The 59,832-nt window shown below is 53.6% G+C and overlaps 2 protein-coding genes across 4 annotated transcripts; both read right to left on the bottom strand.

Moving 5' to 3' along the window:
- Window positions 1-1,509: 1,509 nt before the first annotated feature.
- On the bottom strand, window positions 1,510-35,630 carry LOC144727329 (MAP/microtubule affinity-regulating kinase 3-like). Of its 3 annotated transcripts, XM_078606070.1 has the most exons (18): window positions 34,754-35,630; window positions 20,022-20,219; window positions 19,495-19,548; window positions 18,045-18,093; window positions 17,441-17,506; window positions 14,962-15,032; window positions 14,248-14,304; window positions 13,661-13,897; window positions 12,629-12,748; window positions 10,218-10,317; window positions 9,634-9,746; window positions 8,696-8,855; window positions 7,937-8,220; window positions 7,512-7,615; window positions 6,583-6,735; window positions 6,010-6,321; window positions 5,243-5,269; window positions 1,510-4,647 (listed from the first exon to the last, which is right to left on the bottom strand). In XM_078606070.1, exons 1-18 carry the CDS (start codon window positions 34,802-34,804, stop codon window positions 4,230-4,232), a joined length of 2,574 nt encoding a protein of 857 aa, XP_078462196.1. In that variant the 5' UTR covers window positions 34,805-35,630; the 3' UTR covers window positions 1,510-4,229. The 3 variants fall into 3 exon arrangements, with proteins under 3 accessions (XP_078462196.1, XP_078462197.1, XP_078462198.1); XM_078606071.1 differs by lacking the exon at window positions 5,243-5,269; XM_078606072.1 differs by lacking the exon at window positions 5,243-5,269 and having other exon boundaries at window positions 4,602-4,808.
- Window positions 35,631-40,791: 5,161 nt separating this feature from the next.
- On the bottom strand, window positions 40,792-53,878 carry LOC144727323 (fibulin-5-like). The gene is made up of 11 exons (XM_078606063.1): window positions 53,489-53,878; window positions 52,944-53,065; window positions 50,510-50,555; window positions 49,230-49,628; window positions 48,005-48,127; window positions 47,194-47,310; window positions 46,550-46,669; window positions 45,481-45,603; window positions 44,279-44,405; window positions 43,221-43,416; window positions 40,792-42,958 (listed from the first exon to the last, which is right to left on the bottom strand). Exons 2-11 carry the CDS (start codon window positions 53,040-53,042, stop codon window positions 42,797-42,799), a joined length of 1,512 nt encoding a protein of 503 aa, XP_078462189.1. The 5' UTR covers window positions 53,043-53,065; window positions 53,489-53,878; the 3' UTR covers window positions 40,792-42,796.
- Between the last annotated feature and the right edge of the window lie 5,954 nt (window positions 53,879-59,832).

A 59,832-nucleotide genomic window follows, 5' to 3' on the forward strand; every position in this document is an offset into this window, starting at 1 on the left:
CGCGTTCGTGTGGGTGGAAAACCACTTGCGGCAGTGCACGCACTGCCGCTTCCCTTGCTGTGCATGCGGATCACCCTCCATCCAATCGTGTGTGTGCTCCCACGGGAACGCATACCGCTGCCTCTTTCGATTGCTGTTCGCAGCAACCCCAAAAAAGCCGTTGCTGGCATCTTCGTCCTCTAGTACCTCGACCTCAAGAACGTGGACCGTCTCCATGTGCTCCGCCATCACTTTAAAATGGAGGCCACGGACTGTGTCACTGCGCCACGGAACTTTTAGCGGTAAACAAGGTACTGTATTTACCGGGTAATTATTCGCCCTACCCTTACCATACCGGGTAATTCTTCCGAGCTACCTTTACCCTACTCTTTACCTTACCCCTTTGCATGTCGAAACCTTTACCCTTTACCTTTACCCTTTTACCCGGTAATAAAGGTAATTTACATTACCTTGCCGAGACCTACTTGCGAGTGAAGGCGCGAACCCGCGCCTGTTTGTGCGATGACGGATCGTGCCGACACGCTACCCCCTGCTGGTAAAGCGTGGTTACTGCCTTTGTCCGACTGATACACAAATACCAATAACTCAAGATCAGAGGTCGCAAACGGGTTTTGATTTCTTACCCGTACCCGGCCGCACCAGGGTCGCAAACGGGTACCCGTACCCGGCCGTACCCTTACCCGGCTGGGTACGGGTAGGGTAGGGTATCGGGTACCTGATTGCGACCTCTGGGATGAAGCCATGTTGCAGGCGTGGGTGGGTTGATGCTAGGAACTTGAATTGTGAGAAGATACAAGACGTTGGGAAATGAGTGACAAACAGTTACTCACCAGTGACTCACGGCCTACCCGTAGCCGGGTATCGGGTAGGGTACTTGTATCGGGTACCCGGTTGCGACCTCTGCTCAAGATCCCCCACCGCTCCTGTGCCAGGCTAGGTGCACTTTGTGGTCACGCAGTGTCGAAAGGTCGCTGGCATCGGGTCACAGGACAGACCCAAGTTGTTGTACGTTACTTGACTGCGATACCTGGTAGATGTTCCGCCTGCCCTCCCCACTATCGACAACTGCAGTTCACCACGAAGTGGTGGTGGTGGCGACATCACCAGGGCGCCTGTTCCAGAAATCGGAATTTGTATTTAGACTGGAGGAATCTGAGCTATGAAGCTTATTATCCGAGATGTCCAGTATAGGCGGGTTAGCAAGGTTAGCAAGTGCCATGCTGGGTGCCCTGAGGCCACGCGAAGTGTCGAAGGCTTGCTGGCAGGTCGAGAAACAGACCCAGGTGTCATAGGTTGACTGAGATGCCTGGCAAGATCTACCAACTTTCTGCATTTTAGCCGCCCCGTGCCTCTGCTCGTTGTGACCGCCGTTCCTCCGCCCTCCATTGTTGCTGGAGGGCGGCTGCCTCCAACTCCCCAAGCAGCATTCTTCATGAGCCACCTCCACAGAGGCCGATCTTGACACCGCTAGCACCGTGCAACAAGTACATCCTCGCGGCCACACGCGAGTCCTGTTCTCACTTTATTCAGCGCCACCACTCCACTTCACAAACAAACATTCGTACAAAAACAAGAGGCGTTGGACGCCTTGGGAGAGGGGGGGGGGCTCCACCGGTTGTGGGGGATGGGGTGGGGGATGGGGGGGGGGCACGGAGTGAGTGGTGTCCACCGCTGAGTTGTTGCACCGTGACATGGCAAAGTGGTGGGTGGCTGGGGATGTGCACATGGCTGAAGGTGGTGGTGGTTGTGGGAATGTTGGTGACACATGTGGTGGTGGATGATGGTGATAATGGTCAGGGTGGTGGGAGTGATGATTGCAGTGGTTGGTGGTGATATTTTTTATGGTGGATGACGATGGTAATGATGCTGGCCGCAGTGGTGATGAAGGTGGTTATGGTCACGATTAGTGGTGATGGCGGTTGTGTTGATGGTGACAGTCATCAGCACACTAACATAGATGCCCATTTAACAATCTGTACCCTTCCGCCCTCCAATTTTTAAACATTTACATCCACGGGCAGAGTCGTACAGGGCAAAGGATTTCCATTAATAGGCTGGGACTAGAAACCTAGAGACTTCAGGGCTACGCATGGACAGTTGCTACAGATTAACGCGCTGGGGCCACAGGACGAGAGGGGGTGGCCAGGGTCACGGGTTGGGCTCTGCGCCGGGGGTGGAGGATTTGGCTCCGATTAATGCAGCCAGGGCTAAATTTCAGTCGGGGTCTGACCCAGTAAACATTTCTGCACCCAGGACACCACATCCAGTATACCACTCTTGCTTTGGCTGTGGCTATTTAAGTCGCATGCCACTCACTCCAGTCAACCGGCGACCCGGAACGCACCGAGAAATTAAGCCCCGATCGCCAAAAATCGCCGCTATATTCTCTCTTTGCGCGTCACAGCTCCGACGGACCGCGCGAACGGAGGCACATTCCACGGTAACGCAGCGAGAGCAAACGTAAACAAAGCAGACGGGCATGGCACGTGCCGATCCGGTAATAGTTGTTTGGGGTGGTGGGTGCGGCGTAGTGCTCTCTTGTTCAGGGGAAGGGTGGCACGACGGAGCAGGGGACGGGGAGGGGGCCAGTGGAGATGCCTTGACCTATCGTACATTCACAAGAGGCGACGGGCAGACGTGTCAGTTTCTCGACAAATAATAAAGATGGCCGTGGCTAAAGGATGGCAGTGATGGGCACACTAAAGAGGACGGATGGTGGGCACTGCCCCCAGCCTGGCACGAAAGTGGCGGTCCTTAAGCTCGCGTTTTTTGAGTGGCAGGGTCAAATGTGAGGCTGGGCTGCTGCAAAACACCAAATTCAGACCACGCAAGTACTCCCCCGCAGACTGCGCATGTCCCAGAACTTCAACTCCGGATTGCTGCGGGCCACGTCTGATGCTTTCTGAAGCCTCAGCCGCAGAAAGTGAGGGCACTGCGCCCGGGAGGAGGCGAGGACGACTTTGCAGGCTGACGGCCCAGGGTGACAGGAAGTGCCGTGAGGGACTTCAGGAAGCGGAGTGCAGGAGACGTGAACGGAGTGGAGCGCAGCAGCCACAGCCACGAGGTGTGGAGAGTGGCTGGGCTGGAGGGAATGAAGAGGAAGGAGGTGGTGCCCAGAGATGTATAGAAGTCGGCTAAGATAGGGTTTAGAAGGGCTGGGGGTGGTGACGTGGGGGGGGTGTGCCCAGTGATGGAGGCTGCGTGCAGACAGCTGGGCTAAAGTAACGCACACACAGGTTTATCCACACGAATGCTGCGGCGATGACGCCGTGTGGCATCGGAACTCTCCGTACACGCGTCCCCACGCGTTTATTGCATCCCGTGTGCGCGTATATATATACTTATTAATTTTCCAGATTTTTTTTGCTTGTATCCATTTTCCTTCATTTGAAAACTCCCAACGGCTTCGTTCGTCGGCCACCACCACAAATACTTGAGAGCCCGAGGACGAATGTGCAAAGAGGGGGGGACTCTGGGGCCCCGTGTGTGCTACACAGCTGCTTGCTTGATTCTCGTGTTTCTTCACAAAAACTTAAAACGCGTAACAAATAAAACTTCCCAATTCGCCGCCAAGAAATAAAACTAGAACGATCGCGAAATCAAACGCGGCGCCAAGTGTTCCAACTTCGGCGTCGAGTCTCGAGTTTACGGCGACCGCGCGCCACCAGAGACTCTAACAGCGCCAGCAGAATAGCAGCAGGAGCAGCAGCAGCAGCAGCACCGAGTGGCGGCAGGCAGGCAGGCAGGCAGACGAGCACGGTGGTTGAGTGGGCGGCTGTTGAAGGACGACGGCGCAGCGCTCCCTGTACTGGAAGTTGGCAGAGCTGGGGCATTCTGAAGCTTGGTGGCCACCAGGCGGAGGGGCTGGTACCGAAGGGGGCTGGGACGGCCCCACCGTCGCGAGAGAAGCCGGAGGAGGAGGCGAGGCCGCCACTGGCAGAGGGAGTTTGGATGCGCAAGGGATGGCCGCTTCTGGGAGGCGGTGCGGGGAATCCCCAATGTGCTTTGAGTCGACGCGAGACGGCACCGCCCCCCAGGACCCCCGCGACGACGGAGCCGCAGGGTGGCTCTTCCCAAGCCGACGACGATTAAGGCGGCCGGCGAGACTGCGGGAGGGCGAGACGGCGGGCTCACGCCAGGGCTGGCTGGTGAGCGGACGGACGAGCGGACGGGCGAGCGGGCGGGCGAGCGAGCTGGGAGCGGTGCTAACGAGGCGGCCGGCCGGACCATCACAGCTTGAGCTGGTTGGCAATGCGCGAGGCGGCATTCTTGAAGGCAATGGAGGTGCCCGAGATCCTCTTGAAGCGCACGCCGTTGAGCGAGAGGCGCGGGAGCTTGCACACCTCCATCTCCCACTGCACCAGGTCGTCGCCGTGCCCGTCGCCGTGCACGCAGTAGAGCAGGAAGGGCTCGCGCTGTTCGTAGTCGCAGCCGTTGGCGTCCAACACCTTGCGGATCTCACGCATCATCTCGTCGGGCTCCATGGAGCTCGTGGTCTTCATGCTCCACGTGAAGCGCAGCGAACGCGGCTTCACCTCCTTGCCGTCGTCGCGAGCCTCGGATGGCCCCCCGGCCCCCACGATCCCCCCGGAAGTGGCGGACATCGACAGCGTGCCTCCACCTCCGATCGCCGTCGAGTGTCGGGTGCTGCGCACGCCGGTTCCGCGGCACGGCAGAGGGAAGGAGTGTGGGTGAGTTGGGTATGTGGACCGGTGTGGGTGTGCTTGTGTGGGTGAGTGTAAGGGTGAATGTATGCATGAGTTTGTGTTTGGGCGAGTTTAAAAGTGAGCATTCACGATTTGAAAAAGCTTTATGGGTGTCAATTGTGGGTATGATTTTATAGATGTGAGGCGAGTTAGTGCACGTGAGTTTGTTTTTAACAAGGGAGAGCATGCGTGTGTGCGTGCGTAAGGGAGAACACCACGTGATTAAACTTGGCGCACAAACCAGCCGCCGCTCGACCCGACGGCGCCCATGCAAACCCTCGCGACTTACAAACGAAGAACAGTGGCCGCGCGTGGGCGAAGTGACAAGCCGTTAGTGAGCGTGCGCGTAAGTGAGCGTACGTGCGCGGGAAGGTTAGGTGGCGAGCCAAAGTGCACGTGCAAATCACACGGTGGAGTATTCACACGGAGCCATGTCACCGTGCCTCCCCCCCCCCCCTGTACCCCCCCCACCACTTTCGGTTTAAACGATGGTCCCACCCCACTGGACAGCAGAGAGATGTGCGAGGCACTCCTACCTTTTGGAAAAAATTAACGACACATTTCTACAGAATGGGAAATAAAACAAAAACAGGCAAATGAAGAAAAAAAAATCAAAATTAATTACAGGTTTTAAACGACAACCAGCTCAGTTTTCACAGATGGACAACGAATGGATACAGTATCGGGAGGCAACATTGAATCCAGGCCCATCTGGCCAATGGGCCGTGTTGGGTTTTGCTTAGTTTAGAGTGACCAATTGTAACTGGCAAATTCCATGCCTGGCCTGGGTAGCTTGCAAGACCTACCTTGGCCTCTCAGACAGCTGGATACGGACTAGATATTAATACTTCTGGTCTTGGCAATACGAGCCACGGGTGTAAACTTCAGTTTCAATAGCAGCAGTAAGAACAATGGGAGTGGAGGGATGGTACACAGGTTAGAATAATCCGCTATCAACTCTGCAACCTGAGTTTGATTCCAGCTCAAGGGTAACATTGGCGGCACGTAATATCAAAACCGATCCTGCCTTCACCAACCCGCATTGACCAGCGTGCTTATGAATCTAAAAAAAAATCCCTAATCAACAATTACATTTATTTGCATTCTAATAACAAACGTCAGCGTCTTCACACACGCACACGACACAACCCTTGCTCATCGCCCCTGGTGATCCAGAACCAGTACCACAAATGCCACATTCATATGGCATGGAGCCAGTCGTACGCACGCCAGAACTACCCCGCAGTCCAGACCACATCAGCAACACGCGAGCATTCATCGAACAGCGCCTGCACCAACCGACCTGCGGCTGAACTTGGAGGTGAGTTTGGAGAAGAGGTTCGGGGTGGTGGGCCCACCGCCGGGTCCTCCCAGGCCGCCGGGGCCCCCGCCGGCCGCGGCGGTTGACCTGCGCGCGTCGTGCGAGAGGCTGGGCGAGGCGGGGGGCCCGTTGTGGGCGGCGTGCCGGCGTTCGCGCAGCTGCACGCCGTGGAACGTGCTGCGGCTGGTGCTGCCGCGGGGAAAGCGCGTGCGCTCCGGGGTGCTGCCCCCGATGGTGTGTGCCGAGGGGGACGAGGCGGGGGCTGCGGCTCGCTGCGGCCCGCCGGGTGGGGTCCTGCGCATAAGGTCGGGGACAGAGATTCGCCGTGCGGCCTTAAGTGGGCTGTTGGGGCGCGCACGGATCTTACGCAGCCTGACAAACTGCACGACAGGGTGGGAAACCGTGCATGCCAGCCTGCCTTCGCACGGGATTCTCCTCCAGTGCTGCAAGTGGATGGTCTCAGCTCGGTCACCGACGACCGCACACGCAAAACCGTCGCGGTGTGGACGCTGCTGATGAAGCAAGCGCCGAGTGTCATGGCAGGCGGTGACTCACGCAGGCCGCCCGGGTCCCTCGCTGTCCTCGATGGGGGGCAGGCCCCCCTTGCCCGGATGTCCCGACGCCGACATGGACTTCTGGTGTCGGGGCCGTACAGAGCCCGCCGACAGGGCCCCGCCCACGCCGGTGCCCCCAGACACCTCCGTCAGGCTGCGTGCGACGCAGCAGAACCGGCAGCACCAGAAACAAAGGACGGTTAGGAAGGATCGAAGCAGTGTGGCTCAGGTCTCAGGGCACAGAGCTGGCCCTGCTATCATCTTGGGTTCCAATACGAGTCTCAGCAGGCGAGTTGACGATGGTCTCAGCCTGGTCTCCCGTGACTGCACAACAGACCCATTATGTTGAGTTTGGCATATAATACGAAAGGTAGAGGAGCAGCGGACAGTGCACTACTATGAACCCCCCTAACAATGTCTAACAGTGGAAAATAGTTGGACCTCCACTCGGTCAACTCGGACATAAATGGGTACCTCGGTGTATAAAACATTAGCACTGGGCATCTCACACCCTCACGCACAGTACCAACTTTCATAAGGTGCTTGATAATGGCACTTTCCCCAAGAGCCTATGCAGCCTACATGGGGAACTGTCTTTGTGCGATGGTTGTCAATGTGTGGATGTATTATTCTGTTATAACTACACTCGTTCATGCAGGAAAGCCTGTCGGAGCTTCAAGTTTTCACAATAGAGGGTGACGTTACTGCAGTGTGTGTGAACCCAATTTAGTAATTTACAGATAATTACTTGGCATTGGGCTGGCCCAATACCAGTTCCACTGTGTGTGTGGGTTAGGCTATGGGAGTAAAGCGGTGAACCCTGTCGAAACTCGCTCAGAACAGGGGCAGAACATAAACTGAAGCAGGGAGATGCCCGAGACAGGAGTCGAAGCCGGGATGGAGAGTGTGGGTGCGGCGAGGGGGCGGCACCTGCTGTCCTTGCCGTTCTGTACGGCCGCCTGCCGGTCCCCTCCAGCCTTCTCCCCGTACACGTACGTGTTCCTCCGGCTGATGCCGCCCGGCAGCAGCATGCCCTGCGCGTGGTAACATGGACGCGCGACGCTTCACAGTCGGGTCGACTCCCGCACACGCCACACCGCGTCCAGCAAGCCCCCTCTAGCCACGGCCTGCAGCCACTGCCAGTCGCGGCGTGCCACCTACTCTCCAGTCTACCGGAGAATGTGCGGCGAGGATTTAAATCGTGGATGCACCAACCGGCAACGCGTGTTACAGAAAGACGCAATGGCTGCTGCACGGACGCGTCAACGTGTACGGTGGCGACGGGGCGGCGCTATACTGGCACACCGAACTGACTTTTCACGAACTAACATTTCGACGCCGGACATCACGCTCACCCCAGGAGGGCCGGCCTTCTTGCGGCCCATCACGTCCAACTTGTGCACGTTGGCGGCGGGGCTGGCGGGCACCAGGTCGGGCCTCCCCGGTATGCCCACCGGCCCCATGCTGCCACCACCCGGCAGCACCGTGACCCCGGCACCACCGCCCCCAGATCCGGCCTTGCGGATCCCGTGCACGGCCATCTCGTGGCCTCCCATGCCGCCACCCTCCCCGCCGGCCACCGGTGACATGCCGCCCCCCCGCTTGCCGTACACGGCCGACGGCACCATCAGCGGCCCAACTGCAACACAAAGCGGTGAAGGTGGAGCCCTGCGATTGCTCGCTCATGCCGCCATGGTGAGCACTAGAGAGAGCCCACCTGGCCTACTTTTCCACGTTGGCGAGGCGTCTTCGAAAAAGGGGAGCATAATGACGCTCTACGGCCACCACAAGCGGCCTGAAAAATCAACGATCCAAGTTTGACCCAAGTTATATAATTCTATACACAGCTGCTGCTGAGCAAAGGTCCCACGATCCAAAATGTCAAGCGCCCAGCAACAAACGGCACCGTTTATACCGCTGGGTGCGCTCGGTCGAGGGCGTGGAGCGGGATTTCTAAAACAATTGTTGCAACTGGCATACCAGGAGTTTCAACTGGCAACCTTTAGATTTTTCCAGCACACAATATTTTTATATTATAACGGAAAGAGGGCATTGTTTTTTGGGGGGTTCTGAGAGTTGGGAAGGGTGGGGGTAGGGGGTAGCGGGCAGCGTACCGTGGTCGCTGTAGCGCCGCTGCTTCTGGTTGGCCGACACGCTGCGTTGGACCTTGCCGTGCGAGGGCGACGGCACGGAGCTGTTGTTAAGATCGCTGCTGGGGCGCGCCGGCCGAGCTAGCGACAGGCTGCTTGCCGAGCGCGAGTCGCCGCCCTCCAGCTGCAGCGCACAGACACGCGCGCCACCCGTAAGCATGTCTGCCTGCGTGCTGCGAATTGCTCTTTCTCTTTTGCTTTCTGACAATTTTATTCCGACTGCGCTATCGGCGGCGGACTATATGGCAGATTGTTACGTCGCAGGACAGCAAGGGATGGCTACAGCTTGTTGGGGAAGCATTCGTCCAGCAGTGAATTAATCGTCGCCGACGATGATGATCTTGATGATGATCGTGATGATGATGGAGTGCCATCAGCGATATGTCTCGTGTGTGCGGGAATGGCCCGTGGAAACAGATTTGTTGCAGGACTTCCTGCAAGTGGCATTTTTCGCAATGACCATAGCAAAAGTTTAAGATTAAAACAAGCCGGGCTATATCGTCCCAGGACTAGTCCCAAAAGCTCAGTTTCTGGTGGCCTGTTCATCTTGTATGCCACAGGGGCACACTGTGTCTCTCGCACTGGCGCTGAGATTGAATTTCGCGTGGGGTAAAGCCGATTAATTTTTAATCCACCAGGTGGAATTTGGCCAAATTGAGTGCGTACCCAGATTTAACGTGATCGTGTGTGTGCACTCATTGGGGCAGAGACCATTAACTCCTTAAACTTGAGAATACGTTATGTTTGAGTTTTGTTTTTTTACACAGTTGGTGAGCAGAGGCCCAACATAAAATGCTGAGCATCCAGCAACAAACAACACACGATCAAGGTCATAGTAGACAAGAGTGAGCTCGCCCATCGCGTTGAGCAGGGGGCGGCTGACCGCTCGCGAACTCACTCACCTCAGAGGGCTTGCACCCCAGCAGCAGATAGGTGGCCGTGATCTCGTTGTACTTGGTGTTGGTCAGCGAGTCGTTGATCTCCTCCCGAGTGTAGCCCATGCCAACCATCACCTCTGTGGGGGGACGCGCAAAGACAAAGATCCCTCCGTATAGCCTCAGAACTTTTTTGGGGCAAGTGCTGCGAGCGAGAATCTTCTATTAAAGACGGCACGGCTGGGTGTGGCCAGCACTGCGCCCTGCTGCCTTCGTCTCCCCAGTGCTGATGTTTACTATACGCCCCACAAGGTACTCGTTTGAGGTTGAGTCGACCTAGGGGAAGCCCAGCACTGGTTCAGATATTCGTCGTCGATGTTGGCCGTGATCTAGAACTCGGAGTCACTCGAGGTTCTAAGTGAACCACAAGGGCAGCAACACGTGACTGGTGAATCTCATTGTGGGGCAGCGGGGTGGAGGCAAGAGTTAAACCTCAGGGTCCCATCATCATCATCATCATCGCTTCAAATGCTGTCGCGGCTCAGTCCTGTACTCAAAATTCATACTGGTCCCCGCCATACGAATGTGAAATTTCCGCCGTGGGTTCGTACCGATCCTCTTGAGGTCGGTGATGTCGGGCTCGGGCTGCACGTACGGCTTCAGCTCATCCGCCTCATAGCCCACGTTCATCCAGCGCTCGCGCATTATTTGCTGCATACGCAAAGAGACAAAGATATCCCTTGTAGCCCACACAGGCTGTTGGGGCAAGTGCCTGTTGGCCAGCCCGACGCACGAGAGGGGTGGTGGCGTGGCCACACTGCAGAGGCTGAGACGACCCAGAGGAGGCCACGGACTGGTTCGGATGATCGCCACTCATGTTAGCCATGGCGGGGACTTGAACTTGTGCCGCCAGGTTCGTACTAAACGCTATGCTACCCACATACACGAATAGATAAACACCTTGGCGACACAGAAAGGCTTGTCATATAACATTAAATTCTTACTTTTAATTCTCCGAGCTGAAATAACGCTAATAATACCAGACTTGTAACGCACTGCGCGGTATTTGCTCATCACTCTCGGAGAGAGAGAGAACGGACGAGCAGGAAGGCAGCAACTCAGCTCAGCCGGCGCAACCAACAATTGCCTAAACTCTGCGGTCCTCGAAATATTAAGATGTTAATGGCCCGTTAATTAGCATAACATGAACATGACATTTTACATATGAATATGTGCTTTTACTTTCTATGAATATAGAAACAAAAAAGGGGTATTTGCGACCAGGAAGCATTGTGACAATTCATCCGAGTCGCAGGTAACGGCAACAACACAGAACCTCAGAGCGACGGTGTGTGAGAGGCCAGCCAACAGGGGGCGTACACAACCCACAGTGCAAACCCAACAAAGCTTAACCTAAAACCGACGTCATCCTCTACAATTATAGATTACTTTACAGCCTGGGCATGGTATTCCAGAATACACCCTGGGCATCGAATTCCAGATTACACCCTGGGCATTGTGTCCCAGATTATATCCTGGGCATCGTATTCCAGATTAAACCCGGGACTCAAGTTCAGCCGCGTCTGTGCTGGTCGGTGGTGACCAGAACACATTTTGGCACCTGGCACAGCACGTCCTGTATACTCCTCGCGACTAGTCACATGCCACCTACTCCAATCAGCGAGAAATCAAGGCCCGATTAGCCACCAATCCACGTAGGGTCAAGGGAGTGAGCGGCATTGGGTTACCGCTGGCTCTCCGAATCAACAAGCGATTGGACTCATCCATAACGACATTACTAATCGGCGCGTCGATGCTCTGTGTGTTTTTTACACTCCGCTAGCGCGCCCATCGACTCACACTTAATGGGAACCGCGCTCGATGCGCTAACCAAGAACACGTGTTCCATTCTCACGGGGACCAGGAGAGTTCAGCCCCCCCCCCCTCATCCCCCCACGGGCGGCACAATCGGCACCAGCGAGGGCTTCGTTTCAGCTGGGTATGTCCGGGTCAGTGACCCGAAATAAGATTTCGCCCGGCACACCACACTCAGTATATCTCTTCTCGCTGTGGCTAATAGTCACGTGCCACCTACTCCAGTCTACCAGAAACCCAGAACGCGCCCGGCGAAAAAATAAATTAAGCCCTGGGCGCCAGCATCAACACGTGTGTGCATGCGCACGCGTTTGGCGACACGCATCTGGCCACGGCGGCTGCCCCCCCAACCACCATGGCCACCTCCCGCCCGCCCCCCCAACGCGGGGCAAACCACACGGTTCCTGTTTACGCCAAATGCGTGGAGCTACGGTGACCGCCAGAGAGTCCGTGCGGGTGGCTGCCCCGCGCCACCGTCGCACGGCTCTCGCCAGAGCCATCGCGACGGGTGCCACGAGCGCACCCGAGCCATTAGCTCCCCGCGCACCTCTCCAACATTTGGCACTCGTTTGCCGTGCACGCGAGAAGTTCTCGCAGGCTGCGAGCGGAACGGCCAGCAGCGCGGCATTCATTGTTGGGCTCACGATGGTCAGAATGTGGAAGGCTCGGTGAGATTTTGATGGCGACACGGGGGTAGCAAACAGCCATCTCAGATGCAGGGAGGGTGCAGGTCATGGGTATTATGATAGTTGGTGGTTTATCAGTGATCTACTAGGATTATATAATAGATAAGCAGACTATAGCTCCTTCCTATACCTGTCTCTCCACGTACATTTCTTTATTTTTTACATCCCATTACCCACACGGCCTTCCGAGAGTCTATAATTTTGGCAAGAATGGTTGCACACAAGCAACACTCGGGACGAGTTTCGACATTCAGTGTCTCAATCAGCAGTCGGGCTTACTGCAACCAATGCTGGTGAACTGCCAGATGTTTATAGGCAACGACACGTCTCTGATAAGACAGGCCGATTACGATCCAGATGGTGACGGTGGCGCCACGACCCCAGGTGCAGTGCTACCACGACCCCAGGGGAGGTGGCGCCGTGAACCCCGGGGGGAGGTGGCGCTGCGACCCCGTACTGACCTGCAGCGTGCCGCGCTTGAGAGGGTTCAGCACGAGGAACTTCTTGAGCAGGTTCTCGCAGTCCGTGGACATGTAGAAGGGGATGCGGTATTTCCCTCGCAGCACCCGCTCCCGCAGCTCCTAATGAGGCGGTGCACACACAGAGAGGAAACAAATCCAGCCGTGTAGCATTTGACAGACTGTTGGGGAAAGTGCTGTTAGCTAGCGAGCACCTGTTAGGGCCAGCACGGCACACGAGTCTGCGGGTGGCAAGCAGTACGCACACGCAAAGACGCGCCTCTTATTTTAATGTAATTCTAAAAACCTGTGTTTCCTCTGTAAAGAGGTTCCTCATCGTAATGGGCTCTTATTCTGATCTCGTAAACATCTCCTTCTCCCTTCCTAGGCCACTTCCTTCCAGGTCCCGAATCCACTTTCATCCCACCACTCATCTGTCTCGTTCCCTTCTCTACTCTCACGTTCAGCCTCCCGATCCCTGCTTCACGGATCCCAGAAGCCCTTGCGGCGAGTACGGCCATGCCCCCCCATGACTACTGTTGTGACAATGTCGCTCCCCTCAACACTGGTTCGTACCGCTGCCAGAATCATCCTCGACGCACCGGTGTACCCGATTCACTCTTGGGCAAGTCCCTAATAGCAACACCACTTCATCAGAAAACGTCAATACAAGATCATTTTTTGAACAGTTAACACGACCCAAGTGTTACAGACTGATAAGACGGATGGACAGACGGACTGTTTCTGTTCTTACGCGTGATGGCAACCGCAATATGGTCAGACGCCAGTGTTGAGGTCTGCAGGCCACGACAAGAGGGCTTCAGGAGAGAGTTCGTCGAGTTTTGCTCCATCTCCGTTGAATGAGCACAGACTACATTGGTTTACTCTGCAGACCACAGTGTGGATGCATGGCCACAATCGCACCAGTGCGGCTCGTCTTTTATTTTCCCACTGATGGGACTCATCCAATGGATTAACACTTTCAACCCGAGCTGGACAACGTTACAACGCCGACTCCTCTCCTCCACCGCCCACCTTGAGGTTCTGTCCGTCGAAGGGCAGCGACCCGCTGACGAGCGTGTAGAGGATGACCCCGAGGCTCCACACGTCCACCTCGGGCCCGTCGTACTTCTTGCCCTGGAAGAGTTCGGGCGCGGCGTAGGGGGGGCTCCCGCAGAAAGTGTCCAACTTGCCGCCCACCGTGAACTCGTTGCTGAAGCCAAAGTCGGCGATCTTGATGTTCATGTCGGCATCCAGGAGCAGGTTCTCCGCCTGGGGGTGTGGCCCACGGGGGGGAAATGAGGTGAGTGGTGGAGCACCCCAATCCCCCGTGATGTGTTCGACCACACCACACAGCAGACCACACTTGACACCAGACCACACTTCACAGAAGGCCACACTTCACAGCAGGCCACATTTCACACCAGACCACGCTACACTTCACACCACGCTAAACTTCACACCAGACCACACTTGACACCAGGCCACACTTCACAGAAGGCCACACTTCAATTGTTCCCAGGTGTCCTCTACAAAGAGACAGCCAGGCCAGAGAGGGGGGCAAGATCGCCAACATCGGTGTCTCCGTATACAATGTCACGACTACAACCCACACACTTCACCTTCAGATCTCTGTGTACGATGAGCTTCTGGTGGCAGTACTGCACCGCGGACACAATCTGAAACACAGACACACAGGCGGGCACGGTGTGTAGCTGTGGCCCGGCCTCCATACCATACGCATATCTTACTTGCCTGTAGGGAGGGTTATGGCTGGAATACTAAAAAGGTAAAGGTACAGCCCTTCCAATTGCTTTATGATGCCAGCTGCCGGTGGAAGGGGCTTCCAGTAGAGGGAGCCCAATAGGCAAGTTTGGCCTACTTTTCCACCCTGACCAGATGTCGTGGAAGAGGGGGGAGTATTCTTACCTAATCCCATCATCACACGCGCCTTGCTCATATACTGACTTTGGCATACCCATTTAGAATGGTAATACTGAGTTTTATATCGCAGAATTTACGCAACTGAATCCCACAACACACGGAGGCGCACATTCATAATGCACGGAGGCGCACATGGACAAAGGTGTTTTCAGCATATCAACGAGTGTTTATAATACGTGGGAGGAAACCGGAGCACCCCAACACAACCCACGTGCGTGCGACGGTGCAACACTCTACCCCATAGAGGTGGGACAGATGGAGATTGTTGAACATGGGCAAGAGTGGGTTAAATAAACTTGCCCCAATATTTCAAGCACCGCGCCTGGAGATTGAATCAAACCGGCGTCCTCCCGAGTGCGCTGACCGTCATGACGCCACGGCTAAAGCGGTACCTGTCTGAATTTCGCCCGTGCCTCCTTTTCCTTCATCCGCCCGTGCGCGACCAGGTAATCGAACACCTCCCCTGCGGGGCACGCACAGGGCACAGCGCCGCGAGGACCATTAGCCGGCACGCGGAGGGGGCGGGCGGGCGGAAGAGAAGAGAGAACAAGCGATATCCACTACCCAACGGCCCTGCGCCAAGTCCCGAGTTAAGAGCCGGGGTATGGGTTTCCGTAAAGACTTCCAAGTTAGAGGTCATCAACCAAAGTTCGACGACTCTCTCACTATGAACGCGGTTCTGCGGCGTCCGCACCGGTGTTGGCAGTGTTTCACAACGGCAAGCGCGCAGCACTGTGTAATCACGGTGAAACGAGATCGCAGAAGGATCTTGTTTTTGGGATGTGAGTGAGAGATCGCTTGCTGGTGCCATGGGGGAAAGAGCGAGTGTGCGAGCGGGTGGGCGGGCAGGTGGATGAGACAAGTGGTCGAGTGGATAAGCGAGTGGACAGGTGGATGGGCGATTGGGTTTGTGTGCGAGTGGGGCGAGCGGGCAGTTGAGCGGGCAATGAAGTGTGCTGGTGGGAGAGTGGGTTCGTGAGTAAGTGAGCAAGCTGGTGAGCAGTTGAGTAACCTGGCAGGTGAGAGTGAGTTGTTGAGTGAGTGAACTGGTGGGTAAAAGCTGGTGAATGAGTGGTCAAATGGGCGAGTATGCGGCATTATGCATGAGCGAGCCGGTGAGCATGCGGGCAAGCGGCTGAGCAAGCAAGGGAATAGGTGAGTGGGCGAGTGAGCGTGTGGGTGAGTGGAAAAGTGGAAAGGCGAGCGGCTCTGTGGGCGAGTGACTGAGCAAGCGGGCGAACGGGCAAGCGAGCAGACGGATGGGCGGGCAGGCAATCGAGTTGACGGGCAAGCGAGCGAGGGAGCGCGCATGCGGGTGGACCGGGACGAGGGGGGGAGGGGGTCGGGTTCGTGTATCGATGTCGCCTCATCGATCGGGCCGGGCGCTCCGTGCTGCCCCCGGGGCCGTGTTCTCAAGGTCACGCCACGCGGACCGTGCGCCGCCCTCGTCGATTCGACGCACAAACTCGGCGCTAATCCCAACCCGAACCCTGATCGCACGTAGAGCGCACCACCCCGGCCCGTCTAACCCCCCCACCCACCACCCCCAACCAATCATCATCATCATTATTATTATTATGTTTACGTGACATGCATTTACAACGGAATTTTGCTAACGGCCGCTTTAAGGATTCCACTCCAGTGGCTCGGAGAGGCAATCAATCTCAATGAGCGCTGCGGATTGCTGGAGCTGGCCCCCCCATACGGCCGGATGCAGCTCCTCCATGGCGAGAGTGCACGACATTAAACGGCGAGAGTGAGAGAGGGTGAGGAAAAAGAAACGTTTGGCGTTGCTCGCGCAAAAGAAACACAAAAAGTGCGTCGAGAAGTGTAGGGGAGGTGCAAGCACGAAAATACACTGAAAGGAAAAATAGGAATACTTGAATTAGAAGACATACGAACGTTAAAAGATGCAATCTTTACTGTTAAGGTAAAGCAAGTGTGGGGTGGGGGTAGGCACACGTCATGGCTAGAAGAGACGATGGCAGGTGGTTGATACCAACTGGGGAGTGGCAGCCAAGCAAGTGCCCGATATTCGTGTCCCCCACAGGGAGATGGAGCGATGAAATCAGTTCGTGTGCAGGTGCTATGCAGATTGCAATAGCGCAAGATTGTGAGCAATGCCTGTGGCTTGGGAAGGCCTCAATCCAGCAGCAAATTGATCGTGGGTGATGATGATGATGAAGTTGTTGGCAGCAGAGAAGGGCGTGTGGCTGTGAGCGCTAAGAGTGAGTGAATGAGCCAGCTGGAGAGAGAGCCTCCGCTCACTCAATGCATTCCAACTCAGACTCTTAAACCATTCAGCCATTTTCTTGGTTCTTTCGGTAAAGTCACATAGAATGGAAATAATAAAATAATAATAAGAAAGCATAAAAAAAAATAATTCTTATTATTTTATTATTTCCATTCTACGTGACTTTACCGAAAGAACCAAGAAGATGAATCCCTGCAGTCACGAAAGCTTTAAATCGACATTCAGCCATTCTAAGAGAGAGCCGCCACAACTCAGGGTCTCCATCCGTTTCAGTAAACGACTTACTTTTCGTCTCATTTTCAATGTGAATTTGATTTTGCTTTTAAGTGGTCCCGTCGGGATCTGTTTCAAGTTTCAAGTGTGTTTTGTTGAACCAGGTGAGGACGCCATGCAATCTAACAACGTACAAATACACGGGGCACTACGACGTCACTTGGCTCGTCGGCATGCGATCATTTTATCCCACAGGCCCACGCTGGGGTTAACATACGAGATGAAGAGCTCTGCGCGACGGTTACTGGTGGGGGGGCTGTGACTCGTGATTGGCTGCGGCGCCGCGTTTTGAGAGCGGTGGCGTTGCGCGCTGCGGTACCCTCCGCCGAGGGGCGGCTGCTCACCTCCGCTGGCGTACTCCATCACCAAGTACAACGTCTTCTCTGTCTCGATCACCTCGAATAACTTAACTGCGGAAGAGATGGTGGGGGAGCAGGGGGGGGGTAACATAGGCGGCTCACGCCAGCTTCATTCAAGCGCTGAAGGTGGCAACCACTTTCAACGGACCTCTTCATTGTAAACATTTGTCACCGATAGGCGGCGCCTTTAAATTGAGTCGGGGGTGGGACCCTCCCAACTAAGAGTCTTGAGACTCGGCGACGCTTTCCTGGATAAATGAATGGCATCGCACCTAGGGTATGCGGCCTACAAGTAAAATTCAACATCTCGTGGTGGAGGAGAGCCTCAACCCATTTAGATGTCACAGCGGGCAAACGTCAATTCGCTTTCCGGAAACTGTGCTCATCGTCCAATGTCGTACGAGCTAAGTAACCGAATGAGCTTACAACACCGCACTGCCCGTGAGCCCCTTTTACATCTCCCGTTGATTCCACACCCACCCATACCCCCAATCCGCTGCTGCTGCTGCTAATTAAAGCCACTGTGTGCCGATCGTTTGCGGCGATCACAGGCGCCTGCATCCCCATGCGCCTCTCTTCCCGCACTCACCTATGTTGGGGTGGTTCAACACCTTCATTATCCTCACTTCCCTGAAAAGCTGAAAAGCAACACAGGGTTGGAAGTGAGTCGCGCACATCGCCGCAAGGGCAACTTCTCACCCGGCATGCCGCGTGTGCCATTCACGCCGTTCTCGTAGCGCATGGACGGATATTATCATTGTGCAACGACAGCGCACGCGCACTACGTTTCAAAGGCAAGCAGAGACTGCAGTAGTTTCACAGCAGAGGGACAATGAGGCTATGGTCTTTACCCAATTCGGTAATTTGTAAGTAATTAAATTATTTGGCAAATTTGGACAATGAGTTGGGCACAAATGCCCTTTTTTTAGTAAATTCATGGGATATTTAACGTCCACTGATGCAGATCATGTGTATCTTATGGTTAACAACCGCAGTATTAACCAGGGCAGCCAGTGGCTTGAGCCGCACACATCTACAACGAGCGGTATACGCGCTAGCGCTCGGCCACGTCACCGCACTCACTGTCAATTCTCTAAGCTCAATAACCCACGATCCGCTCGGCGTGTGGAGGGGCTCATCCAGCAGTGGATTGATGAAGGAGCCCGCATACGTACGTATGCAAAGCTGACGAGGGTGTCAGTGGTCACCCAATGGCACTCGGGCACAACAAACTCTCCATCTCCCCGCCCCCCCCACCACTGTCACCTAAAACACCAGAAATAGCAGGTCCGATTCAAGACAAGTGAAAGCCATTAAATGGACATTAGGGGCATCTGCGCACTTTAGCTAAGAGCACATGAGGACACCGATTGCTCCTGGCATACGCAGAGCCCTGGGTGCTGGCGCGAGAGTGCGGGCCAGACTGCTGGGCACGTGGCTGCAAGGGAAACGCCACAACTTCCTGTCGCGGTTTCGCCACGGTTCTGAGGCTCAACACGCTCTCGAGGATTGGCACCAGCACAGGCAAGCGGGTCCACACGCTCGTGCAACAGAGCCGCAACGATTCGTCTCCTCGCTGATTTCAATCAGTTGTCACGAATCAGGCTTCTGTGGCTGCATGGGTCACATGAACCAATTCTTTGCTCCGCATAGCAAGCGAAACACCATTGCAACTTAACAAGCAACATTCGATGCACGTTTCGCGAGACTAAGGATCGATAGCTCTTGGATGCTTGTTCGGGTTGTACCGTGCGTCGTTCAGCACGATATCCGACGTTGCAGCCCCACCGCACGGAGCCTGGACAGGGCCTGTGCGCGGCAATCGGACATCGTGCCAAACGACACACAGTACAACGGGAGCGCACGTTAAAGGACTGCCAGAGCCGCACAAACAGCGAGAACCCACGCGGCGGTGGTGTTAAGGATCGATGTTAATCGATGGATCGGTGAATCGCTGCAGCGCTAACGCGCGAGCACTGTCAGGCTACCGCACACCAGCCACTCTTGCGTCGACAGAGAAGAAAACCCGAGGCTCTCACCTTTTGTAAACTCGACGGGTTCAGCTGCGTTTTGTCAATAATCTTAATGGCAACCTGCGCGTTCACAACAGAAAACAACCAAACAAACACGACCACAGTTTCTTTCGTTGGCGCAATGCATGGCCCACATGGTGGAATGAGTGTGCGAGTGAAGTGAAGCACAAATGATCGTGCGTACGTTGGCTAAAGCGCGATCTGGAAAGCGAGTGAGTGACCAGTGAGCGAGTGAATGGCCTAGCTTATGAGTGAACAAGTCTGTGAGTATACCAGCATGCGACCTAGTGAGTGAACGAGCTAACGTGTTTGAGTGTGTACGAGACATCAAGCAAGCCGACGAGCGATTGTGTGTGCGAGCGAGCGACTGCACGGTTGAGTGAGCGAGCGCGTGTGTGAGTGAGCGAGCGAGTGACTGAGCGAATGTGAGTGAACGAGTTTGAGTAAGAGAGAGCGACTGCACGAGTGAGTAAACGAGTGAGCGAGTGCGTCAGTGCGTGTGTGCGAGCGAGTGAGAGAGCGAGCGTGCCCACCTCGCGGCCTGTCAGCACATGGCGTGCCAGCTTGACCTTGGCGAAGTTGCCCTTGCCAATGGTCTTGAGGAGGCGGTAGTTCCCCACGTGCGGGATCTCGTCGGCCACGGAGGAGCGGCACCGTGGCATGCCGGCCCGCACGCTCGGCTTGGCTGCGCCGACGGGCTCCAACCGCACATCGCCCGTGCCGCCACAGTTCTGTCCAGGGGCGGGGGGAACATGGCAACAGTGCGGTCATGGCGGCATTATTTAAACCACGACACGGCTCAATATGCCACGGGAACAGTAGTAAAAAAAGAAATCAAGATGCCATCTTGGCCAAACCCATAGATGTGACGACCACCACCACCACCCCTTGCCAATGCTTTTCACTCTGCCAGACCCCGCAGCTGCTGCACTATAAACGTAGGAATGCTACAATCTGCCCAGACACATTCATTTTCATTGGCAGTATTGTTAGCGCAGCTTCCAAAAACATCGAGAGCTTCCTTCACATGCTGGCGGAAAGGTGTGCTTCGGCCAATATTCAGTTAAAAATAAAACTGTGCAGGATAATTACCTATCGCCTACCCGCACACCAGGCATCGCGGATAATGCGCGGCAGAGCGAACGGTTCGCTTAATCTCTTTACAATCACGGCAGCAAGTGAGATGACGGTCAGCACAATGCGCCACTCTGACAGCTTCAATGTTCCCCCATCAGATGGTCGTGGAGATCACAATGGAACGATCTGGAGATCACGCGATGAAAAGTTGGGGATGACGATGAGATGGTTTGAAAGTCAAATAAAGGAGACCTTGAAACTGAAGTGCTATATTTTGAAAGTAACCCTGAGGTCATCTGGAGGCCATACGAAGATGGTAAGGAAGTTGAAATGAGCTGGTTTCAAGATCAAAAATCTTTGAGTCACACACCAAGTTGTTCCAGAGGCTATACCGAGGTCAAAGTGATATTGTCTGGAGGCCACATCGATACTGTCTGAATGCCAAGAAGATCTGGAGGTTAAACTGAGAAGGTCTGGAGGTCACATTGAGGTGGTTTGGAGATCAATCAAAAATCATCTGGGGGCGGCCATAACGATATCGACTAGAGGTCATACTATGAAGAACTGCAGGCCACACAGAGAGTCAGGTCATCACACAGTGACTTCCATCAGACCTTCAGGAGATGGTTGCGAGGGGACTATTTTTACTGGGTCTTGGGAACTTTATTAACCCCCACGCATACATTTACCTGATAGCTCTGTGACCATTCAGAACAGACAAGGGCACAAACCGGGCTCCCAAATACAAAATTCCAAACACACAAGAATAACACTGGCCAGTGAAAATAGAACTCGTGGACACCCGGCTGCCAGATTGATGTCCAGCACCCAGCGGACGCAGCCCGTTGCATCACGCGGGCGTATACTGCGCTCTTCCCTTTGTGAGGCTGCTTTTGTTTGGCTCCGCAAGCCACAAGTGCTGCTATTTATTCCCAAGAATCCGGAGAACGCCACTCGCCTGGACACAGGATGCCCGCTTGCCGCTAAAAAGCCACTCGAAGGCGTAGACGCTCCGGCGGTACAGCACGCTGCACAGTGTCCAGCACGATCATTACGCGCTCTTCACTACCGAGCATTTCCAAGGGCTGCAGGCAACGTCGACAACAACCGCAGCGTTGTCCCCCTCTCTCTCGTACACACGACACCGCGCTCCACACGAATTTACTTTCCACAAGTGGACTCCTCTTTCCATTTTTCAGCAGGCCTTGGAATAAAACACTGCAACGGGAATTGTTCAATGGCGGTATCTTTTTAAAACCCCTCTCCTGCGCGGAGTATTTCTTGCCGTGATCGTCATGACTGGAAAGGACGGAACGTTTTTTTACTAATTTAGTTTTTCCCCCGTGGAGTAGCGCGTTACTGTACCGTAGTCACTAGAAACTCTGTGCAAATGTTGAATGATTCACCAACGCTCCAACAGCGATTCGATATAGCTGAAGTGATTCCAGTTTGCAATTTGATTCTAGAATTGATACATTTCCATATTTTTTTCCATACTGTTTGCATCGTTGCAAACAAACATTTAAGTTGTTTTGGTTTTAGTTTTGTGCCAATAGACAACAATAATATCAGATGTTAATCTGCAAATAATCTGCAAGATTTGGAAACAATCAAATAGTTACACGCAAAAGTCAATGTATGCATCATGAGCATACAAATTCGTTTTGATCGATGGATCATGACATCGACGCATCACGACGTGCCTAGCAACAAACTCAAAACTTGACCTCAACAGGAGCACCAACATCGGACCCCCCCCCCCCCGGCACACCTCTCGTTCTTTTGAACTCCGCTGCAGACGCAAAGTTCGCTCCGGTCATCCCAGCAGCCGCATCAGAAAATAGCGACGCGCGCGGCACAACACCGGCAAGCGCCGCTCACAACAACTTTCCGGCCCGACCCCTCGCCACCAACCCTGACCGCTTCCTGTGCCCAATCCTTATCAATCGCCGGCCACGTGTGAACGAGTGGCTGGGCCTACCTCCCGAGCGAACCGCACAGCCCCAGCCATGGGCGGTGCCGGGAGAATGGCCGAAAAAATCGGCGAGGGCCACCTTAAGGCGCGTCGAGTGCCAATGCGCGCGGGCCTCTCGAGCTCCTCCTCGACTTGTGTCACCACGTTCCCTGACCACGCACTCGCGTTCAACGGTTCAACTTCTTTGTTGTTGTCGTCGTCTTTAGGCCCAACATTGTATTATATATTCCAACCACGCCAGCGGTCACGCGTCACGCGACGTAGAATCCATGGGGAAATCGTGCAGAGCAGAATGGTAGCGCGGGGGATTCTTCACAGTGCTTCCTCGTTTCATCCCAAGCGTTGAGATCCCAGCGCACTGTGCAAGTCTCCGGTGCGAGGGCGATTCTGATGTTCATCGTTGTCGTCAGCCATGTACAGTCCACTGCTAGACGAAGGCCTCGCCCCAAGCCACTGCGCGCCAACTCTCACCACCCTAAATTTCGATTTAAAGCTTTCGTGACTGCAGGGATTCATCTTCTTGGTTCTTTCGGTAAAGTCACGTAGAATGGAAATAATAAAATTAAAAAAATTTAACATAATAAAATGTAATGTTTAATTTTTATTATTTTATTATTTCCATTTTACGTGACTTTACCGAAAGAACCAAGAAGATCTCACCACCCTGTCAATGTGATAATCCACCTAGCACCCAGGTGGGCCTGCAACATTGGCACGTTTGGCGAGTGTTTTTCACGAGTGGGAGAAAACCAGCGTAGCCTGAGGAAAGCCACAGGGAGATGTTGCTACGAGGTCCACACAGGTGCGTTCATGCACCCACTTGCTGTGATGACACCTGGGTGCTCGTGAACCCATCCGTGCGGTGCTTTGAGCGATACCCTCTTGTATGCGTGCTGGGTTTTCTCCGTGGACTCCCATTTCCTCCCCACATGAAGCTGAACACTCATTCCTGGAATTGACATCTCAAAGAAGCAGGACCTTCCTGTAGACGAGGTTATGCCGTCTAGATAATTGGTATTAATATCCAGAATGATGCTGTCGCCGACAATGAATATAATAGCATTGACCATGGCAATGCATACCACAGCAGAAATAATGGTGGTAGGACCTTCCTGAAATGGATCGGAGACTATGTGGCTTTGTTGGGTAGATTAATGGCATCAGCATCGCTCCGACTGTGAACATCCCAGATAAGCTCCTGGTTTCTTCAGCGAATGTCGGACATCGCGCCGCACAACGCACGGTACAGCGTTTGTCTTGACGTCCACATCCCAGCATCCATTCCCGTGCGCCACCGGCGAAGGCCGCCCACCGGTACTGGCAGGCGTCGGCAGGCAGCTACAAAGCCCGCAATCTGCGTGTTCTATTAATACGGTACACGTCGTTCTAAATGTGGCACTTCCTGTGGGGGCGCCGGGCGCCTGCCATTACCCATGATTAACCCGAGGTTACCAAGCAGTGTCGCCTACGCGGTCAGGGTGGGTGGGGCTTTGGTGGAGGTTCTGGTGGCACCATGCACACGCCAGAGACTCTGCGACCGAAACCAATTATCGGCACGACCGCCGCTCTGCCCGTCACGAGCACCCCCCCCCCACTCCGTGTGTCCCCGCCTGGCCCCCCACCTCCGGCAGCGGAAAGTGACGAGGCAGTTCCATCCGCGATGGTTATTTCCCATCCCTGGATACTCGGCGTGCGGTGATTCACCCCAATAGAGAAACGCGATTGATTAAATCCTTGTGATTCAAAGTCGCAATTCGATTTGATTCAAGAATCGGTCGTTATTTCTGCGTTGTTTCTACGTCTCATTTGTACAGCGTTTACCAATAGGGTTTTCCCCTTTTTTCTGGCAACAAAACTGACACCTTTTGCAAGGAATCATGTCTACATTAACCGCAATACTTGCAGTCAAATGCAAACAAAAAACAATACTCTGGTAATTTATGCATTGTCTTTGAAACTGATTGGTCCACACCAGAGACAGCTTTCTTTGGAGCCTCGTCTCATATGGTGTTCGACCAGATGACGCCAAAAGGCGCACAGTTCAAGACAACGCACAACCAGAGTAATAAGGACTCGGGGTAAGCAGCTACAATTTGGGACCTCCTTTGCCAGTACCAAAATATACCAATAGGGTTTTCCCCTTTTTTCTGGCAACAAAACTGACACCTTTTGCAAGGAATCATGTCTACATTAACCGCAATACTTGCAGTCAAATGCAAACAAAAAACAATACTCTGGTAATTTATGCATTGTCTTTGAAACTGATTGGTCCACACCAGAGACAGCTTTCTTTGGAGCCTCGTCTCATATGGTGTTCGACCAGATGACGCCAAAAGGCGCACAGTTCAAGACAACGCACAACCAGAGTAATAAGGACTCGGGGTAAGCAGCTACAATTTGGGACCTCCTTTGCCAGTACCAAAATATACCAATAGGGTTTTCCCCTTTTTTCTGGCAACAAAACTGACACCTTTTGCAAGGAATCATGTCTACATTAACCGCAATACTTGCAGTCAAATGCAAACAAAAAACAATACTCTGGTAATTTATGCATTGTCTTTGAAACTGATTGGTCCACACCAGAGACAGCTTTCTTTGGAGCCTCGTCTCATATGGTGTTCGACCAGATGACGCCAAAAGGCGCACAGTTCAAGACAACGCACAACCAGAGTAATAAGGACTCGGGGTAAGCAGCTACAATTTGGGACCTCCTTTGCCAGTACCAAAATATACCAATAGGGTTTTCCCCTTTTTTCTGGCAACAAAACTGACACCTTTTGCAAGGAATCATGTCTACATTAACCGCAATACTTGCAGTCAAATGCAAACAAAAAACAATACTCTGGTAATTTATGCATTGTCTTTGAAACTGATTGGTCCACACCAGAGACAGCTTTCTTTGGAGCCTCGTCTCATATGGTGTTCGACCAGATGACGCCAAAAGGCGCACAGTTCAAGACAACGCACAACCAGAGTAATAAGGACTCGGGGTAAGCAGCTACAATTTGGGACCTCCTTTGCCAGTACCAAAATATACCAATAGGGTTTTCCCCTTTTTTCTGGCAACAAAACTGACACCTTTTGCAAGGAATCATGTCTACATTAACCGCAATACTTGCAGTCAAATGCAAACAAAAAACAATACTCTGGTAATTTATGCATTGTCTTTGAAACTGATTGGTCCACACCAGAGACAGCTTTCTTTGGAGCCTCGTCTCATATGGTGTTCGACCAGATGACGCCAAAAGGCGCACAGTTCAAGACAACGCACAACCAGAGTAATAAGGACTCGGGGTAAGCAGCTACAATTTGGGACCTCCTTTGCCAGTACCAAAATATACCAATAGGGTTTTCCCCTTTTTTCTGGCAACAAAACTGACACCTTTTGCAAGGAATCATGTCTACATTAACCGCAATACTTGCAGTCAAATGCAAACAAAAAACAATACTCTGGTAATTTATGCATTGTCTTTGAAACTGATTGGTCCACACCAGAGACAGCTTTCTTTGGAGCCTCGTCTCATATGGTGTTCGACCAGATGACGCCAAAAGGCGCACAGTTCAAGACAACGCACAACCAGAGTAATAAGGACTCGGGGTAAGCAGCTACAATTTGGGACCTCCTTTGCCAGTACCAAAATATACCAATAGGGTTTTCCCCTTTTTTCTGGCAACAAAACTGACACCTTTTGCAAGGAATCATGTCTACATTAACCGCAATACTTGCAGTCAAATGCAAACAAAAAACAATACTCTGGTAATTTATGCATTGTCTTTGAAACTGATTGGTCCACACCAGAGACAGCTTTCTTTGGAGCCTCGTCTCATATGGTGTTCGACCAGATGACGCCAAAAGGCGCACAGTTCAAGACAACGCACAACCAGAGTAATAAGGACTCGGGGTAAGCAGCTACAATTTGGGACCTCCTTTGCCAGTACCAAAATATACCAATAGGGTTTTCCCCTTTTTTCTGGCAACAAAACTGACACCTTTTGCAAGGAATCATGTCTACATTAACCGCAATACTTGCAGTCAAATGCAAACAAAAAACAATACTCTGGTAATTTATGCATTGTCTTTGAAACTGATTGGTCCACACCAGAGACAGCTTTCTTTGGAGCCTCGTCTCATATGGTGTTCGACCAGATGACGCCAAAAGGCGCACAGTTCAAGACAACGCACAACCAGAGTAATAAGGACTCGGGGTAAGCAGCTACAATTTGGGACCTCCTTTGCCAGTACCAAAATATACCAATAGGGTTTTCCCCTTTTTTCTGGCAACAAAACTGACACCTTTTGCAAGGAATCATGTCTACATTAACCGCAATACTTGCAGTCAAATGCAAACAAAAAACAATACTCTGGTAATTTATGCATTGTCTTTGAAACTGATTGGTCCACACCAGAGACAGCTTTCTTTGGAGCCTCGTCTCATATGGTGTTCGACCAGATGACGCCAAAAGGCGCACAGTTCAAGACAACGCACAACCAGAGTAATAAGGACTCGGGGTAAGCAGCTACAATTTGGGACCTCCTTTGCCAGTACCAAAATATACCAATAGGGTTTTCCCCTTTTTTCTGGCAACAAACACCATATGAGACGAGGCTCCAAAGAAAGCTGTCTCTGGTGTGGACCAATCAGTTTCAAAGACAATGCATAAATTACCAGAGTATTGTTTTTTGTTTGCATTTGACTGCAAGTATTGCGGTTAATGTAGACATGATTCCTTGCAAAAGGTGTCAGTTTTGTTGCCAGAAAAAAGGGGAAAACCCTATTGGTATATTTTGGTACTGGCAAAGGAGGTCCCAAATTGTAGCTGCTTACCCCGAGTCCTTATTACTCTGGTTGTGCGTTGTCTTGAACTGTGCGCCTTTTGGCGTCATCTGGTCGAACACCATATGAGACGAGGCTCCAAAGAAAGCTGTCTCTGGTGTGGACCAATCAGTTTCAAAGACAATGCATAAATTACCAGAGTATTGTTTTTTGTTTGCATTTGACTGCAAGTATTGCGGTTAATGTAGACATGATTCCTTGCAAAAGGTGTCAGTTTTGTTGCCAGAAAAAAGGGGAAAACCCTATTGGTATATTTTGGTACTGGCAAAGGAGGTCCCAAATTGTAGCTGCTTACCCCGAGTCCTTATTACTCTGGTTGTGCGTTGTCTTGAACTGTGCGCCTTTTGGCGTCATCTGGTCGAACACCATATGAGACGAGGCTCCAAAGAAAGCTGTCTCTGGTGTGGACCAATCAGTTTCAAAGACAATGCATAAATTACCAGAGTATTGTTTTTTGTTTGCATTTGACTGCAAGTATTGCGGTTAATGTAGACATGATTCCTTGCAAAAGGTGTCAGTTTTGTTGCCAGAAAAAAGGGGAAAACCCTATTGGTATATTTTGGTACTGGCAAAGGAGGTCCCAAATTGTAGCTGCTTACCCCGAGTCCTTATTACTCTGGTTGTGCGTTGTCTTGAACTGTGCGCCTTTTGGCGTCATCTGGTCGAACACCATATGAGACGAGGCTCCAAAGAAAGCTGTCTCTGGTGTGGACCAATCAGTTTCAAAGACAATGCATAAATTACCAGAGTATTGTTTTTTGTTTGCATTTGACTGCAAGTATTGCGGTTAATGTAGACATGATTCCTTGCAAAAGGTGTCAGTTTTGTTGCCAGAAAAAAGGGGAAAACCCTATTGGTATATTTTGGTACTGGCAAAGGAGGTCCCAAATTGTAGCTGCTTACCCCGAGTCCTTATTACTCTGGTTGTGCGTTGTCTTGAACTGTGCGCCTTTTGGCGTCATCTGGTCGAACACCATATGAGACGAGGCTCCAAAGAAAGCTGTCTCTGGTGTGGACCAATCAGTTTCAAAGACAATGCATAAATTACCAGAGTATTGTTTTTTGTTTGCATTTGACTGCAAGTATTGCGGTTAATGTAGACATGATTCCTTGCAAAAGGTGTCAGTTTTGTTGCCAGAAAAAAGGGGAAAACCCTATTGGTATATTTTGGTACTGGCAAAGGAGGTCCCAAATTGTAGCTGCTTACCCCGAGTCCTTATTACTCTGGTTGTGCGTTGTCTTGAACTGTGCGCCTTTTGGCGTCATCTGGTCGAACACCATATGAGACGAGGCTCCAAAGAAAGCTGTCTCTGGTGTGGACCAATCAGTTTCAAAGACAATGCATAAATTACCAGAGTATTGTTTTTTGTTTGCATTTGACTGCAAGTATTGCGGTTAATGTAGACATGATTCCTTGCAAAAGGTGTCAGTTTTGTTGCCAGAAAAAAGGGGAAAACCCTATTGGTATATTTTGGTACTGGCAAAGGAGGTCCCAAATTGTAGCTGCTTACCCCGAGTCCTTATTACTCTGGTTGTGCGTTGTCTTGAACTGTGCGCCTTTTGGCGTCATCTGGTCGAACACCATATGAGACGAGGCTCCAAAGAAAGCTGTCTCTGGTGTGGACCAATCAGTTTCAAAGACAATGCATAAATTACCAGAGTATTGTTTTTTGTTTGCATTTGACTGCAAGTATTGCGGTTAATGTAGACATGATTCCTTGCAAAAGGTGTCAGTTTTGTTGCCAGAAAAAAGGGGAAAACCCTATTGGTATATTTTGGTACTGGCAAAGGAGGTCCCAAATTGTAGCTGCTTACCCCGAGTCCTTATTACTCTGGTTGTGCGTTGTCTTGAACTGTGCGCCTTTTGGCGTCATCTGGTCGAACACCATATGAGACGAGGCTCCAAAGAAAGCTGTCTCTGGTGTGGACCAATCAGTTTCAAAGACAATGCATAAATTACCAGAGTATTGTTTTTTGTTTGCATTTGACTGCAAGTATTGCGGTTAATGTAGACATGATTCCTTGCAAAAGGTGTCAGTTTTGTTGCCAGAAAAAAGGGGAAAACCCTATTGGTATATTTTGGTACTGGCAAAGGAGGTCCCAAATTGTAGCTGCTTACCCCGAGTCCTTATTACTCTGGTTGTGCGTTGTCTTGAACTGTGCGCCTTTTGGCGTCATCTGGTCGAACACCATATGAGACGAGGCTCCAAAGAAAGCTGTCTCTGGTGTGGACCAATCAGTTTCAAAGACAATGCATAAATTACCAGAGTATTGTTTTTTGTTTGCATTTGACTGCAAGTATTGCGGTTAATGTAGACATGATTCCTTGCAAAAGGTGTCAGTTTTGTTGCCAGAAAAAAAAAAGGGGAAAACCCTATTGGTATATTTTAGTACTGGCAAAGGAGGTCCCAAATTGTACAGCGTTTGTCAAGCCAGGACAGATCCGCAATTTCGGACGTACATTTCAGACATATTACAGATGGGGTAAAGTATGTCAATCAATTAGAACTGTAATTCACAGGTAGTTCTAGCCTGTTCCAGCTAGTTAAGGTTAGGGGAAGGATTAGTACCAGTTTGGGTAGGTAGTTGGTTAGGGTTAGCGGTAAGTGTACGCTTTGATCAAGTCGTGTATTCTACCACTTGACAAATTTCCACTCCGCCCCCCCACCCCCATTACAAAATAACAGCCTCTTCACTTATTGATTACCGTACAGTTCTGGTGTTTACGATGCCAGTGAACGCTGCCCACCGTTCTGCCACAACCATTCTCACTGCTGCCACTGCCCAACGCCACCCCAAGCTCTCCATCATCGCCGCCTCTCCTACCTCCTCAGCACCATCATCAGCATCGCCACCGTCCTACACCAGATGCCTCCGGCACACTCTCCTGCCCGCCCACACCCCTCTCGCACGCTAAGCGACCATCATGCGCACAGATAGAAATTTTATTTTATTAAAACAGCTCCTCTGAGTAGCTCGGCCATAATCATCCTGCCGAGTACAGTTACGCTCATAGACTCGGGGATTCTCATCGTCGAGCTCCTAGAAAGCGTAAAGGGTTTTCCTGCAGGCTCAGCGCTGTGGTCTGTGGACGCCATACATTTCCTTCGGGATAGGGGGTTAAATTCAGCTGGGCTCCTCTCCGGGACGGCGGTCCAGAAAATATTGTTTCGCAAGTGGCACAACACCTCCAGTATACGTCTCGCTCTGGCTGCTTGTCACCTGTCACCCCGATCGATCAGCAATCCAGAATACATTTTCTGTGCCCGGCACACCACATCAAAAATCCCTCCAGCTATGCTTGCGGCTACTAGTCACACGCTACCTACTCTGTTCCAGCAACGACCCAGAAAATATTCAGTGAGGAACCGAACCCCGCGTCTGAATGAATGAACTTTGCTGTGCGACGATCCCACCGCCAAGAATCCCGAGAATGCCCAGCTGTTGCTGAATCAGCGCTCATAATAAATAAAAAAGGAAAAGGAGCTCCGATTGCATGCCAACTCGTGCCCCCGCATTGAAATTGTCGTTAAATTCACGCTATCGGAATAATCGCAGCGCGGAACACAACGTGTACCGCGAGGCTTCATGCCGGAACGGCAAATGCCCGGGGCAGTGTTTAATTAGTGACTGACACTCAACCCTGCTGCTCATCAACTACCACCCCCCCACCGCCTCCCCTGCCGCCCTCCCCTGCGCTCCCCCCCGCCCCCCCCCCGCTTCAGTGAGTTACCACTCGAGGGATTTGTGTCGCATGGGACTCATCACTCAAAACCACACCCCACAAGGAGTGACGAGATCTGTTTTCGGCTTGCAGATGGAGCCACACACACACACGGGCCAGGTCCAGTACGGTGCGCTAACCAAAAGTCCCATCACTGCAGGGATGTTGGCCGATTGCAAATAAAATTCAAAGTCAAATGAGCATTGAGGCAGTACTCATCTCCTGTTTACAGCCCTGGGCCTGTCGTGGAAATTTCACATTCCAATGTTGGGGGGGGCAGTTTGTCCATAGGAAAACCGCCGTTGACTTCCCCGCAAAGCAATACTCGTTTTAATAACCCTGAAGGGATGATAGGCCGAGTCAACCATCAACCAGGATTTGAATTCGCAACCCTCCGATTACGAGCCGCTCGCTGTACCACTCAGCCATCTGGGCAATTGCATGCATACCTTGCAACGTATACGCGTACGCCAATGTAGTACAGCTGAAAGCAATGCACCGATTCATTGATTAACATCGATTTTAAGCTCACGAAGCACCCATGAAATCGTGGATGCTGCTGCTGCATTTATGCCCAGGCATGTACCTGTCTCACGTCGGCGTGTGCTCCGCTTTGCCGATTTACTGCGGAAGGGAAGTTAATCTAGCGTCCAGACGTCGCCATAAACAAGCCACCACTGCCTATTCATTACAGAGTAAACGCGTTTAGCATTGACGGCGGCAAAGAAATGATCAACGGTCAAGGTGACGCTAATGACGGCCTCAACTGACAGCGCCGCTCCTCCCTACAGCGGCGTCATCCGCGGATTCTACTTTTAGAGCCCAACTCGCGCGTCAGGGAACGAACCTTTGAGTGGGATTTCGGGTGAAATTGTGCTAATGCCTGTGTCACCGACGATGGGGTGACTTGCTTACTTCGTGCGCTATTTAGTCGATGCGATGACAAGCCGTGGATCTGACCCTTAATGCTGATGGCCACCACGGCAGTAATGAGTGGGGCGGCACAGATGGCAAAACCCATGTTTAATTCCGACAACTGGCCAGGTCTACTCTGCAGGTGAGGTGCAGCCTTCGTGTGCCATGGCTTGGATGTGGTGATCAAAGAGGCTGAGTGGCCTGTCTGTCTGCGTATCTGTCGGTCTGCCTGTGCATCTACCTATCTCCACGGTTGCCCGTTTGTCTTTGTTTGCTTTTCCTGTGTCTATCTATCTACCTGTGTGCCTGTTTCTGCCTGCCAGTCTATCTACCCTTCTAACTATACATCTGTCTTCCAGTGTCTGCCTTCGTAGTTGTGTCTGTCTGCCTGTCTGTGCACATAGCCTGGCACAAGCGCCGTGGTGACGTTACCGTCACTTAGTGGCGAATGGCGGTTGTTGTCGTCTCTATGTATGTGTGCCTTTTTGTCTGTCTGTGCCCGTTTGTCTGTAACTGCTTGTCTGCCTTGGTGTCGACCCGTGTGTGTCGGTCTGTTTGTCCGAGTCTCTCTGTGTGTCTGCCTGTGTGTCTGGCTGTCATATCACTGTGTGTCTCTGCATGTTTGCGCCCCTCCATGTGCCTTTGGCTCATTTACACGGCACACCAAACGACCTAGAAATTAGCGGGCATGCACACACAGCAGGGTACACGGTGCCATTATATAACAGGTATCGGGAAAAATATCGGGACTCAAAAACACACCGGTGACTGTGTCAACACGACCTCCAGCACCATCTGCAGACATCAGCACCATCAAATGCCCTGCCGGCGGCTACGGTGCTGACTGCGCTTAAAGTGGTTGTGACCACGGGGGTGGCAGTGGTATTGCCGATCCCCGTGATGCAAGGTATTTACCGCTGGTGATGATGGTGATGATGGTGATGATGATGGTGATGATGATGGTGATGATGATGGTGATGATGATGGTGATGATGATGGTGATGATGGTGGTGATGATGCCGATGGTGCGACAGATGCTGCTGCTGTTGTTGCTGGCGGTATAGCCGATTGTGTAACAGCTGAACTGATGGTAGTGGTACAGCTGATAATACTGATGCTAAAGTATTACAGCTGGTGTTGCTGCCTGGTTATAATCGATAGTTGAAGCTGTTCATGTTGGTACTGCTGCTACTACAGCTGCCGATGCAACAGCTGCTGATGCTAATTCGGGTGTTATAGCTCCTTTCACAGCCAGTGCTGCTGTTGTTAGGGGATCTCAGCATGCAGTGGATTTGCCAAAGGCCCAAATAGCCAAAGTCAGGCACCCTGACAAGACAGATACATGACACAAAGCAAACAGCTGCTAGTGCTAATGTTGGTGCTGGTTGTGATAATGCTGGTGGTGTTAATGCGCGCGTTGCTGGTGTAGCAGCTGACAACGGTGATGTGGACAGCACAGCCCTTAGTGTTGCAGCTGATATGCTGCTGCTGCTGCTGTCAATGTTGTTGCTAAATCTGCTGATGTCAATGCAGCTGCTACAACACTTGAGTAATTGCGCCCGTCACCGCTGGTGCTTCATCCACTTGTGTCGATGTTGGGGTCACCTACGGTGCCAAATGTACCGTGTCCATGCTGGTATCAATGCTGCAGATGTTCATGTTGGTGCTGCAATTCGCCGCACTGGTTTTTCCTGCTGGTCTCAATGCTCGTGCCAATGCATTGTGGTGCTACATCTACGGGTGACAATCCTGGCATCGACGCACGTTGGCGCTAATCCAATCGAGTCAATACTGGATGTAAGTGATGGTGCCACATCTGCTGGCGTCAACGATGGCATCACTGCCGACGTAAATGCAGGCGTCGGAGCCAGTGCTGCCCCTAATGATGCCGATAACTCCCTTCCACGATGTGACAATGCGTCTGTGAATGACCGTGTCGTAGCACGCAGGCACAATATCTTCTCGCGTCAATGCTAAAGCTGTCAAATGCCGGCACCAATGCTGATGGCAACATTGGTGTCAATGATGGTGCTCTATCAACTTGTGTCGATGCCGGTGCCGATGCTCTTGCCAACTCATGGTTGTGCCACATCTTCTAGCTTCAATGCTGACGCAACGTTGGCGTCAGCGTTCGTGCAATAGCCCCCCCATTGCTACTGGTGCCAATCCTCCAATGTGGAGGTAGGTGGCAATGCCGGTGCTGCACCTACCGGCGTCATACCTGTGCCAATTTTGGTCACAATGCACGCTGGTGCTACTGCATCTGCTAGAGCGAATGCCGGTGTTAATCCTGCCGGCATCAACGCCGATATCGGTGTCAAAACAAACGTTGCAACCGGTGTCAATGAGGACGGTGCCACATAACGTCGTGTCAACGTCGTGGTGCAAACAGCAACCGAACAAGGTTCGGCGTCAGTGTCGGAGGGGGGGGGGGTCAGAGACTACCGGTGCCACAACCACCGGTGTGTAAATGCATGCCGGGGAAGCGACTACACCACGCGCCATCCAGCTTTTGTGTGAACCCATACGTTGGGTGTCAAATGTTGGCGCAAGAAAAAAACATCATCAATCACCAGGAGCATCATCAGCACCAGGAGCATCAGCAGCAGCATCAGCATCAGCACCAGCACCAGCATCGTCAGCAGCAGCATCATCATCATCATCAGCACCATCATCATCAGCACCATCATCATCAGCAGCAGTAGCCGGGTCCCCCCCCTCACCCCACACTGTACGTACGTGCTCGCTGTCCCGCTCGCTGACGGTCGGCAGTGGCGTCCGGGCGGACATGACGCCGGCAAGAGGCCCGGCAGGGCCAGCCTCGCAGCCTCGCCCGCAGCAGCAGCCTCAGCAGCCTCAGCAGCAGCAAAGGCCTCCTCCTGCTCCTCCTCTTCCTCCACCCCGTTTACGCATTCACGTTGTAGTCGCGGTGATTAGACATCTCCTCCAACCCACGACTCGAATCGATATCGCCCGCTGACTGCGACTCCCAGACTCCCAGTCAATCGCAGGCAAACCCGCCTCTCGGCCTTCAGCAAGCGCCGCCGGCGGCGGCGGCAATGCACGCGTGTCCCTGTCTACACAATCTCTCTCTCTACGTCTCTCTACGTCTCTACACGCGCACGTTACGACCAAACATAATGCAACAATTGCGACGCGTTTCGATCGAACGAACGCGGCAGGAGAACCGCGGTCTCCGCAAGGGGAGGAGGAGAGAGAGGCCGAGGTGGAGGGAGACACGGGGGGGGGGGGGTGGACGGGTTGACGGTGGACGGGCAGGCGGGCGGGCGAAACCACAGCCCACCCACCCCCCCGGCGGCCTCGGGCCTTTGCTTGCTAATCTCTCGCCCCCCACACCACCACCACCGCCGCGATTGCAGACAGAAGACCGCGGACTGCACCGCCGGGGGGGGGGGGTGGAAGGGAGAGAAAAAAAACCCGAGCAGGCGAACGCGTTTACTCTGCACGCCGAGCGAAATTTGCCGAGGCCGCCTGTGGTGGTGGTGGTGTCGGGGTGAAGTTGCCGAGGCTACCGCGGGCCCGGCCGCCCCGCCGGGGTTCCAAACAGCAGAAGGACACGGGGCCGCTCCTCCCGAAATGGCTGTAGAAGGTGGGGGGTAGGGGGAGGTAGTCGGGGCTTAGGGGGGGGGCTGATAAACCGGGGACGTCCCCTCGACAGAAACGCGAACGCAAAACGCCCCCGGCGCAGAGTTGGGCGGAGGGGAGCAGCGGGAACTCGCCCCCTCGCACTCTGCGCGAGGGAATCCGGACGCCCCCGGGGCGTTTTGCGATTCTATCTCTGCTGTCGCCGCCGTCGCTTTCAATTGCTCGGCTCCGCCCCCTCGCCCTCGTGGCCAATGGGAGCCGCGTGGGGGTGGAGCTACGGCGTGGTCACGTGCTGCGTGACGTAACGTGGGAAAAGCGGCGCGCGCGAGCTTGCGGGGGGGGGTTCGAGGTGGGGATTGGAGGTGGACCTTGGCATCTGTAATCTGTGATCAAGGTCTTTTTTGGGGGGGGGGGGTTAGATCGCGTAAAAATAAATGTGTCGTTAAACCCGCCACCACCCGACACAGGTTTTTCACGTAAACAAAACGTGCCAATTCGTTAGGGGCCGTCCATAAATGACGTCACGCGATTTTGGACGATTTTTGACCCCCCCCTTCGTCACAAAAAGTCAAACCCCCCCTCAAATATGACGTCACAAAGCACTGCCCCCCCCCCCCAGAAAAAATAAAACATGCTTCAAATCGCTTTAAACTATTGTCATTGTTATTAAATGTGGCGCTGCACTCTGATGTTGTAGGAGAAAATATTTATTTAAAAGTCAATTTAATTACGTGGAACGTGTTGTCTATATTTTTTAAAGTTGCGCATTTTGATGTGACGTCACGTTTCTCAACCCCCCCCCCCCCTCTCGTCACACATCGTCAAAGATGTCTGACCCCCCCCCCCCCCCCAGGTGCGTGACGTCATTTATGGACGGCCCCTTACTAGTACAGCACACCGGTGTGTTGGAGAGCAAACCCACAACATGTACAGTAAACCCGGTCTAACCCAAACACCTCTGTTGTTAATATTGGTCGCGAAAGCCGGCGTGTTAAACTGTATCTGTGAGTTGTGGAGCACTGTCTTGCAGGCGGAGACAGAGGGTTGCGTGCGATCATCATCAGCTCTGTCTGCTACTGTGGAAGTGTTATTGATCAAGGGGATCAAGGATGCAAGGTGGCTTCTGTGACTCCCCGCAGACAGAGCGAATAACCCGGCACACAACCTCTGTCAGCTGTGGTATTGCAATGAGCAAGAATGGAGGTGTACCACAGCTTCGGTGTGAGTGACTGTGTTTGAAGATAGCGCGTCAAAAGGTTGTGTGCGGTTATCGGCTCTGTCTGCTATTGTGACGTGTTGCTGTCCGTAATCTATGAATGTTTGACATGGCGTCTTCTCCTCGCACGAGGTCAACGATATGGATAAATATAGGAAATGGTCACACATTTCAAGCGGCTAACTCTCCTGGTTACATGAGTCATGCACGAGGTTCCGAGAAACTATTCTCAGCAAATGATAAAAAAAAAATAACAAAAACATTAACCACGTCAAAGTTTATTCGCCAGGATAGCCTCGATGAGTCTCAGTCCTTATTTTCAGGAGGGTCCTGCTATGGACGAGCACTGCCAGCGCATTTGCGAGGAATCTAACTCAGTCAACAACATCAACAACAACAGCATGACATATCAACAACACCCACATTTTCTTTCACGTACAAAGGAAATAATAAAATAATAAAAATAAAACAATAAAATAATTCTCACAACGTTTCGGCCACAACGCAAGCAGCCGCCCTCAGGTGAAAACCAGGTCTGTCGAGGCGACAGCGTCTGAATGAAACAGCACATGCTTGGAGCATATATTTAAGCTGGGTTGGAAGGGGGGGAAAGGGCGCCTTGACTTTACCGAAAGAACCAAGAAGATGAACGCGGTTTAAATTTATTGTATTCGTAATGCTTTAATTTGGTAATGGCTGCATTTTGCGAAGACGGAGCGCCCCTTACAGCATTCCATGTTCGAAACCGTGAGCGTAACGATGTGATTAGGCCAGAGGAGCCGCGTGCGAGACAAATTAAACATTGGGGCCCCACCTCACCGATTGCCGCACCCTCTGAGCTGATAACGTCGTCACTACGCCACTGTGTCCGACGCTTCGCAACGTTGCCCTCCGCGTGCTACCCCCGGCACGCGGAGGGGAACGTTGCAACATCGTGCCCAGCGTGGTTCCCACCTTTTCCACCAGCGACCAAACCCGGACAAATCTCTCAGACAGCACTGGGTCTAAATTTAGACTTAAAATTTTAGTGACTGCAGGAATTCATATTCTTGGTTATTTCGGTAAAGTCACGTAGATAGAAAAAAGTCCAAAAATGAAATAAAATAACAAATCATCATAATAATAATAATCTAATTAAAATAATACATTGAAAGTAATAAAAGCAAAAAAACCCACGACGTTTCGATCGCAACACAAGCGGTCTTCATCAGGCGGAGAGGAAAAAAAACCCACGTGCAGTCTAACGCGATAAAGTTCAACACAGCAACGTCGGTGCCAGATCTCGGTACAAACCAACTTCCACCGCCATCCCAACACAGACGACGATTCCCGGGGACTGTTCGTGCAAAAAAGACCCCCGGTGAAACCCGGGCAGGTGGCAACGGGCACGCCGAACTACACAGCACAACCAGGACATCACTGCGCGATCCACCAAACCTTAGCACGCATTGCCACGACGCCCGGCTCATATTCCAGGCGATGCGTCTCACATGGGTTAAGAAAATGAATGTGTTGCGGTGCAAGGGGGAGCAGAGACCCCACTTCGAGGATCACCCCCGATGCAGGAGACCCCTTCTGTCCCCGAGTCTCTCCAACCCGTGGGGGGGGGGGGGAGTCCGTGATCACACCCCCTCACCCCTCCCGTGTGAGCCTCAAAGCCTTGAGCTCCAGCAACAGCGACATCTGGCGGTTGAGATCGAGCAGTGAAATAAATTGACAAAACGCATCTTCCCAATAACTCCCAACACGTTGTGTGTCAATAGGACGCTGTGTGGCGTTAAATATATATACGTAACGGGCGACGTTTCGGGCAACGTCCCTTCTTCATAGCACGTAATTAGAAAGGTCAAAGAGTCTGGGCGGATTATAAGATTTGTAGACTGCACTTTATAATAGACGTTATTGGGTTAGATCGCGTAAATATAAATGTGTCGTTAAACCCGTCACCACCCGACACAGCCAATTAATAAGGTTTGTGACGTAAGCAAAGCATACCAACTCGTTACTAGTGCAGCACACCGGTGTGTTGGAGAAGAAATCCGCAACATGACAAACCTTAGTAATTGGCTGTGTCGGGTGGTGGCAAGTTTAACGACACATTTATATTTATGCAATCGAACCCAGAAACCTCTATTATGGATATTGGTCGCGAAAGCCTTCACGTTAAACAGACTGCACTTGTCAACACGATGGGGCAATGTGCCGTAGATTGTCCCTCCACATGAACAAATAGTTAAAGGATTTTTTACACGTTCCATCAGCCACGCGGTCTTCTGTGAGCGCATAATTTGAGAACGATTGATCAAATACAAGCAACATACTGGCCCGATAGTGGACGGGTGTCTCGGAGGTCAGAGACGGCGATCCCGCACATCTTTAGTTTAAATATGATAATTGTTTTTTTTACCCTTCTATCTGGCAACAAAACTGACACCTTTATTACAAGGAGTCATGTTTGCATAGACCACAATACCTGCAGCCATAATGCAAACAAAAAACATAACTCTGATAAAAACTCAGATTTATTTTTTTGCATTATGGCTGCAGGTATTGTGGTCTATGCAAACATGACTCCTTGTAAAAAAAAGGTGTCAGTTTTGTTGCCAGATAGAAGGGTAAAAAAACCAATTATCATATTTTTTACTGGCAAATGAGGTTCCAATGGTGGTTTAGTTTAAAGAGTTAATCGTTTTAGTCGAGAATCCTGGGTTTGCGTCCCGGTTTCAGCCACGAGTGGTGAAACCTGTGTTCTCTCGTCTGGCCAATTGGTGTTCTCAACCCGGTCACCGATTACTGCACACAAATGTGTGTATGTTGAACTTCTTCCGCACCGTACATATCCAACCGTGCTCATCGGAGGTGCGAAATCGTTACATAAAGTGAGGGTTTTACTGAATTTTGCAAAACTCCAGGCATGAGATGTGAGATCGCATAGTTATCCCTGCAACATTATCTGGCGATGCTGCTGTTGCGTTGGTGGTGGTGCACTCGCACCATTAACAACAACATTCAGCACATTTGTCTATAACAGGGGTGGGGAACGTCCAGCCCGCGGGGCGTATAAGGCCCGCAAAATCATTTGGTGTGGCCCTGCCAAGGCAACCGCAGGCAGGACTCGAAATTAAATAAACCTAGGAGCAAACCTGCAAAAGCAGTTGCGAGTAGCAACATCATCAATACCAGCTAACATCACACGCCTCACCAAAGGGAAGCAGTTCCAGCCATCACATTAGGGGTGAGTTAAATTAAATGTTTGCCCAAATATAACGGGCTAATTTTTAAGTTGATAATTTTGTATGGCCCGCGAATGATGTTATAAATATCCAAATGGACCTTGGTAGAAAAAAGGTTCCCCGCCCCTGGTCTATAACAATACTGTGTGGTCTTAAAATGTGTCTTTACTAGGCGACGTTTCGGGCAATGGTCCTTCTTCACGGCGCACGCTTCTCTCTTGAGCACCGTGTGTGGGAAAGTGTGCCTCTTGGTGTGGCACTCGAAGCGATTTCAGCCACCACTCTGTGATATCCGCTTCCGCGGGTCATCCTGTAGCTCAAGATGATGGCGCTGCTTACCGACAGATTTCCCCGCGTGAACATTTGTCTGATTGGCAAACACGCGGAGAGCACGAGAGGGAATAACAGGTGCGAAATGACAAGATGAATACAAGCTTTTAACACGTAGGTTTGCGCGACCCAAATATTATCCATAATAAAGGATTTTTGTTGTTGTTAGATCGTGTATTTATAAATGTGTCGTTAAACCCGCCACCACCCGAATTGGCCTGTTCTGTTTACGTGACAAACCTTACTAATTGGCTGCGTTGGGTGGTGGCGAGTTTAACGACACATTTATATTTACGAAATCTAACCCAAAAAAACCCTCTATTATGGATAAATACAAGCTCTCAATCTGGATCGTGAGTCGGTAATTCATCATATCAGACAACTACACGAGCTTAGGGTTTTAATTAGGTTTATTATAAACGTGCACTGGTTATGAACAACACGTGAGAAGTACAGATTTAAAAAAAAAACTTTAACCGCATTCAGGCGCCGTAGACTATTGTTGTGTTCGTGGCCACGATGGCAGCGATGTGTTGAGACCCATGCCGATATCGAGATCTGCTCGCTGCGACGAGAGGGCTTCAGTGGAGATAACAGAGTGAGTTCGTATAGTGTTGACATTTAAAATCCGGGCTTTTGTCGGTTGCATAACAATAATACTACTCCACCACTCAAGGACACGCATTCCCATGTAGTTCTCCACTATTCCCGTACACAGTAATGGGATATGTTTCATTTTCTTCCCATGATTCGTCCCGAATTTCTTGTTGCTCGGAGGTGGAAACCCCAAGCCAAGGCGACCACGTTGGTGGTCACTGCTCGTGCAACCAGGATGACCGGCGTCTGTGTTTACAATTGTGGAGCTGCCATCATCATCATCAACAACAACAACAACAAGAATGCGCCAATAATAATTACAACCGTTCACACGCTACCACGACGGGGCTAATTGAAACGCGGGCAACACTTAACATTTCACTTTGTGTGTGTGTGTGTGTTTTAGCGAGTTCCTAATAAATGAAAATCACGCAATGTACAGAGAAGCGAACGGACACAAAACGGTTAACGTTTTAAGTTAGAGGCGGGGATTTGTAACGACGCAGAAAGAGAGCGAGAAGACGAACGACGGATCTGCCGAGAGGGGGCGAGGCGACGCAAGGTGCTGTCCGCTTTACTCGCAGACGGCTCACGCTCAGCACCGCGAGGGGTCTACGCAGCGTCGCGTGGCGGACCGCGTGGCTCGAGACGCTGGCAACGGATCAGCGGGCGTCTGCTTATCTCGCGGAGGAAGAAGAGGCGGTCAGCCACGGGCGCATGAGCAAAGGAAAGCCTTGAGCCGGGGACTTTGAACAGGGGCAAGGGAGTCCACTGCACGGACTACTGGGGGGGGGCTCCAGGCCACGTTGGGCAGCATGAGTGGAATGAGCGACCTCCCACCGAGCGAACGTTGACTGGGGCCTCAAACTGCACTTTTTGTGGTTATTCTGGAGTGGGGGGATTGACGCGAGGGGCTTTCTGGTTTCGTGGTTCTGTCTGCAATTGAATCGTCCACTCACTATTCGATATAAAGACAAAGACCCCCCCCCCCCCACGCCATTTAGCACGGCGACACGAGGGGGTGGGTGGCCAGCACTGCGCCCGGCCGCCTTTGTCTCCCTCGTGGGCGATATGCTTACACACCGCACCGGGTACTCATTTTAGACTGAGTCGACGTAGGTGAGGCCCAGAACCGGTTCAGATAATCCTCACTGGTGTTGGTGGCTGTGAGCGGGAATCGAACTCGGGTGGATATAAACACACACATGCGCGTGCGTGACGAGTCATCGCGTTGCGCTGGGGACGAAGCATCTCACTCAGACATCACCGTGTCCACAAACACCGCCGAGGGAGAGCATGGGGGAGCAGCAGAGAGAGGGAACGCGAGAGAGAGATTGAGGAGAGAAGGCAGGAAGTGAGGGCTGACGCGACGACTTGGGAAGGGCTTCACCCAGCACTGGATTGATCATGGCTGATGACGACATTGAAGACACAAGGAGGGATTGGAGAGAGGTGGAGAGAGAGCTGATCGTAAAAAAAAAAGAGAGTGACATTGAGTTTTTAGGTCATAATGGAGCTGTAACGTGAGAGAGAGAGAGGGGTAAGGGAGAGTGAAAGAAAGTCTCCCTTGGGTGCTCGCTGACTTTAACACGAGAGAGCTAAGGAAGAGTTAACGAGAGAGGTCGACACGGAGCAATACGTTCGCGAGAGAGCTGTGTCACGAGAGTTAGAGATAAGGGAGATAGGGAGAGACACAGAGATGGGGATCAGAAGTGGCACTCGGTGACTGTCGAGCGAGAGTGAGAGAGAGGTAAGGGAGAGGGAGAGAAAGAGGGAGGAAGGGAGGTAGGGAGGGGGGGATCAGAATGGGTGCTCGGTGACGAAGATGCTCAGGCGGATGATGGAGCTGCCACGCGTGCCGGCCGCCGGGTTGATGGTCAACATCTCGAGGTCCAGCACGAGGTCGCGGGGCCCCGTCACCGGGCGCGTCAGCACCAGCATCGCGCTCGCAGAGCCGATTTGCTGTGAAGCATCATCATCAACATCATCATCAACATAATCATCCCCGGCGTCATCATCATCCATCCCTTCCCCATCATCGTGTCACACAGCATCGCATCCTTCTGTCACGTCGTTTTGTATCGCGGGCCCGCGCGTCATCGCGTCCAGTTGTGTTGCGTTGTCGCATCGTGTCGCAATCGCGTGTCATCCTGTTGTGTCGTCGCTGCAGCGTCGTAGCGTCGTGTCGCGGCGTCACCGCCGTGTCGTCGCGCCGTGTCGCTACCCGCATGAGGAAGTGGCCCGCGTCGTCGCCGGCGGCGATGCGGAAGGTGTAGAAGGCGCCCGGGTACTGCGCCGTCGCCTGCATCTGGAAGACGTCGGAGGGAGCGGTGCGGCCGGCCTGCATCTGCATCGCCTTGTGCAGCACGATGTAGGGCTCCTCGCGGCACGCCGGGATCTCGCCGGGGCACACGCAGCGGCTACGGCGACAGACACGTGCAGGCTCGTAGTGCAGGACTATAGTGCATGGTGGTGGTGCACAGTGCAGGGTGGTGGTGCATAGTGCAGGGTGGCGGTGCATAGTGCAGGGTGCAGGACTATAGTGCAGGGTGGTGGTGCACAGTGCAGGGTGCAGGACTATAGTGCAGGGTGGTGGTGCACAGTGCAGGGTGCAGGACTATAGTGCATGGCTGTATTGCAGGGTGGCGGTGCACAGTGCAGGGTGGTGGTGCACAGTGCAGGGTGCAGGACCATAGTGCATGGCTGTATTGCAGGGTGGCGGTGCATAGTGCAGGGTGCAGAACTATAGTGCATGGCTGTATTGCAGGGTGGCGGTGCACAGTGCAGGGTGCAGGACCATAGTGCATGGCTGTATTGCAGGGTGGCGGTGCATAGTGCAGGGTGCAGGACTATAGTGCATGGCTGTATTGCAGGGTGGCGGTGCATAGTGCAGGGTGCAGGACTATAGTGCATGGCTATATTGCAGGGTGGCGGTGCATAGTGCAGGGTGCAGGACTATAGTGCATGGCTGTATTGCAGGGTGGCGGTGCATAGTGCAGGGTGCAGGACTATAGTGCATGGCTGTATTGCAGGATGGCGGTGCATAGTGCAGGGTGCAGGACTATAGTGCATGGCTGTATTGCAGGGTGGCGGTGCACAGTGCAGGGTGGCGGTGCACAGTGCAGGGTGCAGGACTATAGTGCATGGCTGTATTGCAGGGTGGCGGTGCACAGTGCAGGGTGGTGGTGCACAGTGCAGGGTGGCGGTGCACAGTGCAGGGTGTCGGTGCACATTGCAGGGTGGCGGTGCACAGTGCAGGGTGGAACACCCCGCCCGCCTCACTTGTCCCCGATGAGCGTGTAAGGCGCGCTGCAGGTGATCCGCGGGAGGCAGCGGTGGCTGCCCTGCACGTTGAAGCAGCTCGCGCCCTCGGGGCACCCGTGGCTGCCCTCCTCGCACTCATCCACGTCTGGCGGGGGAGCAGGGTAGGGGGAGCAGGGTAGGGGGAGCAGGGTAGGGGGAGCAGGGTAGGGGGAGCGGGGCAAGAGAGGGGACGGGGTGAAAGGTCAAAGCAACGCTCTCCCTGCTGGAGTGCGGTCATTGTTACTGCTAAGCGGTCTTTGTGAGTGGTGTGGTGTGCAACGTGTGGTTATTGGTGCGGTGTTCGGTGCGGTGCATGGTGTGATGCATGGTGTGGTGCATGGTGGGGTGCTCGGTCGGCATGGTGTGGTGCTCAGCGTGATGCGTGCTGTGGTTTTCGGTGTGATGCATGGTGTGATGCATGGTGTGGTGCATGGTGTGGTGCATGGTGTGGTGCATGGTGTGATGCATGGTGTGATGCATGGTGTGATGCATGGTGTGGTGCATGGTGTGGTGCATGGTGTGATGCATGGTGTGATGCATGGTGTAATGCATGGTGTGGTGCATGGTGTGGTGCATGGTGTGATGCATGGTGTGGTGCATGGTGTGGTGCATGGTGTGATGCATGGTGTGATTCATGGTGTGGTGCATGGTGTGGTGCATGGTGTGGTGCATGGTGTGATGCATGGTGTGATGCATGGTGTAATGCATGGTGTGGTGCATGGTGTGGTGCATGGTGTGATGCATGGTGTGGTGCATGGTGTGGTGCATGGTGTGATGCATGGTGTGATTCATGGTGTGATGCATGGTGTGGTGCATGGTGTGGTGCATGGTGTGGTGCATGGTGTGGTGCATGGTGTGATGCATGGTGTGATGCACGGTGTGGTGCATGGTGTGATGCATGGTGTGGTGCATGGTGCGATGCATGGTGTGATGCACGGTGTGGTGCACGATGTGATGCACGGTGCGATGCATGGTGTGGTGCATTGTGTGGTGCATGGTGTGATGCATGGTGTGATGCACGGTGTGATGCACGGTGTGGTGCACGGTGTGATGCATGGTGTGATGCACGGTGTGGTGCATGGTGTGGTGCATGGTGTGATGCACGGTGTGGTACACGGTGTGATGCATGGTGTGATGCACGGTGTGGTGCACGGTGTGGTGCATGGTGCGGCGCGCATTACCGCGGCAGCTGCGTGTGTCGCTCTGCAGGCGGTAGCCATGCGGGCACGAGCAGGCGTAGCTGCCCGCGTGGTTCTCACAGCGGAACTGGCACAGGTACTGCGAGAACGCACACTCGTCCACGTCTGCCGCGGGGGTACGCGGGGGAGCAGGGGGTCACAAGTGGGGTACGGGGAAGGGCGGTTCAGAGGGGACCCCACGGGGGTATGGAGGAGAGGCATTCACGGGCAGAGCGGGTTCACGTGGGGGTACGGAGGGAAGGGATACAGGCAGAGATCAATGGGGGATGTACGAGTTTTTGGGACACGGTTTTATTGTGGAGAGGGAGCGGGGGCAGGTAGGGAAGGGGATACATAGAACCATGGGGGGTGTAGGGGCTCAGTGGACACAGGGGTATTGGGGAGACAGGAGTTTCACGGAGACACGGGGGATCACTGGGATATAAGTCAAATTGTGGACCCAGATTATTTGGAGGGCTTTGCTCAGATGATCAGACATACCACGTGATGATGATGATCATGGTAGTGATGGTGGTGAACATGAACATCAACGTATTAATTATCGCCATTACTACTATCACCACCACAACATTGAAATCACTCTCGTGTGAGTGTTCAATATTATCTTCTTCAACCATCGAAGAGTCGCAATGCCCACCAATCATCATCTATCACTCATACCACCATCATCGTCATCGCCAACAGTCACAATACAATCATCTTTACTGCTGTCATCATGATCATTGCTATAATCATCAATACTTTTAATCCCATCATCACTGCGATCAGCAACTCCATCGACCCCCTGGATACACTTGCAAACCAGGCGTTGAATCCAGGGAATTTCCAGGTGAAAACAATTAGTAAACATACATTATGACAAATTATTCACCAGGTGAGTGTGAGCCTGAAGACTCGCGTTCAAGAGGGTCCTGCTACACTGGGATTTTTTTATTTTACCAACGCCGTTAGTGACGAGAGTTTGGCTTCACGGATTAAACAAAAAAAACCCCACCATGCGCACAAAGCTCCACACAGATGGATTCAAGAACTCCACTGCATGACCTCTCACCTCGGCATGACCTTTGGTCCCCGTCCAGCTCGAAGCCGCTGTCACAGCGGCACAGGAAGGAGCCGTAGAGGTTGAGGCAGTTTTGCGAGCAGGGGCGCTCCACCTCGCACTCGTCCAGGTCTGCAAGGTCAACCAAGGTGACCAACACACGGCGTGCACCATATGAGGTCAACTATGTTGGGGGGAGGGGGGATGGGGTCACCCAAGGGTGTAAACAATGCAGGGGTCAATCACTTTGTGTCCACGATGGCGTGTGAGGCTGTGGTACCTGCGCAGGTGTGTGGTCGTGGTACCCTGTACAGGTGTATGGTACCCGTGCAGGTGTATGGCACCCTGTACAGATGTATGGTACCTGTGCAGGTGTGTGGTAGCCTGTACAGGTGTATGGTACTTGTCCAGTTGTGTGATACCCTGTATAGGTATATGGCACCTGTACAGGTGTATGGTACCCGTGGAGGTGTGTGACATCCTGTACAGATGTATGGTACCTATGCAGGTGTGTGGTAGCCTGTACAGGTGTATGGTACTTGTCCAGTTGTGTGATACCCTGTATAGGTATATGGCACCTGTACAGGTGTATGGTACCTGTGCAGGTGTGTGGCATCCTGTGCAGGTGTGTGGCATCCTGTACATATGTATGGTACCTGTGCAGGTGCGGTTGTCGGCCGCGAGGCTGAACCCGATGCTGCATGCGCAGCGGAACGAGCCGGGCGAGTTGAGGCACTGGTGGGAGCAGAGGCCCAAGCGACACTCATCCACGTCTGTGCGGGCAGGGGTCGGGGGGGGTAGAGATGGGATCAAGCACCCGCTCCTAACCCAGACCCTGGGTCCCAGTCGCATACCCCAGTCTTAGTCTTGGCCCTGCTTGCAATCTGTATCATCGGCAGCAGCAGCCATGATCAATCCACTGCTGGATGAAGCCCGTTGCCACCTCTCACCGCGCTCTGAATCCCGGTGCAAAATGCGGGCTCCCAGACCCCCACTGCCAGTCCAGACTCAGACACCAGTCCGAGATGCCAATACCATTGAGCAGTCCTAATCCACACCTAGGCCCCCTTCCTCCACCGGGCATACCCCCCCCCCACCCAGTGCCGGATTAAGCTAGTGCAGGGCCTGTAGCATGATGTTATAAAGGGGCCCTAAAAAAAACACATAAATATTAAAACACAATTTTTTGACTTGCATAGTAAAGTTCTTGTATTTTTTCATTTGCTATACAGCCAGATAATACGACAAATCGCTAACCTTAAACACCCAGTCGTTGGTAAAAGTTTAAGGCAGCATAGTACTATAGTAATATAGCAAGTGCAGAATCACTGAACCGGAATTGATAGCTTGAAAGCATTTAGCGCGGGGCCCTTGAAAGTGCGGGGCCCGTAGCATCACGTGCAGCTACTTCTACTACTACTACGATAATCCGGCACTGCCCCAACCCCGGCCCCACATAGTACTCACCCACGCACTGCGCGCCCAGCAGCGTGAAGCCATCCGGGCAGCGGCAGCTGTGGCTGCCCGCCTCGTTCACGCACCGCTGGCCGGGGCGGCAGCGGTGCGAGCCGCGGGCACACTCGTCCACGTCTACACGGGGTGGGGGGGGGAGACAACGCGGGCGGAGACACACGCAGGAGTGAGACACACGGAGACACGAGGGAGACACACGTAGGAGACACACATAGGAGACACGGGGGAGACGCGCGGATAACACGAGACACGGGACACACACAGGTGTGAGACACACGGAGACACAAGGGAGACACACGTAGGAGACACGGGGGAGACGCGCGGAGAACACGGGACACACACAGGCGTGAGACACACTGAGACACGGGACACACACGGGCGTGAGACACACAGAGACACGGTACACACACAGGCGTGAGACACACGGAGACGCAAGGGAGACAACAATGGGGAAACACAACGGAGGTACACGGGGAGACACAGTCTTGCCAACTTCTTAAAGCGGAAAATCGCTAAACAACACAAGCGTTCTCGTGTAATCAAACATGATTATTTATTTATATTATGTTAGTTTTCCCAGGAACGCCTCGCCGAGTTGCAGGAGGGTCCCGCCAAGCGATCGCAGTCAGGGAGGTGATGCTGCTGCTGCTGAGCGTGAGATCCCAAATGAGTCATTTGCAGGTAATTTTTCTAAATTGGGATGTTTCGGTTGATACCGATTACGTTGTGCGTGCGTGTTTAACTTTGGGAGGAGGCTAGAGAACCCGGAGGAAATGCATGCAGAACAGGGGAGGGGTAGAGCATGCACACTCCTCCACACGAACAGGCGTCCGAGTTGAGACTTGAACCCAGGGGCGTGTTGCCTTGAGGCACGACGCACGGAGCCGCTAACACCCCTGGGGGCCCTGGCACCAGTCACGTGACAACCACCACGACGCATCACGCGCAGGGAAAACGAAAACCGAGATCTATGACCCGCGTAAGGAGTGAGCAGGGCGCAGCGGGGAGGGAGGAGGAGGGGTAAGGTGGAGGAGGGGGATGGAGAGGAGGGGTAAGGTGGAGGAGGGGTAAGGTGGAGGAGGGGTAAGGTGGAAGAGGGGTAAGGTGGAGGAGGGGGATGGAAAAGAGGGAACCGGGTGGAGGGAAGGAGAGGAGTTGAGTCCGTGAGGGAGGAGAGAAGAAAGCTGCTCGAGGTGGTGGTGGTGGTGGGGTGCCTCACCCACACAGCGCCCGGCAGAGTCTCCCTCGTACCCCGGCGAGCAGACCACGTGGGGCGCCCTCACCGGGGGGTCCGCGTAGGGGCCCTGGGCTCGGGGGGCCGGGGGGCCGGGGGGCGGCTCGACTAGCTCCCCCGCGCTGAACGCCAAGCGCTCCAGCGCGGGCAGCGCCGCGGGGGGACGGAGAACTGAAGGGGGCCCGGTGGAGGTCCCCTGGGTTCGCGGGGGTGCCGCGGGGGGCTGCGTCCCCCTGTGGGCGTCCTGGGCGGCCCCGCCTTCCTCGGTGCCCACCGTGAAGATGAGCGTGGCGGAGTGCGGCAGGCAGAGGTAGCCCCCGAAGTTGTTGACGCAGCGCAGGCCGCCCTTGCACGCGTCGGCGATCGTCAGGCACTCGTCTATGTCTGCGGACGCGGGGTTCGGGGTCAGGGCCGCGGTATCTCGGGGTGAGGGGTCAGGGCCGCGGTATCTCGGGGTGAGGGGTCAGGGCCGCGGTATCTCGGGGTGAGGGGTCAGGGCTGCGGTATCTCGGGGTGAGGGGTCAGGGCCGCGGTATCTCGGGGTGAGGGGTCAGGGCCGCGGTATCTCGGGGTGAGGGGTCAGGGCCGCGGTATCTCGGGGTGAGGGGTCAGGGCCGCGGTATCTCGGGGTGAGGGGTCAGGGCCGCGGTGTCTCGGGGTGGGAGGGGGGATGGTGGACGGGCGGCCGCAGGCTGCGGCGGCGTGGATACCGTGCAGGAGAAATGTTGAATGTGCGCCGGCAACTTCGGCGCCACGTTGCGACGGCAAAGCACACTGATGCACACCGTGAATCGCGCGACTTATTATCTACGGGGTGTACACGTGCCGATCTCTTGTGTATTGCGGACTCGGTGGCCTGGGCTGGTGGTGGGACCGGTGGGTCTTTTTTTATTCGGGGGTCGCCATACTAAAAGAGGTTTAAAACCTCTGAGTTAGGGGCGTATCGTTATTATCGTCGTCGTCGTGATTAGCAGCGGCAGCTGCACAACGAATATATTCACCTTCATGGAAACTCACAGCCGTCATCACCAATACTGTAGGTACGAACAGCATCAGCGGCATAACCAGCAGTAACATCATCACGTAATCGTCACCACCATTATCATTATAACTAGCATCGAAGTCACCAACAACATTATCGTCATCGCCAACAGCAACAGCAACATCATCATCAACCATCACCACCATGATCATGGTCAAAACACACATCATCATTTAGCACCACGATCATCATCGGAACCATCATCACCCCTGCCACCTCTCACCTCTGCACTGCTCAATCTCGCTGTCCCAGGTGTATCCTTCGGGGCACTGCGGGAAGAAAGAGGGGGGGGGCGAGGAAGGGGAGGGGGGGATGAGCGGGAGGGGTCCGGGAAACCGCCGGTCCCCGTAATTTTATTTTGCTCTATGCGGGATTGGTGGATCACGCGCAGATCAAATCACCCGCGAACGCGCCCAATCACCTCCGGATCTCGGGCGCTCAGCGGGGTTTCGCCTGATTCGTGCTCGCATAGGAGTTTGCCTGGGAATACCTTGTGTTGGAGGCGAGGTGGTCAGGAGATGGCAGTAAAGCAAAACAGATTATTGATTCTATCTGTGCGGAGCTTTGAGTTTAATTGAATCGGCCAAACATCCCAATGTAGCAGGACCCTCCTGAAGAGAGTTTTGGGTTTTCGCGGATACATAAAAGATGAAGGCGCAGTCCTGCAAGTGCTCGCTGAGGCCACTGCTGGCGGAAAGGACTCCACTGGAGAGCACTCTAGAGGGAACCACTCGTGGCTAATTTTGGCCTACTCTTCCACGCTGGCCAGACGGCGTGGAAGAGGTGGAAATACCCACACTTTACCCCACCGCTCGCGTCCTGCCCATCATAGACACAGCGTGGTGGGCCCATGTTGGGTGGACGGGGGCCCAGCGAGCAAGCGGGGGGGGAGGGGGAAGGATTTGGGAAACTCGCCCCATTGGTTGAACTCCCGCGTCGAGCGATCGAATGGAGCCGGCGCCTTAGGGATTTACATTCCGGTGCGATAATAATTATACACAACGTGGCATGCGCACAGTTATTATTTACTTATCATCAGCAGCATCGTCAGCATCCTCATGCCAGAGCTATCAAAAAGTTCCATCGGCGAGTTTGTGAAAACAACAGCACGCGTGGAGGCACACGGGGTTCCCGGGGGGACGGGGTCACGGTCCAGGGTCACGGCGGCGTCAAGGCTTTGTGTGTGAAGCTTGGGAGGGCCGCGACAATAGTTAATAAATGTAAATAATCACGTATGTATTCACGTGTGGATGTATGTTTAACGTATTTCACACCGTACGTAGCCAACCGCGCTAATCGGAGGTGCGGGCCAGGGAGAACAAACTAAACACACAAAGCAGTTCTCACGAAATGAGTGAAATTATGATGATCATATGGTGATGATGATGATGATGAATTATCATCATCATCTCAAATCGTTCCACGTCGCCACACTGTGCTCGTTCTCTCGGACAGAGAGGGAGGGAGGACGACTCAGAGGCGCCAGGAGGAGGAACCACGCGGTGGTTAGCCGGCGCTTCCAAACAATTGCCCAAGCTCTGCCGTCCTCTATAAATGAAGATGTTTTCTGCCAACTAAGCGAGCGTTTATACAAGTGGGAGGGCGGGTGCTCCGGTTTCCCCCACCCACGTGTACAGCACAATAAACACAACTCACCATTCATTGCCTGGAAACATGTGAAAATAAAAACACAATGCAGCCGCAGCAGCAGCAGCGACAGAACCCTCCTGAACACGAGTCATGCGACTCAGCGTGGCTCTCCTTGATAAATAGTCAAATTAATTAAATATTAATAACGATTATTGATTAGTATTATGATTCCTAGCCGTGACGTTTCTTGGCCAATCTTAATTACTTTTTTTCTCTTAACGGTGTCTTTACCCTGCGCGTGTTCTCTAATCCACGTGATCTTAAAAACGCAAATTAAGTAAATAGGAATAACGATTTGTATTTTTTTGTCTTATTACAATTATGATTCCTAGCCGTGCCGTGTCTTGCCCAATCTCAATAACTTTTTTTTTGTTAGCGGTATCTCTACTCTATGCCTGCTCTCGAATCCACGTGCTCCTCCTCCTCTCTCTGTCTCTCATGTTCACCTTCTGAGGAGCTCGCTCGTCGCCGTGGCGTGCGCGATGACCACCACCACCACGTGACTTTTCTTTTTGTGTTGTGCGCGCTGCATTTAGCGCCACAGCGCGTGGATTTATAGTGTTTATTTGTTTGCTGGTGACTGTGTATTTCATATCGGAATCGCCTCCAGTGCTGTTGCTGCTGGCGGCAATAAAAGTTGTTTAAAAGTCAAAGTCTGTCTCTCAGTGGAACCCCGCGGGCACGCCCCGCGATTGGCGAGTGATGCCCGCGTCTCAGCTCCGCGTCTCAGCAGGGAGCCGTTCGCGCTCAGGGAACATTCCCTCTCGCCCGAGCACAAGTCGCACAGATGTAATCGATTGGTAGCGTTTGACGCGAGCCTAATCGTCAATTCGAATCGATGATTCTTGATGCGCGAAGCTAGTGCGAGGAAATTCTACAGCCCCGTGGCGGGAGCCAGTACATTCATCGGCTGGCTACTCAGTACCTCCCCAGAAAGTGGTACGAATTTTACCGACCCCGGAAGGATGATTGTATAGCGGTTGGGCGAGCGGCGAGGCGCGACTTACCGGTGAACCCAGTGGGTCCTGGGCTCGAACCCGGACCCCAGACGCCATGAGCAGCAGCAGCAGCAGCGGACACCACGAGGCGAGCAGCGGATTGAGCATGACTTCAAGAGGGAGACGACGGCCTGGGAGGTAAGGGGAGATGAAGATGTGAGTGAGTGGGCGTGTGGTGAGGTCAGTTTCCCCGACAGTCTGTTAAGGCTACATGGGGGATCTTTGTCTTTCGGGTTCGATTCTCGCTCATGGCAAACACCAGTGATGATTATCTGAACCGGTCCTGAGCCTCCCCTGGGTCGAGTCAACCTCAAATGAGTACCTGGTGCGATGTGTAAACATCGCCACCAGGGAGACAAAGGCGGCCGGGCGTGGTGTTGTCCACCCACCCCCTCGTGTGCCGTGACGGCCTTCATAGGTGCTCGCTAACAGCACTTGCTCCTACAGTCTGTTAAGGCTACACGGGGGATCTTTGTGAGGTCAGTGGGTGTGTGGGGCGAAATAATTGAGAGATAATTGGTGAGGTGCTTGGGAGATGAGGAAGAGGCACTTACCTGGGATATGACGAGGTGAGATGACGAGGTGAGATTACGATCTCCTGCTGATGCCGCTCTTCGAGTTTAATTCGATCTCTGCGTCTCCCCTCCCTGCTCTCCTCCAACTCTCCCCTGCCTCTCCCCTGCCTCTCGTCTCTGTCACTCTCTCCACTGCCTCTCCCCTGCCTCTCGTCTCTGTCTCTCTCCTGCCTCTCGTCTCTGTCAATATCTCCCCTCCCTGCCTCTCGTCTCTGCCTCTCTCCCCTGCCTCTCTCTCCACTGCCTCTCGTCTCTGTCTCTCTCTCCACTGCCCGCGCTCTCCGCCTGGCGCTCACTCCGCGTTGTGCCGTGCGAGCGAGGGGAGTCGCGAATTAGAGTCCAGGAGAGGAGGGAGGGGAGGGAGAGAGGAAGAGGGGAGGGGACGGGGTGGAGGGGAGGGGGGAGGAAGAGAGGGGAGGGAGGAAGATGAGAGAAGGCAGCAGAGGGGAGGGAGACGGTGGGGGGGGGTGTTTGGGGGGGGGGCAGTTGATGGTGAAGTGGTGCGGGGTGGAGGCGGGCAGGGGTTTCGGGGTGTTTGAGTACGGGGGGGAGAGGGGGGGTCTCTGTGAGTCTCTGTGTGCGTGTGTGCTGCTGAGTGTGAGTGAGTGCACGAGTGAGTGTGCGAGCTACAGAACTTGCTAACCGCTGTGCCACTCGGGGAGCAGTGGCGCAGAGCTTAGCGCGCTGCGCTACGAGCCCGGCGACCCGAGTTCGATTCCTGCTCATGACGACCAATTTAACCGGTCCTGGGCCTCCCCTAGGTCGACTCAGCCTAAGAAAATAGTACCTGATACGGTGTGTCAACATCGCCACTGGGGAGACAAAGGCGGCCGGGCGTGTGCCGTGCCGGCCTTCATAGGTGCTCGCTAACAGCACTTGCCCCAACAGTATGTATGTGAAGGCTAGACGGGGGATCTTTATCTTTGTGTGTAGGTATGTGTGTTAACTCCCCCACCTCCTCGACTATAATCAACTCATTCTACATCCAGCCCTGCTCCCTAGCGCTGGGCACGCGGCAATTAAAGCGTGAGCTCATTAAGCAGACTGCGCAATGAATGCCCGGAGGACAAGGGGGGGAGAAGGAGGGAGGGGAGGGGTGATGGGGGGTCTCCACCCGTGAGCAACACGTGCGTTGTGCAGCCCCCCACCCCCCACCTTCTTTAGAGTCCCCCACCCCACAAGGATATCTCTGTGTCTCTGTGTCTGCATTCCTCGTGTGGACGTGCCCCCCCCCCCCACGTCTTCGTGTCTTCGTGTCCTCGTGGTCACCCCGTGTCGATCTCCCTGTCTCCATGTCGATGTCTCTATGTCTATGCGCATCTCTCTCTCTTTGGTCACGTCTCCCTGCGGCCGTCTCCGCGTCTCTTCTGGGGGGCCCCTCTTGCTATTGAGACGACTCTGCGGGGGGGGGGGTGGGGGAGCGAGGAGCGGGGGAGCGGGGGGGCGGGGGGGGGCGGACCCGCGCACAATCGCCTCCTTGTGGCCGCGTTGTGCCCCCCACGGCGCAAGCGGAACAATCAAAGTGGTCACCACCCCCCCCCTGCCCCAAACCCTGGACAACAAAAAACACAAAATCGAGACAAAACGGACCCCCCCCCTCTCGCCTGTACCCCGCCCCCCTGCTCCCCCGCACCCCCCGCTCCCCCCGCCCCCCGCCCGTACCCCGCTCCCCGCCCCCCCATCCTCACAACCATCACCACCACGACCACCACTGCTACCATCAGTAGCATCACTCCAAAAGGCAGAGATCCCCTCGTATAGCCTGAACAGACTGTTGGGACTCACTATTAGCGAGCACCGATGAAGGGCGGTCGACGAGAGGGTGCGGGTGGCCAGTACCAACGGCCGCCTTTGTCTCCCCAGTGGCGATGTTTGCACACTGCACGAGGTATTAATTTAAGGCTGATTCGACCTAGGTGAAGGCCCAGGACCGGTTCAGATAATCGCTACTCGTATTGGTCGTGAGCAGGAGTCGAACTCGGGTCGCCGGGTTCGTAACGCAGCGCTGTAACCAGTGCGCCACCGCTCGCCACCACCACCACCACGCGTCGCACTGCGCACACTCCACATGCCGCAGCTATAGCAATGACAGCAGCTACAGCAGTTGCAGCTACAGCTATAGAAGTGACAGCTACAGATACTGAAGCTACAGCTGTAGCACTGACAGCTACAGCAGCTACAGCAGCAGCAGTGACAACAACTGCAGCAGTTACAGCAGCAGCAGCTACAGCAGTGACATCAGCTACAGCAGTGACAGCAGTGACATCAGCTACAGCAGTGACAGCAGTGACAGCAGCTACAGCAGCTACAACAGCAGCAGCTACAGATGCAGCAGCAGCTACAGCAGCTACAGCTGCAGCAAAGACAACAGCTACAGCTGCAACAGCTACAGCAGCTATAGCAGCTACAGCAGCAAGCGCGCGCTCGGGCCGAGTGGGTGACGAAGGCGGTGTTGATGTTCCACACGAGGGAGGAGAATTACCGCTTTGAGCCCCGAGCCGCCGGGAACGATTACCGGTGGGGGGGTGGACGGTGAGGTTGGTGGGGGGGGGCACGGAGCAGGAAGAGTTCAATCGCAGCGAATTAGCGCGCCCATCACCGTCATCCCCATCATCATCCTCCTCCTCGTCATCGTGACTCGGGCAGGGATGATGACGCACGCGACCCGCGTATTGGTCTCTGATCCCCCCCCCCCCCGCGTGTCCGTGTTTGTTCACCGACAATCGCTTACAGATGGAGGGGGGGGGGGCACGAGAGGAGGGGGGGGGCGTGGCACGAGACGCGATCGCGACGAGATCAGCGACGAAGAGGTGGAGGAGGAGGTTGTGTAGGTGGAGGAGCTGATGGAGGTGGTGATGGAGTAGGTGGTGAAGGAGGTGAGGGAGATGGGTGTTATTGATGTGGAGGAGGTGATGGAGGGTGTAAATGTTGAGGTTGTAAAGGGTATTGAGTAGGTAGATGAGGTTGTGGAGGTAGATGCTGAGTAGGCGGGTGGTGAGGAGGTAAATGTTGAGACGGCGAGGAAGGAGCTGTGTGTTGTGCAGGTGGAGGTGAGGGATGTGGAGGAGGTGATGGAGGAGGTGGGTGTTGTGCAAGTGGACAGGGTGATGGAGGAGGTGGGTGTTGATCAAGTGGACAAGGTGATGGAGGAGGTGATGGAGGAGGTGATGGAGGAGGTGGACAGGGTGATGAAGTGACGACTGAGTAAGCGGATGTTGAGGAGGTAAAGGAAGTGGACGAGGAGGCGGAGGAGGATGATAAAGGTTCTTGTTGGGGTGCGATGACGAATGAAGAGGTGACGGACGAGGCGATGAACGACGCCCGCTATGCATCACGCCGGGGTCTGGAATTGAACCCTTCCTTCTCCTGCGCGGCAGGAGAGGCGCCTCTTTGTGAGCTGCAGGACCTTGAGCTAACGCCCTGTGCCCCTAATTGGTCATTGACGCGGTCCTTATGTAACGGGCAACGAGGTGTGTGTAACGTTAGTCGAGGTGTGTGTAAGGTGAGATTGTGTGTAAACACACTCTCATACCTTACACATACCACACACACACACACCCCCATCACACCACCCACACACACACAACCTACATACCTCATACACACACACACCCCACCCTCAAACAAAGATCACCCGTATAGACTTTAACAGACTGTTGGGGCAAGCGCTGTTGACAAGCATAGGGACACGAGGGGGTGGGTGGTCAGCACTACGCCCGGCCGCCTTTGTCTCCAAAGTGGCGATGTTTACACACGAGATACTCATTCAAGGCTGAGTTCACCTAAGACGAAGCCCAGGACCGGTTCAGAGTTAATCGTCGCCGGTTTTGTTGACCGTGAGCGGGAATCGAACTCGGGTCGCCGAATTCGTCGTGCAGGGCGCTTGTCGCTGCGCCACCGCTCCACCCAGACCTCACACGTCCAACGGCCCTGGGTCTCCCCAATGTCCCCCTGGGCGTTTAAACATCAGCAATGGGAAGACAAAGGTGGCCGGGCGTGGTGCTAACGGTACTTTCCCCAAACGCCTGCCAGTACGATGCCGTGTAGGGATGTTTGTTGTTGTATGCACGAGCGGGTATGTATCGGCATGCATGGGCATTTGTATGAGTGTGTGTGTATGGGTGAGTTTGTGTAAGTATGTGTATGTTTTAGTGTTTGTGTGTGTGTACAATGTGTGTGTATGAGTGTACGAGTGTGTGTAGTTGTTGCTCTGCATTTATATCAGTCATACGAAATAAGAAGTTGTGTATGTATATAGGATGTAATACTACACGCACACACCCTCACACCGATGCCAAGTGTCACGTGCTGGCTAAATAATGATCCGACTTGTGAATGGGGACCTGGAAACACATTCCTGCGAACGCAACACACACAAACACACACACATACATACACACACATACACACACACACTTATATACACAAAGATCCCCCGTGTAGCCACACCGGCTCTTGGGGCAAGTGTTGTTAGCGAGCGCCTATGCAGGCCGGTCACGCAATGCATGACTGGGTGTACACACACACACACACGTTGTGAACACACACGTAACACACACACACGTCGTGTACACACACGCATGAACACACACGTGTAACTCCCCACGCACCGACGGACACGCGTGTCCACTCACCCAGGCGTGGTAACACACGAGGGCACACGTGTACATCCACACATGAACCCACACACAAATGTTCACATACACACATGAACACATACGGCCACGCACGCACACACATGTACATCCACGCATGAACACGCGTGTGAACGAACACACTCGTCTGCGCGCACACAGAGTAAAAAACACGCGTATTGTTTATTAATCAAATGCACGCGACTCGTGCTCACCCAAGGAACAAAACAACAGTCGTCATTGTCAGCGCTCGTGCCAGGCTAGGTGCACCTCGAGGCCGTCACGTGAAGTGATGGAAGGCTCCCTGCGGGCAGGAGTTCACGACAAAGACCCAGGCGCTATTGGGTAACTGTGCTCAGCCAGCGAAAAAATGCACACCCGTGGCTTAGTGGAGGGTTGCCTGCCTCAGCCCATCATCCCCGCAAGGTCGATATCATAGGTATCACATTTCGTGGGGAAATCGACAGTGGCCGTCCAATGGATCGACTCGCCTCCGCCATGTCAATGTGGAATCTCCACCACGAGGGCTGTACACAGGCGATGAGCACCGCGTCGACGCAGACGAGGGGATGGTGTGGCGGTCACCGCGCGTGGCTTTCTTTGTCTCCCCAATGCTCATGTTTGCACACCGCACCAAGTAGTCATTTAAGGCTGAGCCCACATAGGGGAGGCCCAGCTATTCGGTTCAGATATTCGTCACGGATGTTGTCTACGAGCGGGAATCCAACTTGGGTGGTCACCGGAGATCGTGGTGCGGCGCGCGCGAACCACTGCGCCACCGCTCCCCACGTGAAAGACTCGTGAACGACTGGAGAACGACTCGTGAACGATTCGTGAACGACTGGAGAACGACTCGTGAACGACTCGTGAACGATCCGTGAACGACTCGTGAACGACTGGGGAACGACTGTGGAACGACTCGTGAACGACTGGTGAACGATCCGTGAACGACACGTGAACGACTGGTGAACGACTGGGGAACGACTGTGGAACGACCGGTGAACGACCCGTGAACGACTGGGGAACGACTGTGGAACGACCCGTGAACGACCCTTGAACGACTGGGGAACGACTGGGGAACGACTGTGGAACGACCCGTGAACGAACGGTGAACGACTCATGAACGACTCGTGAACGAGCCGTGTGCACTCGCGTCCCCTGCGTGCAATCTCCGAGCGCGCGCCGCGCGTGGGACCCTCCTCGGTCTCTGCGTTCGCGGCGCTGCTGCTGCTGTTTGGAATCACGACCCGCACGGCACACGCGAGGGAGTCCTGCCGCTGCTCAATCCACATCCACACGACAGGAGATCATCTCCCACACACACGACCACACGTGTGTACACATAAGTACACATATGGACATCTCCCCCCCATTCCCCATCTTCTCGCTGGGGGGGGGGAGATGTAGGCGTGTCGCTCCGTAATGGATGGTGCTGGAGGCATTGCATCAGGAACTGATGGCGAGCTCACAGTACCCAATCAGTTCCGAATGCAGTATCTTCAACACCAGTACTAGGGCCTCCTCCTCCTTCCCCCCCCACCTCCTTGACCCCCCACCCCACCCCCGAGGGAATCTTCCGCGAAGGGGCGGGGCTTGGGGTAGGGTGGGGGTGTGGATGCGGGTGGGATCCGTGACAGATCCGTGACAGATTCGTGACATGCTCGGTGACAGCTGATGCAACTTCATTCA

Source organism: Lampetra planeri, chromosome 25 (assembly GCF_965212315.1).
Source record: "Lampetra planeri chromosome 25, kcLamPlan1.2.h2, whole genome shotgun sequence".
NCBI classification, from domain to species: Eukaryota; Metazoa; Chordata; class Hyperoartia; order Petromyzontiformes; family Petromyzontidae; genus Lampetra; species Lampetra planeri.

Bases quoted from the DNA above. Each gene is read 5' to 3' on its own strand.
- LOC144727329 (XM_078606070.1), bottom strand. From the start codon at position 34,804: ATGTCCGCCCGGACGCCACTGCCGACCGTCAGCGAGCGGGACAGCGAG. The intron at 20,220-34,753 runs GTACGTACAGTG...GCCCCTGGACAG, and splicing joins GCGAGCGGGACAGCGAGCAC to AACTGTGGCGGCACGGGCGA. The intron at 9,747-10,217 runs GTACGAACCCAC...GTCCCCCCACAG, and splicing joins CACCGACCTCAAGAGGATCG to AGGTGATGGTTGGCATGGGC.
- LOC144727323 (XM_078606063.1), bottom strand. From the start codon at position 53,042: ATGCTCAATCCGCTGCTCGCCTCGTGGTGTCCGCTGCTGCTGCTGCTG. The intron at 50,556-52,943 runs GTAAGTCGCGCC...TTCTTCCCGCAG, and splicing joins AGGACCCACTGGGTTCACCG to TGCCCCGAAGGATACACCTG. The intron at 48,128-49,229 runs GTGAGGCACCCC...CACCCCGTGTAG, and splicing joins CTCTGCCGGGCGCTGTGTGG to ACGTGGACGAGTGTGCCCGC.